The 72,089-nt window shown below is 41.5% G+C and overlaps 1 protein-coding gene across 1 annotated transcript; it reads right to left on the bottom strand.

The window, feature by feature from the left end:
• Positions 1–25,406: 25,406 nt before the first annotated feature.
• PI15 (peptidase inhibitor 15) lies at positions 25,407–56,233 on the bottom strand. Its single transcript, XM_048841007.2, has 6 exons — positions 56,066–56,233; positions 55,164–55,505; positions 33,615–33,733; positions 33,143–33,275; positions 32,869–32,984; positions 25,407–29,904 (listed from the first exon to the last, which is right to left on the bottom strand). The coding sequence occupies exons 2-6, from the start codon at positions 55,434–55,436 to the stop codon at positions 29,769–29,771; spliced, it is 777 nt and encodes a 258-aa protein (XP_048696964.1). The 5' UTR covers positions 55,437–55,505; positions 56,066–56,233; the 3' UTR covers positions 25,407–29,768.
• Between the last annotated feature and the right edge of the window lie 15,856 nt (positions 56,234–72,089).

Raw genomic sequence — 72,089 nt, forward strand, 5'->3', positions numbered from 1 at the left:
TTAATCGAGGTGCTAAAGGAGCACTCAAGTATGATAAGGCCATTGGAGAAACTAATGAACTCTGCATCTGTCTTCATGGCTGAGGATGTGAGGGAGATTCCCAAACCTGAGCCATTCTTTTTTAGGTGACAGATCTGAGGAACTGTCCAAGATTGAGGTATCATTAGAAGAGGTTTTGGAATAAATTGGTAAATTAAACAGCAATAAGTCACCAGGACCAGATGGTATTCACCCAAGAGTTCTGAAGGAACTGAAATGTGAAATGGCAGAACTACTAACTGTAGTCTGTAACCTATCATTTAAATCCGCTTCTGTACCAGATGACTGGAGGATAACTAATGTGACGCCAATTTTTAAAAAGGGCTCTTGAGGTGATCCTGGCAATTACAGGCCTGTAAGCCTGACTTCAGTACCGGGTAAACTGGTTGAAACTATAATAAAGAACAATATTGTCAGGCATATAGATGAACATAATTTGTTGAGGAAGAGTCAACATGGTTTTAGTAAAGGGAAATCATGCCTCATCAATCTACTAGAATTCTTTGAGGGGGTCAACAAGCAAGTGGATCAAGGGGATACAGTGGATATAGTGTGCATTGGAATGGTGCTTGTGATGGTGCTGAGTGACTCTTGAGAATGAAACTTTAGAAGCATTCATTCCTGTAGTGTCATCAGAACATTACATTATCTTATGACACTGAGGAAAGATCAGGAGCATCACCTTGGGCCCTATCCTACATACACTAAAATCAATGAGAGCTTCTCCTTTGATTTCAAAGGGAGCAGGATCATCATGCCCCTTGTGTATTTTTTCATCATCCTAACTAGAACTTCTCATTGTTCTCTTGTTCTTGTAGATTATGGCCAAATAGCTGCTTAAAGATGTAAAATGGGGAGATAAGGTGGTGAGCTAAGACTATTGTTTATTATGCAAAAAAGGGCTATTTTATTGTTCTCTTGTCCTCCCATCCTTCCTTCCATCCTCCAGTTTAAGTTACTTGCTGCATCGTGTCATAACCCTAAATTATAATGTCTCTGAGGCAAAGGCTTTCTTCATATTCCTCATGTGTGCCTAGCACAGTGTGTTCATGATCCTTAATTAGGCCCCTAAGTCCTCTTGTATTACTACTGTTACAAAACTAAAATGATAATTTCAGATTTGTGTTCTGCTCCAATAATCTGGATTGTATGATGCAAGGGAATAACATTTAGTTATTGAATTTGTCTGTACATGTCATTCAGGTAGAATTAGATGATTTAGGCCATGCAAAAAAAAGTCTAGGTTGTAAAAGTGTGACTTTTGCCTCAACCATATTTGGCAATTGGCATTCAGGGTCTGTTGTTCCCACATGATATATAGATATATTAAAAAAAAACAATAAAATCTCTCTGGTAGTTTAAGTTAAAAGAATGCCAGGAGAAACAAAATTACAAGTGTCTGTTTCAGATGCTGTTTTTAGCTTTTTAGCTGAAATAGTCCATATAATGCAAGTTAATTAATTTTAGTTTGTTTTTAAATTAAAACTCTTGTTTTATTGAAGCCTGAAATCAACCTCTGCAAAACACACAGTGATGTTTAATAGCATTTTGTATACATAATATGCATATGTGTGTGTTCCTATTGTAACAAAAATTGATCTGAAAACATTGGACAAAGTAGCCAAAATGACACTTTTTGTTGGAGCCACATATATGTTTTAATATCCAAGGTTTCTGGTCAAAAAGTCTCTTCTGTGTCAGCAGAGAAAATATGAGCAACCACATGTTTTTGGGAGTTTTGACTGATATCTTAAAGGCTCCAGCCTTTTTGCTATTATACATATAAACAGCCAGTATCTTATTCAAATAATTACAGTTTAAGCTAGGGACAAAAAACAATGCGTCAGCCACTAGCTACTAGCCAGTGCAGCAGGCCTGGCATTGATTGATGTTTTTCTCCCTGATGAAATACCCAGTGTTCGCTATACAGCTTGTCACTAACGTATATATAATGAACTACTGGTAGCTCTCCGGTGGTTCAGAAGTAGCTCCTCCATCCTGGGAGGCCTGAGTCCACTGGTGTCTTTCTATCTCCATGGAAGGCATTGGAGTCCATGGCATTTCCTTCAGTCCTGTAGATGGGTTATGGGTCCATCAAGTCTTTCTTCCAGGTCAAAAGTCTAAGACCTGATCTCAGGTAGAAGCAATGGAGCATTAATAAAAGTGGCTGTCCCCTATTCAACGCCACAAACCTAGTGACGGTGGAATTGCTAGGCACCAATCTCAAGGTAAGGAGAACAAGCTACTGCCAAGGAGCTAACGAGCATGGAGACAAATGAATGAGAATAAGGAAGTCTCTAATTAACACCTAACCATAGCTTTAATAAAAGTGTTTGCCTATGGTTCTAGAGTTCTATAGCAGCACGAGTCATTTAATTAATATTCCTACATGTGTATTTTGGCCAAGAAGATTGAATCGTAGAATCTTTCATAATGACAATGTTGCTGCTGTAAAAATATTGTCTGTCTGCATTCGTGTGATTTCATTCTGCTCCTGTATTTTCATTTTATTTTTGCTGCAAATGACTGTTTGAAATACAAGATTATTTTAAACTGACGTTTAATCCTAATGTGAAAATAAACGTCTCATTCCCTATGTCATATGGAACTTGCTGTGGGCTCTCTTGTGGCTATTAAAGCTATTGCTAGAGTTCAGATCTGATTCTGCAAAGTACTCAGGGCATGACTTTTCAAGGTATGGAGGCGCCTAACTGAAATTAGTAGGAGTTAGATCCCTACATACCTTGAAAAATCTAGGCTTTAGTGCCTTGCTTGAGGCATCCAGCACCTGGCAGGATTGTGCCCTCCGTGCAGGGCTGGGAGTAGAACTGCACCAATGGCAGTTCCCATAGGTGCTCCGGTAGTGGGCTGGGGAGCAGCAACTGCAATGCCCTTTCGCGCTCCTTCCACTATCAGCCCCCTGGTCCACCAGCTGGTCAGTGCATCTGGCTGTAGGGTTTTGGGTCTCCACTTTTCATGAGCATAATGAGGCTGTGGTTCCTGAGCCCACTTCACCCCTCTCCATGCTTACACTAGGAAAAAAGTGAATTTTGGCATGCGTTAGCTGACATGGGTTAACTAGCATGTGCTAAAATCCTAGTGTAGACAAGGCTCTAGTTTTAAGACATGTTAACTGGTTTCAGCAAAACCCTAGGTTCCTCCCCAGAGTTGACACTTACAAGTTAACATATGTGAAGGTACTGATTGCCCTGTCTACATGAGGGTTTTAATATGTGTAAGCCGGTAGTCCTGAATGAGCTCTCTGCTGCCATCTATTGATCAACTGGAAGAAAAGACCTCAAGAGCAGATCTTATTTGTAAAGACACACATAGTTAGTGAAGGTGGTCAATAAACTCCTCTGCTTTTCCAAGGTCATCAGTCGTGGCTGTTTTGGATTAAAAGTCTTAAGTGCAAGTGAAAGTGAAAGTGAGAGTGTAATGAGGACTCTGTTTAATGAGTACTAGATGGCATTTGATCCTCCCCCTCCAATGTGCAAAGACAGAGCTGATCAAACTCAATTGAGAGTCCTTGTCTCTTCTCAGTTACCATTGGAGATGAAATCACTGCTGAGCAGATCTAGGGGGCTGAGCCTTAGACCTGGGGTGGGTACAGGGTTCCAGTGAAAGACAACACACCAGAGGCAGCAGCAACAGCCGTAAGCAGCAGCAACTACCTGGTGAAGTCACTAAGAACTGGGATCACAAAGGACTGTTCTAAGTGGTGAAACCTCAGAACACACTATTGGGGCTAAAGGCATGCAGAGATGCAGCATCAGCATCAAATGCATTCGCCCCTCCCCCCCAAGCCCCCCCCCCCCCCCAATGCAGCAAACTCTAGAGCTGTGGTTCCTAAGAGCTGGGCTAGGTGATGTGGTGCTATTGGACCAGACTGGGCCGAGAGGGGGCAGCAGCAGGAAGCGGAAGAGGAAGTGGCAGCATACAGCATCAGCAGTGGTAGCCGTATCACTTGCCCGTCCCCCCAGGGTCTGCAGGTGAACCTACCTGAATACACTTCTGGAGCCTGGGACTTCGCTGACTTTGGACAACGAATCCTGAGTGGGGTGTATCAAAGGGAAAGGGAAAGTGGTATCCTGAAGGGACACTAACCCACTGGGTTCTCACACTGCAAGATGGGAAACTGATGCAAAGGACAACTGCCCAAGATGCTGTGGAGTGAGTGTTTTACCTGTTGCTTGCGTACTTCTGAGTCACTGTTGATGTGTTTTTCCAAATTAATGCTGTGTTCCCTCTTCCATTAATAAAAGTTTTTGTTGTACGCACACTCAGTGTTTGGGAGTGGGGAAGTATTATCTATTAGAGGTTCCCAGAGATGATTAGTTTTTCTGGACTTCTGGGTTGGGGCTCAAGACAATTTTGTTTTATAATTTTAAGTGGAACCTCTAGCTGTTAAACCCAGGCCTTGTTGCTGTGACGACCACCTGGCAGCACAGTTACACATGTGTAAGCTAACACATGTTCATACCATTTTTTTTTTCTAAGTGAAGATAAGGCCATAGAGGAGAATCCAGAAGCTGGCTCTATCTTTAATTTAATTGTCTTATTGTAGATGTTGAAAATGATAGTTTTGCAATAAAACAAATCCAGGTAGTCCCAAATCCAAACAAAATGACTCATATATGTTTCAAGTACAGATTATAAATGGGCATTTTTGCAACGTAATAGTTCCATGATTATTTTAAGCTAATAGGGTTTTTTAATGGGGATTAAATAGTAAGGTACAGAGTTGCAGGTAGTTTTCTTGATATTAATCATTTTCATGAACATAGACGTCTATTTGGTCGGCATTAGGACAGTGGATTTGCAACACCCCATGCCTATGTTAGAGCAAGTCAAACCTCAGACTTTCCATTCTGCAGGAAGTTCCCACATTTCAAAATTTGTTTTTCTTCCATATTGGAATGGAAAAGTTTCAAACCTTCCCACAAAATGAAATTAAAATATAAATCCCTTTCAAGTAAATCAAAATATTTCAATAAAGTGGAAATATTTCAATATGATTTTGACTTTTTACCAAATTATAATTTATAGTATATAATATAATATAAAACATTTCAAAATAAAAGGGATTTTTTTTGTGTCCAAACAAGTGTTCCAGTTCAATAAGGTAAAAATGGACCTCATCAAAAGGCTTTGTTTCAAGTTTTTTTTTTCTAAATGAAATATCACTGAAATCAACATGATGCTGTAGAAAGTTTCAGATGTGATTTCTGATGGAAAAACATTTGGTCGGAATTTTTTTCCAGCACTATTTGTGACAACATAAGAAGAATATAAGGTTTAGCAATGATTGCTTTTGTTCTATGCATTGTATGGTCTTTAATGCTTACTGTGCTTGACAACAAGTCCACCTTGGCTTCATAGCTAGGCTTACACAAATTGTTGTTGTAAAGTTTTGGCAATAATACTTCAAGCTGGGTCTTATAGTTCTCCCTCTTGTGTCTCTTTACTCCTCCATCATTATGTAACTCTTGGGTTTTATTTTGTGGAGAACAACATTCTATCCACAGCAGAGTCATCGCTGGTTCAGCATGGTCTGTTCTTGTATTATATTATATTTATATTTATTATAAAAACAATTGGGAAAAGCATACATTAGTGCAATACGATTGCACAACTAAAATGGTATAACTTAAGCTATGCAAGAATTAAGGTTCCAGCAGCAGCAGAGCCACATTGTGCAATCTGAATGTTTCATGGTATCTTTCCAACATAAATATCACACAATTAAGCAAGAAGGCAAGAATAAAATAAATATACAACATGTGCTGACTGGCTGAGTTAACACTGCTGCGAAAACCTTGATTCTTATATTCTTTCTGTGCTTGTGACTGCATCCACAATAGTGCATGCACAGTGATATCTATTTTTTTTAAATGGAAGAAAAAGTGTGTGTGTGTGTGTGTGTGTGAGGGGGTGAACTGCTTATGCCCGGTAATGTTACATGGTTTCAGAAAATGAGGTTTTTCATGTTCACATTTGATTAAAATGGATGGGGTTTAAGAAGCATGATTATGTACAGAAAAAAGTTATTTTAGGTAATTTTTAGAAAAATAATTTTCTTTAAGGGGCCAGATTCTCAGCTTGTATAAACTGTCATGCTCCTTCTATGCCATTTGGCATCATCTGAGGAATTGGCCCGAAGGCTTTTGCAGTAGCACTCAATTTACTGAACGACCATCAGTTTACAGGAGGAGGGATATACCAAATCAGTTCCAACAACATTTTTAAAACTTCACAACATTTCAAATGTAACTTTTCTGTAAAATGTGTGGCATATAAAGAAGATATGATGCTATGGTCTACTACAAAGACTTTACGGGCACTCGTTTTGAATGCATAACTGAGCACTTGTGAATAATGCTGCCAATAAAACTTTTATACCCCACCACCCTCTATTCTTTCTGATATATATAACTTGGAATGCTGCCTACTGGCTGAATTCATACTAGTGTGAACTTCAGGAAGCAGTACTGCCTTGAATCGAGCTTTTCTCTCTGACTAGAATAAGTTTATCCCATCTCTCTCCCTCTCCTCTATAGAGACCATCCTAGTCTGAGTCCTGCCAATATTTGGAAATTCAATGACTGGAAAAAGTCTAGCCAGTAGCTGCCAGCCAAAGTACTTGGTAATTGAAAGCAAGAGTAGATAAATCTCCCCAAAGGAGAACCAAATATAAGATATGAAATAAATGATATACAATAACAAAAATGTCAAGTATAACCAAATCTGATTCCTATTTTCTCAAGTTTGGTTACAAAGGGGCTCCCACTGAAATCCATGACAAAGCACCCATCAACTTTGAGAGCTGGCTGAGATCCTGATCCTTGTGGTCTGATTGATTTCATGAGATGCTGAGTGCTCTTGATTCCCATTCACTTCATATCTCAGGACAGAGCCCTTAATGTGCAGAATGCATCACAAATCCAGTAACAGGATAGCAGGCTCCATCCACTATTTGGCCTTGACTGCTCTAGACCAGGACCCCAGTTGGCAGACACAGTACAGATGGCCTGATTGTTCTCCAACTTACAGCTGTATAAATCTGGAGCCACTCTGAAATGAATATCGTTTCAATGAAAGAAAAAGGAGTACTTGTGGCACCTTAGAGACTAACCAATTTATTTGAGCATAAGCTTTCGTGGGCTACAGCTCACTTCATCGGATGCATCCGATGAAGTGAGCTGTAGCTCATGAAAGCTTATGCTCAAATAAATTGGTTAGTCTCTAAGGTGCCACAAGTACTCCTTTTCTTTTTGCGAATACAGACTAACACGGCTGTTACTCTGAAACCTATCGTTTCAATGGTGTAAGCAAGTAGAGAACCAGTTACATAGCAACTGGTGTGTGGATGATATGAAAAACTTTAAGCAGAATTCTGTAATTCCCCTTCACCCATTTTACCTTTTAGGTTTTTTTTCTTACTTCTGATATTCAAAGGAATGATCATACATTAGAAGTTAGAGGTGGAAAGGACCTATTAGACCATCTAATAAGTTCCTTGCCAGGGCAGGACTTTTCTGTATAGTGCAGCATTTCTCATCCTTTATTCAGTACTTTCTAGTGCTTTGTGTGGCTGACATATCTTGTACCTTATTATATTTGGGGAAAATAGTGTATTTTGGAACTACTCCTGCTGAACTTTTTTCTTGTCACGTTTGGTTTCCAGGACCACTCTCTTTTAAACCTGGGATACAGGGCAGTGTCTATTCCTGACTGATTAGTAGAGGACTGTGCAGAAGTGGGAAGGGCACAAGAAGCCTTCTCCTTCAGTTATACACATTATCAAAAGTGTCTGTACTCAAAGCATGCAAGGAGACAATTCCTCTGTGCTTCCCTCTGGGCACACCGCAAAGGGGGCAGGGAGGAGGCAGGATTGTAGCCTATCCCCTGAACATTGGCCTGCTGGGCTGACCAGGGAACATGAGAGAACATTCCAGATCAGCGGTTCTCAATCTTTTTCTTTCTGAGGCCCCCCTCAACATGCTATTAAAAACTCCAGGGCCCAGCAGGGGGACTCGGGGCTCTGAGCCAGGGTGGGAGCTCAGGCATAGGTGCAGTTTGACAAAATCCCTCCCATTTTGAGTGGGCAAGGGCCAGCGGGGCTCGAGCAAGCTCTGCATGGCAAGGTCTGGGAAGGGAGCGTCACCTCCATCCCCTGACTCACCTCAGCAGGCCACTGTTAAGATAGAGATATTCAGGCCTGCCTGTAAAGGCCTTGTCAAGGTTCCTTCCCCACTCTGAACTCGAGGGTACAGATGTGGGGACCTGCATGAAAACCCCCTAAGCTTATGTATCTTGTCTCCTCATTGGTTATTTTGGTCAGGAGCTAGCGAGGTTATCCTAGCTTCTTAACCCTTTACAGATGAAAGGGTTTTTCTTCTGGCCAGGGTAAAGGTGTTTACCCTTCCCTTTATATTGATAACAACCCCCCCCCCCCCAATCACAGATTGGGTGCAACACTGACTGTGATTTCGTCCTGGAGCTCTAGGGGAAAACAGAGTTAATAAGACACATGCACCTCTAAATATACTACCAAATATATAAAGACTAACAATATTTTCCACATCTCAAGGACGATTTTAACGAGTTGATTCTGGGAAACTTTCATGAGAGAGTGCATCAGCCACTTTGTTAGAAGCTCCTGAGATGTGTTGTATGTTTAAATCAGAATCTTGGAGAGCTAAACGAATAAGCTTTTTTTGTTATTTCCCGTGGCCATATAAAGCCACTGTAGTGCAGCATGGTCGGTTTGCAGGTGGAAATGCCATCCCCAAACGTATGGGCGTAGCTTTTCCAGAGGGTAGACAATAGCGTAACATTCTTTTTCACTGACTGACCAGTTGCTTTCCCTCTCAGACAGCTTCTTGCTGAGAAACACTACAGGGTGGAATTCTTGATCCGGTCCTTCCTGCATTAAAACTGCTCCCACACCACGCTCGGACACATCTGTGGTTACTAGGAACAGTTTGTCAAAGTCTGGGGGCCTTAGCACAGGGTCAGACAGGAGTGTCGCTTTAAGCTGGTTAAAGGCCTTCTGACACTCTTCGGTCCACTGAACTGCATTTGGCTGTTTCTTTTTGGTTAGGTCTGTCAGTGGGGCAGCGATTTGGCTGTATTGCGGTACAAATCACCTGTAATATCTGGACAAACCTAAGAAGGATTGGACCTGTTTCTTTGACTTTGGGACAGGCCACTTTTAGATAGCATCCACTTTGGCCTGTACGGGGTTGATAGTTCCTTGACCCACCTGGTGTCCAAGGTAAGTCACTCTGTTTAGGCCTATTTGACACTTCTTAGCCTTAACAGTTAGTCCTGCCGCCCTTATGCGCTCAAAGGCTTTTTGTAGATGTTCCAGGTGTTCTGCCCAGGAATCCGAAAATATGGCCACATCATCAAGGTAGGCGACTGCATATTCTCCTAATCCCGCTAGGAGACAATCTACAAATCTTTGGAAGGTGGCGGGTGCATTCCGCAGCCCGAAAGGGAATACATTAATTTCATACAGCCCGACATGTGTAAGGCTGACCTTTTCTTGGCGGATTCATCTAGCGGTACCTGCCAGTACCCCTTGGTTAAGTCCAAGGTAGAGATGAACTGGGCCCATCCCTGTTTCTCTAATAGTTCATCTGTGCATGGCATTGGATAGTTGTATGGGCGAGTTACAGCATTTAGCTTACGGTAGTCCACGCAAAAACGTATCTCCCCATCTGGTTTGGGAACTAGAACCACTGGAGATGCCCATGCTCTGCCAGAGGGGCGGATTACACCCATCTGTAACATATCCTGGATCTCCCGTTCTATAGCAGTTTTAGCTTGAGGAGACACCCGGTAAGGTTGGACCCTAATTGGGTGAGCATTACCTGTGTCAATGGAGTGGTATGCCCGTTCAGTCAGTCCTGGGGTGGCTGAGAACATTGGCGCGTACCTAGTGCACAGCTCCTGGATCTGCTGTTGCTGCATACGCCCAAGGGTCATGGAGAGTTCACCTCTTCCATGCCACCAGCACTTTTCCCTTCATAGTAGACACCTTCAGGCCGCTCAGCGTCATCTCCTCCCTGGGCTGTAAACTGACAAACCTTTAATTCTCTGGAATAAAAGGGCTTTAGAGAATTAATATGGTACACCTTAGGCTTTCGGTTGGAGGTGGGGAATGCTATGAGATAATTAACAGCTCCCAGGTGCTCCTGGACCATGAATGGCCCTTCCCATTTTATGGGCCTGGAGCGCCTTTAAGACCATGACCTGGTCCCCTACTTTGAAGGAACGCTCTCTGGCATGTTTATCATACCAGGCTTTTTGCTCTTTTTGAGCATCCTGTAAGTTTTCTCTAGCAAGGGCTAAAGAGGTTCGGAGGGTGTTTTGTAGGTTGGTTACAAAGTCCAGAATGTTAGTTCCTGGAGAAGGTGTAAATCCCTCCCATTGTTGCTTCACCAACTGTAATGGCCCCTTAACCTCACGGCCATATACAAGTTCAAATGATGAAAACCCTAAACTGGGATGTGGTACAGCTCTGTAGGCAAAGAGCAACTGCTGCAACACTAGGTCCCAATCATTGGAGTGCTCATTTACAAATTTACGTATCATGGCCCTTAAAGTTCCATTAAACTTCTCCACCATGCCATTTGTTTGATGGTGGTAAGGAGGGGCAACCAAGTGATTTACCCCATGAGCTTCCCAAAGGCTTTCCATAGTTCCTGCCAGGAAATTAGTTCCTTTATCTGTGAGGATGTCAAAGGGCTAACCTACCCTGGCAAAAATGTCTGCTAGTGCATGGCACACACTTTTAGTCCTGGTGTTGCTTAGAGCTACTGCTTCTGGCCATCGGGTGGCAAAATCCATGAAAGTCAGTATGTACTGCTTCCCTCTGGGTGTCTTTTTCGGAAAAGGACCCAGAATATCCACAGCTACTCGCTGAAATGGAACTTCCATGATGGGGAGTGGCTGGAGAGGGGGCTTTGACCTGGTCTTGGGGTTTTCCCACTTTTTGGCATACCTCACAAGACCGGACATAGGTAGAAACATCCTTGCCCATTCTCTCCCAGTGGAATGACCTCCCCAAATGGTCTTTGGTCCTGTTCACCCCAGCACGGCCACTAGGATGATCGTGGGCTAAGCTCAAGAGCTTGACCCAGTACTTAGTTGGAACTACCAACTGTCTCTGAGGATGCCAGTCTTCCTGGTGTCCACCAGAAAGCGTTTCCTTGTATAAAAGTCCTCTTTCTACAACAAACCTGGATCGATTAGAAGAGCTGAGAGGCAGTGGGTTGCTCCGTGCCGCTGTCCAAGCTCTCTAGAGGCTTTCATCTGCTTCCTGTTTGGTCTGGAACTGTTCCCTTGATGCTGGAGACATCAGTTCCTCATTGGATTGTGGACCTATGTTTGGTCCCTCTGGAAGCGATGTAGGGGATGGGGCTGTTTCCGTTGACTGTGAACCACTCTCTGCTGGTGCACTATGTTGGGGTTCAGGCTCCGGCTGAGCCTCTGGTGTAGGGTTATCGGCTGCTGCCAGTTCAGGTTTGGTGGGGCCCTCTGGTGTTGGGGCTGCAAGTACTGGATTCAGTGCTGGCAATGGGTCTGGTGCTGGTTGTTCCGCCGGTTCCAGTTCTGGGACTGGCTCTGTCTGGGTCTCTGGGACTGGATACACTACTGCTGTTGTAGACATTGGCCTGGGATCTGGGTCCATCACCTCTGACCGTGTCCTGGTAGAAGTTTCCGGAACAGAGCTAGGCATGATGGCTTGCTTAGCCTGGCTGCGGGTGACCATCCCCACCCTCTTGGCTAGCTTCACATGATTGGCCAAGTCTTTCCCCAACAGCATGGGGATGGGATAATCATGATAGACTGCAAAAGTCCACATTCCTGACCAGCCCTTGTACTGGACAGGCAACTTGGCTGTAGGAAAATTGAAAAAGTTGGACTTTGAAGGGTTGAATCATCACTCTGGGTCGGTTAAATTGGGGTCCACTAAGGAAGCATGGATAGCCGACACTTGTGCTCTGGTGTCCCTCCACGCGGTGACCTTCTTCCCACCCACACTCACAGTTTCCCTCTGCTCCAAGGGTATCTGGGAGGTATCTGGGCCTGAGGACCTCTGGTATGATTCCAGTGCAATGAACTGTAATCTGTTGGGGTTTTTGGGGCAGTTGGCCTTCACATGGCCCGGCTCATTACATTTAAAACATCGTCCAGCTGACGGATCACTGGGGAGAGGTGGGTTGCTGGAGAACGGTGTGGCAGGATGATAAGGTGTCTGGAGTATTCCTTGGTGTGTAGTTGGGGCCTTGGGCTGCCCCTGGTAGTAGGGTGTGATCTGAGGGTGTCCCTTCTGGTATCCGCTCCAACTGTGACCAGGGTTGTTCCTCTCTCCTCCCTCCACCCATTTTGTTCCGGCTTGCCCCCCCTCTCTGGGACTGCTCGTATCGATCAGCATAAGAAGCAAGACTTTCTGCTGAGTCCATTTCCTTATCCCATAAACACTGTTCTTTTTCCTCCTTGGACATATTAAGGAATTGCTCCTGAGCTATCAAATCACACATTCCGTCAAAGCTAGTGACACCCCTTCCTTGGACCCATTTATCTAACAGATCCTTCATCTGGTTTAGATAAGCCACATTACTTAGTCCAAGCCCTCTCTTAAGGGTTTGAAATTTTACTCTGTATGTTTCAGATGTAATTTGAAATTGCTTTAAAATCAAATCCTTGAACTTATTATAGTCAGACGCCTCATCAATAGGCATCTTATTGAATATGTCCAGAGCTCTTCCAGTCAATTTTGTGACCAATATGGTCATCTTGTGAGCTTCAGGAATTTTATGGAGAGTGCACAGTCTCTCAAAGGTGAGAAAATATTCAGCAATATCACTGGATTCATCATACTGTGGACATAGTCACTCCCATTTGTGGATTGTTGGAGAAGGATTGTTAGGGTTATCCAGTGGATTCCACTCAGTCCTTACCTTCTCCATCTCCAGTTCATGCTTCCTCTCTTTTTCTTTTTCCTTTGCCTCCATAGCTCTCCTGTGGGCAGCCTCTTGGTTCTTTTCTACGTCCATAGCTCTCCTGTGGACAACATCTTGGTTCTTTTCTGCCTCTATAGCTCTCCTGTGGGCAGCCTATTGTTTTTTTTCTGCCTCTTTCTTTGCCTCCATTTCTTTGTCCTTTGCCTCCATAGCTCTCCTGTGGGCAGCCTCTAGGGCTTTTTCTGCCTCTTTCACTGCCTCTAGTCTCTCTGGGGCATGGGTTCGAATCCCACTTCTGCCACCATGTCAAGGTTCCTTCCCCACTCTGAACTCTAGGGTACAGATGTGGGAACCTGCATGAAAACCCCCTAAGCTTATTTTTACCAGCTTAGGTTAAAACTTCCCCAAGGTACAAACTATTTTACCTTTTGCCCTTGGACTTTATTGCTGCCACCACCAAGCGTCTAACAAATATATAACAGGGAAAGAGCCCGCTTGGAAATGTCTTTCCCCCAAAAATCCTCCCCAAACCCTACACCCCCTTTCCTGGGGAAGGCTTGATAAAAATCCTCACCAATTTGCATAGGTGAACACAGACCCAAACTCTTGGATCTTAAGAACAATGAAAAAGCAATCAGGTTCTTAAAAGAAGAATTTTAATAGAAGAAAAAGTAAAAGAATAAGCTTTGTAAAATCAGGATGGTAAATACCTTACAGGGTAATCAGATTGAAAACATTGAGAATCCGTCTAGGCAAAACCTTAAGTTACAAAAAGACACAAAAACAGGAATATCCATTCCATTCAGCACAGCTATTTTATCAGCCATTTAAACAAAACAGAATCTAACGCATATCCATTCCTGTTCTGTTTCTGGCAAAAAAACAACACACAGACAGAGAGAACCTTTGTTTCCCCCCCTCCCTCCAGCTTTGAAAGTATCTTGTCTCCTCATTGGTCATTTTGGTCAGGTGCCAGTGAGGTTATCTTAGCTTCTTAACCCTTTACAGGTGAAAGGGTTTTTCCTCTGGCCAGAGGGATTTAAAGGTGTTTACCCTTCCCTTTATATTTATGACAGGCCTATACTTTAAGAATGTAGGTATATGTTTATCATTTAGCTGGTAATACAGGTATACAAGAAAGAATCTGTGTAAGGGCCTTCTCTCACTGTGACAGTCTGAGGCCCTGTTCTTAGGCCAATGCCTTTGGCTAAGCAGCAGAGGCAGCCATAAGCTGGGAAGTGAGCAGTCACATCCTCACATTCCAAACTAGTCAATATGGGGTGTTAGGAAGGTGATCTGATCTATCACCTCCAGAGAAAGGGAAGAGCCTAGAAGATACAAAAGAAAAATTAGTTTCATTGTTTTCTGTCTGGTAAGAACTCACTTATCAATAGACACAGCTGGGAAACCCTTATGTCTTTATAGATGTAGTTGTGAAATCCTCACTTCTGTATTGTTTTGTCATTATAGTTCCCATTTTGCTATTGTTTATTTGCATGGTCTCTGTCTGGTTCTGTGATTGTTTCTGTCTGCTGTATAATTAATTTTGCTGGGTGTAAACTAATTAAGGTGGTGGGATATAATTGGTTAGCTAATCATGTTACAATATGTTAGGATTGGTTAGGTAAATTTCAGTAGAAGGATTGGTTAAGGTATAGCTAAGAATATTACTATATAAATTAGGGGCAAACAGGAAGTAAATTGGGATTCAAAAATAAGCAAAAAGGAACTTGGATTTAAGCTTGCTGGAAGTTCACCCCAATAAATATTGAATTGTTTGCACCTTCGGACTTCAGGTATTGTTGCTCTCTGTTCATGTGAGAAGGACCAGGGAAGTGGAAGAGTGAAGAAATAAGTTCTCTAACAGCCACCTGCCTGTCTGGGTTGTGGGGGGAGGGGGTTGGGTGCAACCAAAAATTATAACTCAAAGGTGGGGGGCTCAGCTCAAAAAGTTTGAAAACAGCTCAGGGTGCAGGGAGAGGGGTACTTAAGGGCTGTGTGTGGACAGGGGGTATCTCAGGGTGCAGGCAGGGGTGTAGCTAGGGGCTGTGTACAGGAAGGGGGTAGCTCAGGGTGCAGGCAGGGGTGTAGCTAGGGGCTGTGTGCAAGCAGCGGGTAACTCAGGGTGCAGGCAGAGAGTAGCTAAGGGCTGTGGGTGGACAGGGGGGTAGCTAAGGGTGCAGGCAGGGGGTACCTAGGGGCCGTGTGCAGGCACGGGGATAGCTCAGGGTTCAGTGAGGGGGTAGTTCAGGGTGCAGTGAGGGGGGTAGCTAGGGGCTGCGTATGGGCAGGGGGTAACTCAGGGTGCAGGCAGGGGGTAGCTAGGGGCTGTGTGCAGCTGGGGTGGGGAAGGGTAGCTCAGGGTGCAGGGAGAGGGGTAGATGGGGGCTGTGTGCAGACAGGGACATAGCTCAGAGTGCAGGGAGGACTCCCCAGCCATCCCTGTTCCTTGAGGGCTCTGCCAGCATGGACCTGGGTCCCCCGATGCAAGGAGCTTTTACTGGCTGTGTGAGCAAAGTGGGCTGGGAGCTGAGGAGTGGCTTCAACCCCCTGCACCAGCAGCAGCAGGAGAGGAGGGCTTCAACCCCCTGCACCAGCCAGAGCAGCAGCTGTCCTGCAGTGCCCAGCTCTGACTTCCCACCTCCGACCTGGCCAAGGGGCGGGGAGAGAAGGAGGTGGAGGATGGGGGTGGAGTGCCCCAGGACTGCACTGCTCTTGCTCTGTAGTTTCAGGGGGCAAGGGGGGAAACACCCCATGTCCTTCTAACTCTGCCCATGGGCTCAGGGCTTCTGCCCCGTTGGGACTCGGGACTCTGGAATTCATCCCCCACTGCTCCCAGCTTCAACCCAATGGGGGGCACTAGGGATCGGAGCTTCAACCCAGCAGGGGGCTCTGGGGATCAGGGCTTCAATCCCACGGCTACTGGCTCATGGAAGGTGCTGGGATATGCATGCCATCTATTGCCCCCTGCAGTTAGGGAATCCCATTGCCACTAATCCATCCACTATTTCCCACACATTGCCCAGAGTCACAGTCTGTAGCAGGAGGCGATTAATGGACCTGCACACTTGCATCACTGCAACCTCAACGGTAGACTTCCCAACTCCAAACTGATTCACGATTGATCTGTAATAGTCTGGAGTTGCCAGCTTCCACATAGCAATCATCACTGAATTTTCCACCAGGAGGGCGGCTCTCCTTCTGGTGTTCTTATAGCGCAGGACAGGGGCGAGCTCAGCACACAGTTCCAGGAAGGTGGCTTTGTGCATCTGAAAGTTCTGCAGCCATTGCTCATCATCCCATACTTGCAGCATGATGCAATCTCACCACTCAATACTTGTTTCCTGAGCCCAGTAACTGTCCATCATGTGCAGCTGCTCTGTGAATGCCAATATCAATCTTGAATTGTTTCTTTCCATGGCTCACAGCAGGGCAGACACCAGGATGTCATTATCAGATTCGCAGCTCATGAAATACTGCCAGATCAGCTGCATTGTGTTCATAACACTTAGCACAAGACTGGAGAGCAGTGCAGGATGCATGCTTTCAGAAAGAGATGGCAGGCTCACAGTTTACAGAGATTGTTGAAAAGCAACACAAAATATAATCAAAAGCCCATGCAATTATGGGACAGAGAAAACTGCATCATGGGACGATGAGCTCCAGAACTCCAAGCAGGAGAAGTTGGTGAGTTGCACAGTGGGATAGCTACCCATGGTGCACAGCTCTCTCGGTCCATGCAAGAGCACCAACTGTGGATGCACTCCGCCCACACAAGGAGCATTGTGTGGATATGCACAAGCAATTTAATTAGAGTGGTTTATGACCATCAACGGAACTTCAGTTGACTTAACTCTGTAGTGTAGACATAGCCTTAGACTGACCAGATGCTAGCAGTTACAGTATGTTTCCCCTCCATTTGGGGAACTATTTATCTCAGTATGCTTAAGCACATTGCTTCTAACACCTTCCTTTTTGAATGTATAGCCTTGCTAAAGTGTTGTCACTTTTAAAGCATTATACTCTTAAGTTTTAGGTCTTGTCTACATTTAAAATGCTGCAACGGTGCAGCTGTACGACTGTAGCACTTCAGTGAAGACACTACCTATGCTGATGGGAGTTTCTCCTGATGGCATAGGTACTTGACAGAGGAGCCCTCCTGTTGACATGGTGCTGTCTACAGATGGGAGATGGGAGTGAGGGTGGTAGGTCACTATAACTACATCGCTCAGGGGTGTGGATTGTAATTACACTGACATAAGTTCCTAGTTTAGACCAAGCATGAGCCCGAGTAAGACACACTGTACAAGTCTTCCCTGGTGTGGCCAAACATAACAGCTAAACACAATTCCAGCTTCTATATTCAGGGGAATTCAGGGGCTGCTTATTCTCCCGTTACTCTGACAAATGGATTTTGGGACGCTGGTATAATAACCTGCCAATTGCCCCCTTAGTCTGTTCTTCCTGAGGTAAAAGTTTCCGAGGTTGTTAGTGAAACACTAAAGGACACAGATGTAACCTTCCGATAAAGTAATTGACAGAGGCAGTATTCTTTCCAAAACAAAGTATATTTTATTAAAGTAACTAATAATCCCTAACACAATATAATCTAAAAATCCCTGACACAATCCCTTATTGCAAATTAAAGCACATTCAAACGCCAATAGCACATAATTCAAATGATTCTAAGCGAAGCAATTTGTTACAAGTGGCCAGTTTGCAACAAATCACCGACTATACTACACTAAAAATTGTATTAAAAACTGGCAAGTTTACTTGGTAAATCTGTTGATATTCCTTTAAACCACTGCTGCTGCTCAGCTTCTCTGGCTGGTCACAGTTGTTACATTTGTAGATTACTCCCTGTAGCTTCTTTTCCCTCTGTCCTTTTATCCCTTAGTTGTTTTGTTTCAATGTTGCCAATGCTGTGGCTACTGCTGATGTTTACTGCTGTTTTAGGTATTTTCTTCAGAATTCTAAACCGTCTTTTCAGCAGTTCTTTTGTCCTTTTGGTCAGTCCCCTCCAATCTCTTGCTCCCACCCTGCAGCATCCTAGAGCCCAGGCTCCAGCCCAAGCCCAGAAGTCTACACAGCAATGAAATTGCCCCATAGCCTGAGCTCCACGAGCCTGAGTCGGCTGGCATGGGTCAGCCACAGCTTTTTCTTTGCTGTGTAGACGTGCTTTTAGTGACTCAACCCTCCAGTCAGGTCACGTTTTCAAGACCAACCCTTTCAGGGTATAAACAAAGTCCAACAATAGGGAGGTCTTCAGGAGTAAGAAAGGGATTCAGGGCTTCCCCCTTGGGTCAGGGTCTCATGGTCAAGGATCTTGCTCTTCAGGATCTTCCCCCCATCTAGGTTCCCCATTGAGGGACAGACCTCCATTGTTGTCTCTCTTCAGGGGGTGGTAGGGGTGCTCAGGCCCTCACTCTCCACTGGGCTCCAATCCAGGGGCCCAATGGTAGGCAGTTAAGTCCTACCCCCCTCAGGTGCTATGTGGTTGCTTCCCTGGATCACTTCCTACCCATCCCCTCTCTTCCCAAAGGAAGAAAGAACTGAACACACAGATAATGTGTCTAATCTTCAGAGAGTCACAGGTCCCTTCTTTGTAGGCTTGGTCAGGTCACTGTAGTCAGGCCTCACACACCAGGAGCTCAGAGTGCTGGTCAACTCATCTCTGCTCTCTGCCAGCAAACCAGCTACTCTGCTCTCCTTTTAAACTCCTTCTCCAGCCTCTGCTTGCATTGCAGAAGTGGAGGAGTGAATCTGCCTGGGCCCAGAGCAGCTCCTTAACCTCTACCTCCCTAGTGTGTGATTTGTACATTCCATCAAAACGACAGAACAGTTTTCTTTGATTTTATTGGACAATGTATTCTTGCATTGTTTGCAGCAGTGTTTCTCAAAAGACAGCCTGCAGAATACATTCTCATGGTCCACAAAGAATTAGCTGGTCACATTGTGCTGGCTCCTCCTTGTTTCCAGCTGCTAAAAAACATTAAAAGACAGCTAAAAAGTGCACTCTGTTCTTTCCTTCTCCACGTGAGCAACTGCTGCAGTGGAGTGTTATGAGACTGTGAATGGAATTATGAAGAGCCTGTCTGACCATACATTGAAATGTCTCAAGAGCTGGGAGCTTTCTCTGCTTGATTATCTGGAAAGGCCTACCACACTGTAGGCATTTCTATAAATAAATAATAATTGATCATAATAGCAATGCTTGTGAACTTTTATTAAAGCTGATAATGAATCAATACAACACCAAATCACAACAGCCAATGATGATTCCAATCTTAGCTTATGTGTAGCCAGAGTGCTGAAAAATTCCACTAGAAGAGGTTTTTCTTTCTTTAAAAGAAATATTTCTTCATATGAGCAAAGAGAGCAAAATCACAACACTTCACCATCATCTGGCTTTTGTCATGGCTTTCTAATGCACGTATAGGGAGGGTCGGAGAGCGAAGGGGGGGGAGCCACAGGCGGCTGTGCAAATGTAAACAAACTGTCTGGGGGCCCACCAGCACATTACCCTGATGGGTCACATGGGGCAGGTTGCCCACCGCTGCTCTATACCATTATCTAAATCATTGATGAAAATATTGAATAGAACTGGACCTAGAATTGATCTCTGCGGGTCCCCAGGTTAATAGAGGCTCCTTACTCTCTGGGAATGGTTTTCCAACCAGTTATGCACTCACCTTATAGTAGCTCCATCTAGGTTGTATTTCCCTAGTTTGTTTATGAGAAGGTCATGCGAGACAGTATCAAAAGCCTTATTAAAGTCAAGATATACCACATTTACTGCTTCCCCACATCCACAAGTCTTGTTACCCTGTCAAAGAAAGCTATCAGGTTGGTTTGACATGATTTGTTCTTGACGAATCCATGTTGACTGTTACTCATCACCTTATTATCTTCTAGGTGTTTGCAAATTGATTGCTTAATTATTTGCTCCATTTTCTTTCCAGGTACTGAAGTTAAGCTGACTGGTCTGTAATTCCCCCAGTTGTCCTTATGTCCTTTTTATAGATTGGCACTGTATTTGGGAAATGGGACACTCACCAATCTACATGTATTAATCAGCCAGGGGATTGTGAATTGGTTTCAGCATCAGGCATTGATAAACACTTCAGTTATTTGGGAGAAGGTAAAGTATGCTTCCACGTTACAGAATTTGCTAATTTTCAAACTGAAACTCAAAATATTACTGTTGTGGGCACTGTGGTGGCAGTTACCTGGTGCATCAACCAAAGTATTCAAGAAATTCAAGTAGGGGACCAAAAGTAAACTGTACTCATCATTATATTAAAGGATCAGGAAATTTCAGGAACATCTTGAAGGGGATTGTGTAATCAAGTCCTATCTCAGTTGGAAAACCAAACATACATTACACAACTTAATGCAAAATTAGATAGGGAATATTAAGGTTAAAATGAATATTGTTAATGGAAAAATTGCAAAACAAATTGAAATTATCAAAAATATTATCCAGCATAATTGGTGAGAATTGGTTTTGCAATGGTCACTTACCACAAAGGGAGTTTTGAATGTAATGCTACATCTTATAGTTGTATTATGCATTATACGAATTGTTTGTGTATTAAGTATGGTTTTAATGTGTTGTTGGACCAAAAGAATGTATCTTGGACTGTGAAGCATTCAAGAGAAGATGAAAATTGAAATGAACTTGTTAAATTAGTTAAGCAAATTGTAAATAGGACCTGAAATAAAGCATAACCCTAAGGAATATCCTCCCTTGAGGGCTGGTGAGCCAATGATGAGTAAGATCCCTAAAAGATAGGGGCAACCTAAGACAGGCCCGTCGGGAAAGCAAAGAAAAGGAGTGGAATGCAGGCTGCACTAACAGTATAGTGTCACTATAATGAGTGCAGCCTAAGGGCTGTCTATCAAGGTGCCTCTTGTGTGACCTTTGTGGATCTGCACATGTGCAGAATGGACTCCTGGCCCGAATAATATGCTACAGGTCTTAGAGTCTTGTTATGGTTATGATTCATGTGAAGGGCACTAGTCTTGCTCCGCTGAGCAACAGTTCTTACTCTGTCCAGCAACAGTTCCTGATTTGTTAATTTGTTTACCTATCAATAACTCCCTCATGCTCAGTATTGATTGGTCAATTGTTAATACATATACTGTTACCAGTTCTTTAGAGGAAGTTATCTGCTGGTCAGGTCACCCCACTGCGTCTGTGCTTGAAGCAACATTCTGGTGTCTGTATTACTGATTTCTATCCAGACAGATCATGAGGGTAGCAGGTAGAACCTGAGGGGATTACTACCACCCATAGGAAGGATAGGGTGGTCACTAGATGGATAATCCCACATAGATGCCACCTCAGATGATCTTTCATTCCAGCTCTAGTTCCTGTGCCATTTTCCAATAGCTGGTAAGGGAACCCAAGTCTGCCTGCAACTCCAGGTTCCAGCCCTTGGACCCTATGACTAGTAATCTCAGTGTCAGTCCCTAGTGCTGTCTACCTGAGCTCCTTACTATCCCACATCTCTATTGTTGGATCATATTAAATAAGTTCTGTATTAAAATCACAAATAAGTTTGATTCCCCATAGTTTAAATTCCAGGGTATTACTAATTAAGAGGTCTCTTGGGTTTTGGTGCTGTTTCTCTCCCTCTCTGTGTGAAACTTGCAAGCTGCTAATTGTGTTAGTACATTCTAAGACAGAGTGTTCTCAAAGCAATTCTTTCTAACAACAACTGTTCACACAGAGAGAGACTCAAAGCAATACTCTGTAACAAAAGAAACAGCACCCCGCCCTTTTGTTGTATTCATCTTGCTTCGTTAACAATTGTGATTAAAATAGAGATAGAGGATGTATGTGGATGGATGCTTGGTGTGGATAATAACTGAATGATCAGGGTGGTGTCAGCCTAAGAATCCAGTGTCCATCGGCTGAAGAAGGTGTCAAGTGGAAATAACCAGAGGACCCCCGGAGGGCAGACTGGAATCCACCCAACAGCCTCAAGGATGGGAGAACCAACGAACAAGATAACATCTGGCAGCACAGAGCTGTCAGGAATGTGCCATCTGCTGATTGATTCAGCAATGGCATGATGAAGCAATTCCCATAGACTGGCATAGGAAGAAATGCCTATAAAAATTGACTCTAGGAAGTGAGAAATTTGGGGTCTGATTCTGCAAACCAAGTTCCAGGAACATCAGATGAGCATCTGACAAGGCCCTGCTCCCTCCTCATGTCCAGACCACCAGACCAGTGGCTTGGCATGAGCAACTCTAAGGCTGGTAACTATGATAACAACCTTGCAGAACCTGTGTGTGTATGAATGAATGTGTGAATAAATATGAAATTGAATGGAATGTTATAGCTATAACTAACTGCTTACTATGATTCTTTCTGTATTCACAATAAATGTGGCATTTTGCCTTTTCCCCTTTAATAAGATCCTGCTAGTTTTTATTTTATTGGTATAACACTATCATATGGTCTATCCCTAGGTTTACTACCAGAGCTTCCTCTGATCCCTGTGACTAGTTCACCTCCATTGGCCTCTTGCCAGACTCCCTAGGCCAGGGCAAATCTGGGGCTTATTCTCCTAGTAGATTTCCTCCTTCTTCCTGACCAACACCCTTTGCCTCTAGAGAGTGACTGCAGGCCCCTTCCCTGTAAGCCTCCTTCTGGTCTCACTTCCTGGGCTTCATCTGCAGTTAGGATTTATCAATCCCTGTGTTCCCTCCAGGTGCAGCATATAAGGTTAGTTGGCCCCTTCCGGCCCACAATAACCCACTCAGGGCTTGTGTGGCGCGAACACCCCATCACACCCATTTTTCTGTTCCTTTAGTTCCACATCATCTCTCAAAGCCCCAAATCCCTTTCTGCTCCAGTAAGCCCCTGAGAGTTTCCCTATTCTGACCCCAAGGATGTTCCTTCTCTCTGATTCTTATTGTTATCTCTGATCCTGTTTCTCCTTGTCTCCAAACAGTTTCCAACATGCCCGATGACAGCACATTAGTTAGATTAGATATAATACTGAAAAATATATGTTCTTATGCTACAATAATGAGGACCATATAAGTCTCTATGTACTGTAGGTAGACTGTGGTGCTTTTGAGATGTGGCTTTCTCTGATTGGCTCTGGATGGCTGCTCTGTTGAAATCTCATGAGATTAGCTTGCCCTGGTCAGAAACTGCCAGAATACATTTCCTCACACTTTAATTCAAGCTGAGGCTTCAAATTCATGACACTTGAAGATGACAGCCCTCCTGGCAGAGATGGCCAGACCTGCTGAGACCCAAAGAGGGATTTCAGAAAGGACTGTTGGGGCTCAGGAGGGTAAATATCTAAACATTTTCAAACCAAATTACAGTTATGTCTACCCTTACATCCCCTAAAACTTGCTTTCCAATTTGACTTCTTTATCCAAATAGATTACATAGGGTTTTAGTTTGATAAATAAAATAAAACAGCAAAAGAAACAAACAAAAGTGCCTCAAAGGAACATCAGGTGTAAATATGGATCATTGTAATTATTTATTTAAATGCATAGACATTACACATTAGTTCAAAATAATCTATATTACTTTATGTTTTCATAACATCAAGAATTGAAACAGGAATACTAATAGATATCTCAGTTGTAACATATATATGTCATCATATAATATGGAAAAAATATGTTCAATAATTCACTGCAACACCTGTGTCAAATGAACTTTCTTCTCCGACAAACATTTTGTGAAAAGAAAGAAAGAATCCTAAAAATGTGTGAGAAACAAGAAATTGCATTGCATAAATACTTAAAACATTTTGGGGTTGGTTTTCAATAGCAAGAACCAAATCTTTTGTTGTATGTATGAATGCCAAAACCTTCTATTCTGTTTATGGTATGGTATGGTATGGTATGGTATGGTATGGTATGGTATGGTATGGAAGAAAATGAAGAGAAAACCAAATATACAAGCATTTAGTAATTATAGATGATCTGAAATCAGTTTACTTATTAAATGAATCCCAGCACTCAAGCACCTCTTTAATGAACCAATAAGACCTCACAGGAAACAAAGATTTACTTCTTCAGAGCAATCCCGTATTGCCACTAACTCCCTGTGAGGAGGGTATTATCTTGAACTTTGTATCTAAATAGTTTCTGCCTTTTGTGATGATGTGCTGAAGCTCCACGGAGTTTGTAGGAAGATTTTTATCAGGGTGAACAGCATAGTGGGGTGCACTATATTGTTATGAGTTAAACATGGGGAAACCCATTTTCCACCTTGATTTTTGTCATTTTGCAGAAGAAAATAATTTTGAATTCAAAATGTTTTATTCCTGTTGTCTCTGTAGTGCTTCTCAAAGGAGAGCTCTGCACAGTAATGCTGCTAAGCATGTTGGAAGTGGATTGCTCCTATACCAGGAGTTGAAGCCCATTCCATTAATCAGTCTGAATCAAGTATTGCAATCCATAACAATATAACTAGGAAGTACTTCCTGTTTGCCAGACAATAACCGTATCCTGAGTCAAACTCAGTAACCAAAGACTGAGCAGAAGGGAGGCCTGGAAATTATGATTAATAATAAACTAAAATGTCATAAATTAATCAGAAGTATTCTTTTTCCTCTAGAAGAAATGAGCAGTTGAGGGGACCATGTTCATTGTAGGCATAACAATGGTGAATTCTGATGGAAGCTCTGAAACCCAATGTATGGGTTCACGTACTCTCTGGTTATCAGAACGAGTGCATAGTTAAAAGCCAGGATGCAGGAATTTATATATGTCACATTTACAGAAAACCACCAATAAAAACGGCAAGTCATTTGTGAGCTGCCCTCAGGTTGGCTAAGATCATTCACTTTAGTAAATGAAATCAACAGTAATTGAGGGAAACTTTACTCACAAGACTCAAGGCTTTACAAAATATCTTATTACTATGTGGATAAGGTCCCTGTCAGTAATGATTTCAAATTGCCTATGAACATATTTTAATGATCCCAAATCTCCTCCGGGGGAATAACCTACTTCAGGAACTCTCAGGTTCACTTTGCTCAAATGGTCCTGTGAAGCTTTACATCCCACTTCCTAGGGATCAGTTCACTCCCCACTGAATTCCAAGGGAAATGAATTAGGCCTCAACTGAAGTCAATCGGAATTTTGCCACTGATTTCAATAGATCCAGAATCAGACAGTTAGGTAAGAGAAGATAAGGAAGAAAACTAGATTTCAATGGAGTTGCATGGATGTAACAGAGTAGAATTAGACTTCATATGTACATAACTCTCTTAGCAACACTAGGAGTTAAAAGAAAAGGAGTACTTGTGGCACCTTAGAGACTAACCAATTTATTTGAGCATGAGCTTTCGTGAGCTACAGCTCACTTCTAGCTCACGAAAGCTCATGCTCAAATAAATTGGTTAGTCTCTAAGGTGCCACAAGTACTCCTTTTCTTTTTGCGAATACAGACTAACATGGCTGTTACTCTGAAACTAGGAGTTAAGCACACGAATCTGGAAAAAAGAAAGCTCCACAGAAAAACTGGTAGGGTCTTATATCTATGCTAAAGAAAAGACAGCAATTCCTGCTTCTGGACCTATTGAAATCAGTGGCAAAATTCCCATTGACTTCAACTGAGGCCTAATCCCTTTCCCTGGGAATTCAGTGGGGAGTGAACTGATCCCTAGGAAGGGGGATGTATGGCTTCACAGGACCATTTGAGCAAAGTGAACCTTAGCGTTTCTGAAGTAGATTATTCCCCTGGGAGGAGATTTGGGATCACTAAAATGTGTTCATAGGCAATTTGAAATTATTACTGACAGGGACCTTATCCGCCTCCCAATCTTCACATAGGACACTTATTGACAATAATGAGAAAGTTCCTTAAGTGCAAAGTGTAATGATGACAGGGTTTTTTGTTTTGTTTTTTAGAACAGTCTAAACTTTCCCCTTTGATGCATGTAAGGCTCTTATTTAAATCAACGGGAGCCATGTGCATGCTTCTGAAAGCAGAATTTGGCCCAATGACTCTTTGGCCTACCCACAGATGCTGTGTTCCACTGAACATGGCTCACAAGCACTAGAGCATGTATTGTAACATCAGAAATAAAACTAATCTTCTGCAAAAATGTCTCCAGCACCAGAATATATAGTTTAGCACCAAAAAGGCAGCCTTTGCTAGCCATTTGCTCAGTAAATGACACAACAGTGAGTCAAAACTATCACAGGCAATTATTATAACACAAAGGGCTCCACTGGGTTCTTAATGGCATTGCTGCATCCTTTTAGCTTTTTACTCCTATAACTCTAATAAGTGCCTCTTATTTTAAATCACAGTTATTCTTCATCCCTATTTTATTTTTTGTACAGTTTTATAAATATCTGTTTTATATTTAAAGTAGAACAAAAGATATTGTATCCAAAAGGAATATTTTTCCAATAGCCAGCCTACTGTTATAAAAGCACACTGCTATTCTGCTCTGTAGGAAAAAAAAAAGTGCCGACTTGTAAACCTATGAAATGGGTGGTATATTCCCATGGTATTTGGGGTTTTTTGGGTTTCTCTTTTCTCAGTGTAGCTCTGTAATGGTGAGGGAATATTATATGACACCTTTGGTCTTCAGCACATTTCTGCTATTTTTATTCCAACAGCATTTTGTGTCAGGTAATCAATCAAGCAGCATTGACACAGGCTATCAAAGTAGATGGTTGCTGGCATTGTCATTATTCAACCCAAGGGAAAGCTGATGAGAGAAATTACAGGGATTCAAATAGATAATGCACGTTTATAAAAAATTGAAGAGTAAACTGCATTAGGTTAGTCAAATGTCCAGTTAGTTGTAACCTTCTCTGTTAAATGAAATATGTTAAACTAAATGTTTGTTGCTGGTTTTCTCAAAAGCTGCTCTTATGAAATAGCTTATATCCAGATTATTTCCTGCTGCTGCTGTAAATTACAGTGTGATTATGACAGATATAATTATCCGTAGCACCATTACTGTGTTTTGAAAAAAACTGCACCCCTGTTTGATAGTAGCAAAGTTTGCTATTATTTATATCTACAGAAAACAAAATATTCCAAATGATCAGCTTATTATTACCAAGTTAAAAAAAGTAACAGATACAATAACATATATACCCGTTATAATACTTTCAGCTGAATTACAGAATTATAAATTAATTTACAATTTCTAGTTCTGTTTGGAAAGTGTACCACACAACGTACAAGTTGCAAGTTACAAAGTGCATAGTTATTAAACATTAACTCCAATCCTTAGGCTCTGCAGCTTAGAACTTTTGTTAACATAGTCTCTGCCTGTTATTTTTTTACAAATTTTTGCAAATGTAAGGAAATGCAAACATGTAAAATTTTATCTGTTCCCCCTTCATCTGCCAAAAAACATCTGTCATGTGGAACAAAAATGCATTTTGCCTCTATATTCCTTAGTCAAAAACTCCCATTGGGTTACAGAACATGGCCTATGTACCACTTAAAACTAAACCTTTCAAACAGAGCCTTAAGTGCTGCAGAGACCTTGTGTTTTCCCTCTGCAAAGGGGTGAATTTCACCCAGTTGGACTATTTGACCAAGTGAGGACTGCAGAACCTCAAGCCCATTGTTAACAGTGAGGAAAACCTGTAACATTTAAATTGTTACTAAAATAATAGTTACAGAAACATCACACCTGGTTTGGTTTTTAATTTCTGATGCCTAGTGGCATTATATGCTTCTCTAATTATTGTCTTGTCAGACAAAGGAATGTCACCCAGAGATATGCTTGAAGAGCTACAGTACAATAAATGACTTTCTCTGAGTTAGTGTCAAATCATAGAGATCTGAAGAGTGATAATTCCATTTGGAATATACTACAACACTCATTCTGTCCATATAATTGATCCCTTTGGCAATAGGGTTGACTACATGTAAATTATTCCCATATTTGTAATTTTAGTAAAGTTATCCTGTACTCTGGTGGCAGGCTTTCTTAACCAGCCTTGGGAAGAGGGCATCTTTGCTTTAAAATAACATGCATATATGATTGATTCTGGTGAAGCTATACTATACCACTCTAATTGTTCTACTGAATCTGGCTGTTCCAAAGCTCATGAACTTCAAAGCTCCCAACACATCTGTGCCAGGCAGAGTGGAAATGTAGGAAATTGTAAACAACTAATCACTTGTATTCCCTGTTCATCATGAGCAAAATTCTGCCTTGCGACATGAAGGTACAACTCTCAGTCACTTCAGTGACAGTTGCACACACGTATCTGAGGGCAGAATTTCGACCCTGGTCTGTTATGCATACCATTCAGGAAAGCTATCTGTACATATATACAGTGTTTTAGTTTCAGCTGTAGTCCCTTTCTCCATAAATTTTCCACTTAGCTCCCACAAGAAGTTTGTTTTTTGGGGGAGAATAAATATATTTTTCTTCGCTGGTTTATAAAGATAATTTTCAGGAAATAGCCTCACCAGATTGTGTAAAGGACTCTGTCAACTGTTTTACAGATTCTGTTTTTTGGTTGCACACCATTTTTTAAATAAAAATTCCATTTTCACTTTGTGCTTTTTATTTGGGATATCCGTTAGTCAAAATTGTGCAACACTTAGGCCTAATTGGAAGTTTTACCGATAGGACTATTTCAACTAGGGATGTGATCTTTTTTGTTTAAACTGACATATTTATAAGGTAAAAGCCCTAGTATGGATGCAGATATACCCGTATAAAGGTGTTTTATGCCAATATAGTTATTCCCCTTCCTATACGGAATAGTTATAATGGTAAAAAGTGCCTTTACACTGATATAACTGCATCCACACTAATGGGGTTCTACAATGTTAACTACAGTATAGTTAAAGTGATACAACTTTCTAGTTTAGACAAAGCTTTAGTCAGGTTGGTGAACAGTTGCAGTTCCATCATATTTCTTAGTGGTACAAGGGCCAGGAGGGCTTCCTATTCTTTACTTCTCTATCTCCACACAGGCATCATTGATGATAGCAGCAGTGGTGTGTGGAACTCTTGAAATACCTTTAAATTAATCACTGTTGTGCATGGGGGAGCTAACGTAAGGCTAAATTCTGGAATTCCTCCTGCACATATGTTTTCTCTTGCTCAGAGTCCCATTGACTATGCAGGAGTAAGCAAAAGTGCAAATGGGAGTAACCATTTGCAAGATGAGGGCAATGTATTCGGGGCAGGGGAGGAGTTGTACTTTTTTTGTACATTTGTACATTTTTCAGTTTTAAAGCACTGGTGTAGTTGCCAGTGAGCCTGTATCTATAATTTCAAATTTTAGACTTAAGTTGACAGTGCCCTTTTAAATTTGCTTTTAATATCGAACAGAACATATTCTTTACGAATCAGAGTAGCAGCCATGTTAGTCTGTATTCGCAAAAAGAAAAGGAGAGTTCTTGTGGCACCTTAGAGACTAACAAATTTAGCTCACGAAAGCTTATGCTCAAATAAATTTGTTAGTCTCTAAGGTGCCACAAGAACTCCTATTCTTTAGGACGTTACACTTTCTTAACATGCTTAAGATTATCCTTCTCTACATGATCATGGCCTGAAATGGAGAATTATAGTTATACATTCCAAAGAGTTAAAAATGAATCTATACTGTACTCTGAAAGCTAATTATACAAAAGCATATAAAAAGAAAACAAGGGTATTATTACTATATATATATATATGTAAAATATGTGCAAAATTCAATATACAAGCTTTTGTTTCTCAGCCATATTATTTAAAAATAATGTAAACTCGTGTTAACTTATTTAAACCAATATAAGTAGTTTGATGTTATTCCTGGAAAACAAAGATTGTCAGTACAAGCCGATCCATAACTAGGAGGGCAAGCGGAACATGGGACTCCTACTTTATATGGCGCTTCTCCAATCCAGTTGCCCCTGAAAATATAAAGTAATACATATTTTTAGTAACTTAAGAAAAAATATCCCTTAATAAGTGCAAACTAAGTATGGGTGATGGATTGCCCATCATGTATTTATAAAATATTTTCATATTGCATTGTTGACAGACACTATTTTCGGAATGACTTTTGCAACTTTGCTCTCTAGAAAGAGAAACCAACTGGAGGGCTCCTGTTAATAAGATATTAGTGTCACAATGTTGTTGCAAAGTTTTAAAACTTTCATTGATTGTATATTTGTAATGTTTATTTTCAAGAAGGGAGTGGGTCTTTTGAGGATCTTGTTATAGGGTTTAGCTGATCTGGGATCCATTTTGCTGGGTATTGAGTGTGAACTCGTGATGGTTTGCTCAAAGGAACTGGGAAAACAAAGGACTAGTCACAAAGGCATGTAAAAAGAGTGCAGGAACTGTGAGATGGTTGGCAAGTTTCACTGAAAGATGAAGTCAGGGGTCTATTGAGATTTCATGAGGACCAGGGATTTGTCTGGAGGTTGTGGGTGCGTAGTTTCTGCTAGAGGACCGAGGGTACAGGTAGGTAGCAGGCTGCAGAGGCAAGCATGAGGAGTGGGGAAGTCTCAAATGAGTCACCTGAATAAGCATCCAGACTTCCAGATGCTTATAAAAAGCTCTAAACTTTTAGAGATTGACCCATCACTATTGACTCTGGGATTACAGGATGGTCACTGGAGAAAGAAAGCTAAAATTAGATTTCTACTTAAATGTTGCAGTTCACTAAGAAAAGAACCTTCTAATATATGTGTGATGTGCTACAGCAGTGAGTAATGCAGTTATTTGTGAAGCATTTTCTCGTTCCCCCCTTTCCAGCCAATAAAGATGGATCAAAAAGCCTAACTTTGGGTTGTGTCTTGGAAGAAAGTAGGAGTCTCTCAAATACTTTACACATTCTTATTCCTATTCCAAATGGGCACAGCAGACGGCACAAGCAGGGAACAGATACTGTAATCTAGAGGAAGTGCCACAAGTTTAATGTTGGCTTCATTCACTGTATCATGGGTGATTAATAGAGCTGTACATTAAGTATATCAGTTAATTACGTCTAAACCATACACACATTTTTAAACAACCTTTCTTAACACTGTTTCTGAAATCAGAAACTCAAGACAATGTTTTTCAACCAGTTTATAGTAGGGTATACATCAGCTAATAGGAGGTATAGCACTGATGTCCTAGGAAAATTCCAATTTGAATAATGTTATTCTGCACCTCTAAAACCCCTCTCATTTAAAACGGTTACAGCGTCCTTCACTTCCTGCCCTCAACTATTGTATAGTTCTGTGGTATGTTGTGTAGCTGAGAGGTGCAAATGACTTAGTGATTAGTGAAGTGTGACCTATATGTAGATATACAGGTCCTGACCTTGAAGTCCTTGCCAAGTTTCATTCATTCTTTTCAGGCAAATTTCCACTGACATCAAAACAGGGACATAGGAATTGTCATGCCAGACCAGAATAGTGGTCCTTGTAATACCAAATCCTTTATCTGACAGGGCCAAATACTAGGGATGAAAATACTGGTCTCACTGACTTCACTGGAGCCAGGAATTCACCCAAAATACTTCAGAGGAAGATGTTAGAAACCCTTTAGGTTATGGGATAACCTGCCTATAGGGGATGTTTCTTCCTACCTCTAGTCAGTGAATAGTTGGCTTAAGCTCTGAAGGATGATAGCTCACATCTCATTTAAAACACTGTTTTATCTTATCTGGTGTAACTGCAGTCTAACCCCTTTTTAAATCCTTCTAAGCCTTGGCATCCATATTTAGCGGCCATGAGCTAATAACTTTGATAGAGTAAGGGCCTAGTAAAAACTGAGTTGGAACCTCAGGATTTCTTCTACAGATTGCAAAGTATGTCAGGATTTTCAGAACAAAGGAAACTAAATGTAACATATCATTATTACAGGGTTAATAATGCATCAAATAATGAATCAAATAATTCAGCAGTTCTCAACAATGCCTCTTATTCATTTGCCATAATTGAATGAAATGAATGATGTACCCTAATAATTTTGTAATTACTTTCTGTTTTTGTAATTTTTGATACATACATACACTATAATGCCTGGGTTGCTATTAAAGACAGGCTCAAGTTATGATATTTGGAACCTGATTGGAATATCAGTCCAAACATCCCCAAAGTGTGGAGATTGGAGTCAGCTCTAGTTTTACTGTCTGATCCCCCTCTAGTTCCTTTGCCACGATTTTTTATATTAATTGTATTAGTAAATATAAAGGACCTGCAGTCTTGTCTCCCAAAATAGAAGTGGTTTCTTCTTTGGGGTTTTTTTCCCCAAAATTTCCCTGTTTGGGGGTTGCAACTCTTTAGAGACAGTTAAAAATTATCTTCTTATGTATATAGCAGCTGGGACAATGAAATTACTGACACTCATTCACTGCCCTGTTCTTTACCACTTATGGGTCTGTGACATTTAAAGTTTATCAAACCTGTACTACTCATCATTGTTTATTTGGGTTGTTTTATACAGCACGATAGAAAAAAAAAATAAAAAGAGACCTGAGGCGCTTACAGTTTAAGGCCCCCGTCTACAATGGGCCAGCTCATGTCAGTAAGTGCAAATCAACCTAAGTATGGATTGCAGAACTGGATTCCCTAACAAAGCCAGGGAATGAGGAGAAACAGGTGGAGGAAAGGAATAATGCAAAGGATGAGCATTACAATAATAAAAGATCATGAGATGTGCTTTTGTTAAATACACATCTTGTTATTCCCCTTTGGTTTGTTTATATACAAAAGTAGTACATTTTTATAATTCCAATTATTATATTTGTTTGAGGAAGCAGGCCCAGCATAAAAGCATGACAGGAATGCTAGCTGGAAAAAGGGAGTAAACAGTCCTATCAAATAACCCGTACATGCATGAAGTATAAAAGTAAACAGAATGAAAAGAAAGCAACTCACTTTGGGGCATAGTTGCATACCAAGTAAACAGCTCGTCGCCAAACAGATCCCCAGACATTCATATTGTGGCATGTGTGGACTGCGCAGCCTATACGGTTGGAAGTGGCCCAAACCATCTGAATAAATAATCATTATTCTTATGGTGAAGTCAACATTGAAAAGAAATATTATTTATTTACACACACACACACACACACACACACACACACACACATCACAGACAAGTCCAATTTTGAACTATAGATTGGTGAAGGATGAATGGAACTCATATAACCTGTGTATAATGTGTGCACATGGGTCCATAGCATCTCAGAGGGCATCTAGGGTTGCAGTCCTGAGGATATGGAAAAGCATAGTCTTTCACTTCATCATACCATGGCTTTACCAGCTGAAGAATGGATCGATACCTAGATTAATTTAAAGACATAGGTGGGGGGGAGGGAAAGTTGATTTTTCAAAACTTGTTACGTTAGAACATTTGGCCTGGCATCCATAGTACAGTCATTCACAAACTACTATTCTGTGGAGACCTGAAATCCTTGGTTACAGTAATATTTGCCAATGATTAATTCTCATATTCCTGAATGGAATGAAAATCTTTATAAGCTGTAAACAAATTGAGTTCTTGCCATCGCAGTAGCTAAAATGTTCAGACTGGTGTAGCTCCATTGAAATTGACACCAGCTGAGGATATGGCCCTCAATTTTTTTATTAAATAAAAGATTTACAAAATGACAGCTACCTACCTTCCAGTTCTTACAGATAGGTTTTGGCCCAAGAATCTCAGTAAGTAGGAAGGTCCATGGTCCCAAATGCATGTTGCAGCCCAAGCCTCTGCAGACTTGGCAAGAGTTTCATCCCAAACCTGACAAAGTAAAAAGTCCTTAGCAATGGTAGTGAAAAATGTAGACAAATGCAAGATGCAGGTATGATATGATATGATCAGGTCAATATAACATATCAGATTAACAGCTCAACACTTGAAGAAGATTTTTATAATGCTTGATGTTAAATCTGTGGTTCCCATGAAAAATATGTTGTCTGTCTTATAAAAAATAAAATACAGTGAGAGATCTCCAGCATCCACAAGAACATGGCTACAGCATGTATAGGGACTTGTCAGATCTATCAGAGGGCCAGACCACACCACAAAAGTCCAGCACCCCAAGTATGCACCTGTGCCCCATCCTGTAGGAGGAAGGGTCATCCTATGGCACTATTCTCCCAATCCACTTTCCAGGAGTCTTTGGAAGCTCTCTGTATTGGATAGAGTCCAGAGTGGGCAGTGGGGATCCCGTGAATTGTTGGGGAGCAGGGCTAAGAAGACACACATTGTCCTGTGGAACATCCTAGAAAGGATAATGCAACCTCAGATGGTATAACATATTCCATGAAACCTCCTACACACAGCAGGTGGAATAGCCAGCCTGGCTTTTTTGAAGCAGGGCCGGCTCTACAGTTTTTGCCGCCCCAAGCAGTGAAAAAAACTGCCACCGCGAACGGCAAAAGGGAGAAGCTGCCACCGATTTGTTGTCGCGGCCGACAGAACAGAGAGGCAGCAGCTGAATTGCCGCCGCGGCCGGCGGGACAGAGGAAACACTGCTGCGGAAACACTGCCGCCCCTTTCTAACTGCCGCCCCACGCACCTGCTTGGAACGCTGGTGCCTGGAGCCAGCCCTGCTTTGAAGCCAGGTTGTCAGGAAAGTGAAGGACCAGAGTGGAGGCAGAGGGTGTCCTCGGAACTCATCCTCCAGGATCCACACTGAGCACGTGCTTCCATAGCTCATCCCACAGGGGATCAAATGCTATTCCCCAGTTCAATAATCAGCAAACAATTCTGTGAGGAGTTCTTTTAGTGATTTCTTCCCCCTAAGTTTTCTTCCATGATTTTTACTGTGAGAACAAATGATCCAGCACACAGTTTCTTATTACTAGGGATATTTGAATTAAAGGGGAATTTTTTTCCCCTCAGGGGTTAAATAGTGTCTTCTGCTTGTTTCTCATTTGTTCACATAGATCTTTGGTTTGACTCAACTACAAACAGTTATGAAGTCATAAACAGAGAAATGTGTCAGTCAAATAATATAAATAGCATCAATCAATAATCTCTTACAGAATGAACACATATTCAGGGTAATGCCTCTAATAATGAATATTTTACTAATATCATAGAATATGCGCAGATCCCAATATATTTAAAAAATAAAGTTGTGCTCAAGTAACAAAGTCTAGCTCCAGACTTAGATGCATGTTCATAATGCCTCAATGTTCAGGGTATTCCAGTTCAGGCTTTTGATCCAGGTCAGCTTTAACAAAAACAAATAGAAATTCAAGAAAAAAACAAACAATCTGGATAAATATTTTATCCAGGCCAAAAATATATCTCTAAAAACAAAAGCAAACCGAAAACATGCAATGAGGCTGGAGAATGGAACATACACTTTGTCACATATGATGTAAGATGGACAATTGGGGATAAACATCATAGAGGACAATTTGGCACATAATGCCCATTTCTTGACAATGAACTAACGAGCTGCAATTGATTCTGGGAATTACAGACCAGTGAGAATGATCTCAGTACTAGAAAAATAGTTGAGAAAAATCATTGACGTTAGGATTATGGAGTGACTCAAAGGTGCCCTCTTTTAGTGTAACCAAATATGAGATGCAGGAGAAGGAATTGATAGTTTTAAGTTAATTTGGATTTTCGAAGTGCTTTTGATGAAGAACCTTACAAGAACCTCTTGAGGAACTCTAGTAGCCACTGGAAGGAAGTAAGTCTCATCATGGATTAAAACTGGTTGTGTCAGGAAGCTAAGAGTAGTAAGAAAGTAAATAGCCAATTTTAGGTAGGATGCTCCAGGGATCCACAAGAATGTAACATATTTGGATGACATTTGGATTAGACTAGAGAAGAATCTGAGCAATTTCAAAAAGACCTAACCAAAATTAAATTATATTTGGGTAACTAGCTAATTATATTTGGGTAACTAGCAAATTAAATGCCAAGTGGACAAATAAAAGCCAATGAACTATGTAAGTATAGGCACGCCTGTCTGAGGAGCCTCTGAATCCTTTCACAGATACCCTGATTAGACAAACCTCTAGATACTTTATGCTGACTTTGAAGGATTGCAAATCCTATGATGCACTCCCTGGATGCTCTCTGGGACTGGACAAAGCTTCCTGGGTCAGAGACTATTTCAGGGGGTCAGCGGCCTCCATTTTGTGAGTATGGAACTACAACAGACAGCTGCTTCTCCCCTTTGGATCTGGGCCAAGGAGAAACAGAGACAGTCCTGTGATTGAGTTGCCGGGCTGAAGACACATGACCAGGGCTAAGACTACACTACAGATGACAGCTTGTTAGTGCTGAGCCCTTGCTCATGGTCTCTGTCTCCACAGCTAGGCATTGAGGGCAGGAGCTGAAGACTGTCGGTTGTGCAGAAGATCTGAATCTGGCTTAGAGACCACTGAGTAAAGAACAAGTTACCCCTGAGCTATGGCTCTCTAATATAACAACTGTTACTGCAACCTACTACTGTGCAACTGAAGCTGGTCACAATACAAAAGTGCCTCGCTCCTTGTTTCACCTGGACTGCCTTTGCTGGACTTACCGAGTGCCGGCTTGAACTCCTGTTCAGCCACTGCACCAACACAAGAGAGGGCTCAGGACTGTAAACTTAAGGGCGAGCGCACAGTCAGGGATGGGGTGGTATAATGCCAAGAGTGTGGGTGAGGTTTATGCTGAAACTTGCTGTTTAAAGCTGCTGCCATTAGCTGAGCTATTACAGCACCACTACTGTTTTGGTGTAGATATAGCACGAGTCTATATGAGTCTGTTTCATTTTGTATTGTATGTTGGTAGGATAACTTTTAAGTAAAATTGTGTTGGTTTTATTCTGGGTGTTTATTATCTGCATAAGAGCCATTATTCATATTTGTGTACCTGGAGGCCACCAAGGTATACCCATAGGTGTATACTGTGCCTGTCCCGGGAGAGGCACCGCCAGCTATCAATATTCATAGGAATTAGAGGAGTAACGCAGAGGGGGGGTGAGGTTCTGTGTCAAGCAATGTGCAGGGGATCAGACTACAGGATCATGATGGTCCCTTCTGACCTTAAAGTCTATGAGTCTGTGGGTGACTAGAGGATTCCCACCTAATTGTCCATCTCATCTGGGACCCCCAGGGTCTCCATTATCCTTAATGATGTAAGGCAGAGGCAATGTGGGGGTAGTCACATGGGGTCACATGCCCCCTCTCCAGATTTCTCAGGCCGCCTCTCAGGCCGCCTCCCAGCAGCAAGGAGGCAGTGACTCCCCCTTGCAGTGGTGCTGACCATGTGTCTGTACAACGCAGGGAGGGAGGCAGCAGCAGGGCGACTGGCTGAGCTCCCCCCTACCCCGCTACATGGGACTCCTTCCCTGTTGCTGGAGTCCCAGTGCTTCCCACTGCTTGCTTTACAGACTGCCCACTGTGGTCAGTCACAGGGTTGGATGCAGAGGTAATATGTGGGGTAGTCACGTGTCCCCCCAGAATCTTTCAGCTGTGCCACCCCTCTCCCCCCGTCCACAGTTATGTGTTACCTCTGGCAACAGATGAGGGTTGCCTGTCCCTGAGTAACCTGGGAAGGAAATAGGGGGCGGGGGGAGAGAGAGGAGAGTTACATAAGGAACAATTTAAAGGCCATGCTTTAGAAGGCTAATAGTGGAAAAAATTACAGTAAAGGTCCCTCCAAAAAGGCACCCTCCAAAGTGAACCTTCAAAACTTGCTGAGTTCACAGTCCTATGTGCCCAGAGCTGCAGTAATGGGGTTGTCCTGGAATAAAATGGTACTATAGTTCTAACTCACATCTGTGACTGCATGTGAAGATTTCAGAATTTTGTCTATGTAAAATTTATGAATGCTAATTGATTTTATGAAATTGCTATTTCAATGAATGTCTCAGTGTATACTCAAAAAGAAAAGGAGTACTTGTGGCACCTTAGAGACTAACAAATTTATTTAAGCATAAGCTTTCGTGAGCTACAGCTCACTTCATTGGATGCATCAATTCTATGTGGATGGCTCATTAAGGATACTTCACTCTAACAATGGGCCATAAAAAATACTTCATATTGCCCATATAGCTCTCCCTGAGGATGCCTCAGGCACTGAGGGGGCCAATGGCCAACGCTGTGAGTCAGCAAGCCATGTAAGAACATGTGATATGCTCATGTGACCCTGGACTCCATCTTCGGACAGTAACTTTCCACAAACAGGGGCTGCAGGCTTTGGGACAGTAAATTTCCATGCACATGACAGAGGATATAAAAAGGCAACTGAAACATCTCCATTTTGTCTTCATTTCCTGCTTCATTTCTCTGGACTGGATTTCTAACAAAGAAGCTCTAAACAAGGACTGATTACCCCAATTTGTTTGAATGATTCCAGAGAGGCTATTGCAAGTTAGCAGTTTATTCCATCACTGCTACAAACTTGGTACAAGGACTTTGCAATTAGTTGTATGTATATGATCTATTAACCATTTATAACTCTCTCCTTTTATTATTAAACCTTTAGATTTTAGTTACTGAAGGACTGGCACCAGCATGATTATTGGGTAAGATCTGAGTTATATATTGACCTGGCTAAGTGGCTGATCCCTTGGGATTGGAAGGACCCCAATTCTGATTAAACTGGTTTTCAGTAACCACTCATCATAAAGTCTAAGTGTCTGGGTGGAGAGCCAAGGGCTGGAATGCATAAAGGGGCTATGTTTTTGGCTTCTTGTTAACTAGGGTGGTGATACCGAAGCTCATTTATGTTACTGATTTGGTAAACTCTAATGATAGAATGACCACCAGTTTGGGGTGTGTCTGCCTTATTCCTTAGCAGTCTGTCCTGCATTTGGTATTCTCCGTTGTGACTCACTGAGACATGGTGACAACATGGTCTCCATAGATTTCTATCTAATACTAGACTTTAAATAGGATTATATATGAGCACTATGAAATGGATTGTAAACTGGCAAAGGATAATGATAAATAACAATGCTTTTTGCATTTGGAGATGGATAAATGTGTCCAGTGATATACTGCAGTGATTAGTGCTTAGGCTAGTTTTATTCAGCATGTGACTTGGAATAGAGAACAAAGAGTGTAGCTGCAGTTGACACTAAATGGGGAGATGTTGCAAACATGAATCAGGACAAAAAAATAAATAAATCAAGGGATTTGGAAAGGTTGAAAATATAGACAAGAAATCCCAAGGTTATATTCTCCACAGACGAATGCATCTGATAAAATGTAATCCAAAGAACCAAGATACTTGAAAGAAAGAAAGAAAGAAAGAAAGAAAGAAAGAAAGAAAGGGAAGGAGACCAAAGCCCTGAGGTAAGTGGGAAAGCGGGATACCGGGAGGAAGCACAGGCAGGAATGTCTGTGAGGGGAGGGCTCCTGCCTCATACTGGGAATGAGGGGCGATCAACAGGTTATCTCAAGTGCTTATATACAAATGCACAAAGCCTTGGAAACAAGCAGGGAGAACTGGAGGTCCTGGTGATGTCAAGGAACTATGACGTGATTGGAATAACAGAGACTTGGTGGGTTAACTCACATGACTGGAGTACTGTCATGGATGGTTATAAACTGTTCAGGAAGGACAGGCAGGGCAGAAAAGGTGGGGGAGTAGCACTGTATGTAAGGGATCAGTATGACTGCTCAGAGCTCCGGTACGAAACTGTAGAAAAACCTGAGTGTCTCTGGATTAAGTTTAGAAGTGTGTGCAACAAGAGTGATGTAGTGGTGGGAGTCTGCTATAGACCACCGGACCAGGGGGATGAGGTAGATGAGGCTTTCTTCCGGCAACTCACGGAAGCTACTAGATCGCATGCCCTGATTCTCATGGGTGACTTGAATTTTCCTGATATCTGCTGGGAGAGCAATACAGCAGTGCAAAGACAATCCAGGAAGTTTTTGGAAAGCGTAGGGGACAATTTCCTGGCGCAAGTGCTAGAGGAGCCAACTGGGGGGGGCGCTTTTCTTGACCTGCTGCTCACAAACCGGGTAGAATTAGTGGGGGAAGCAAAAGTGGATGGGAATCTGGGAGGCAGTGACCATGAGTTGGTTGAGTTCAGGATCCTGACACAGGGAAGAAAGGTAAGCAGCAGGATACAGACCCTGGACTTCAGGAAAGCAGACTTCGACTCCCTCAGGGAACGGATGGCCAGGATCCCCTGGGGGACTAACTTGAAGGGGAAAGGAGTCCAGGAGAGCTGGCTGTATTTCAAGGAATCCCTGTTGAGGTTACAGGGACAAACCATCCCGATGAGTCGAAAGAATAGTAAATATGGCAGGCGACCAGCTTGGCTTAATGGTGAAATCCTAGCGGATCTTAAACATAAAAAAGAAGCTTACAAGAAGTGGAAGGTTGGACATATGACCAGGGAAGAGTATAAAAATATTGCTCGGGCATGTAGGAATGATATCAGGAGGGCCAAATCGCACCTGGAGCTGCAGCTAGCAAGAGATGTCAAGAGTAATAAGAAGAGTTTCTTCAGGTATGTTGGCAACAAGAAGAAAGCCAAGGAAAGTGTGGGCCCCTTACTGAATGAGGGAGGCAACCTAGTGACAGAGGATGTGGAAAAAGCTAATGTACTCAATGCTTTTTTTGCCTCTGTCTTCACTAACAAGGTCAGCTCCCAGACTGCTGCGCTGGGCATCACAAAATGGGGAAGAGATGGCCAGCCCTCTGTGGAGATAGAGATGGTTAGGGACTATTTAGAAAAGCTGGATGTGCACAAGTCCATGGGGCCAGACGAGTTGCATCTGAGAGTGCTGAAGGAATTGGCAGCTGTGATTGCAGAGCCATTGGCCATTATCTTTGAAAACTCGTGGCGAACCGGGGAAGTCCCGGATGACTGGAAAAAGGCTAATGTAGTGCCAATCTTTAAAAAAGGGAAGAAGGAGGATCCTGGGAACTACAGGCCAGTCAGCCTCACCTCAGTCCCTGGAAAAATCATGAAGCAGGTCCTCAAAGAATCAATCCTGAAGCACTTGCATGAGAGGAAGGTGATCAGGAACAGCCAGCATGGATTCACCAAGGGAAGGTCATGCCTGACTAATCTAATCGCCTTTTATGATGAGATTACTGGTTCTGTGGATGAAGGGAAAGCAGTGGATGTATTGTGTCTTGACTTTAGCAAAGCTTTTGACACGGTCTCCCACAGTATTCTTGTCAGCAAGTTAAGGAAGTATGGGCTGGATGAATGCACTATAAGGTGGGTAGAAAGCTGGCTAGATTGTCGGGCTCAACGGGTAGTGATCAATGGCTCCATGTCTAGTTGGCAGTCGGTATCAAGTGGAGTGCCCCAAGGGTCGGTCCTGGGGCCGGTTTTGTTCAATATCTTCATAAATGATCTGGAGGATGGTGTGGATTGCACTCTCAGCAAATTTGCGGATGATACTAAACTGGGAGGAGTGGTAGATACGCTGGAGGGGAGGGATAGGATACAGAAGGACCTAGACAAATTGGAGGATTGGGCCAAAAGAAATCTGATGAGGTTCAATAAGGATAAGTGCAGGGTCCTGCACTTAGGATGGAAGAATCCAATGCACCGCTACAGACTAGGGACCGAATGGCTAGGCAGCAGTTCTGCGGAAAAGGACCTAGGGGTGACAGTGGACGAGAAGCTGGATATGAGTCAGCAGTGTGCCCTTGTTGCCAAGAAGGTCAATGGCATTTTGGGATGTATAAGTAGGGGCATAGCGAGCAGATCGAGGGACGTGATCGTTCCCCTCTATTCGACATTGGTGAGGCCTCATCTGGAGTACTGTGTCCAGTTTTGGGCCCACACTACAAGAAGGATGTGGATAAATTGGAGAGAGTCCAGCGAAGGGCAACAAAAATGATTAGGGGTCTGGAACACATGACTTATGAGGAGAGGCTGAGGGAGCTGGGATTGTTTAGCCTGCAGAAGAGAAGAATGAGGGGGGATTTGATAGCTGCTTTCAACTACCTGAAAGGGGGTTCCAAAGAGGATGGCTCTAGACTGTTCTCAATGGTAGCAGATGACAGAACGAGGAGTAATGGTCTCAAGTTGCAGTGGGGGAGGTTTAGGTTGGATATTCGGAAAAACTTTTTCACTAAGAGGGTGGTGAAACACTGGAATGCGTTACCTAGGGAGGTGGTAGAATCTCCTTCCTTAGAGGTTTTTAAGGTCAGGCTTGACAAAGCCCTAGCTGGGATGATTTAACTGGGAATTGGTCCTGCTTCAAGCAGGGGGTTGGACTAGATGACCTTCAGGGGTCCCTTCCAACCCTGATATTCTATGATTCTAAGAAAGAAAGAAAAAGAAAGAAAGAAAGAAAGAAAGAAAGAAAGAAAGAAAGAAAGAAAGAAAGTATTGATTGTATTCAGCAAACTAAGGGCCTGTCTCTGGAAGCCATCCATATACGTAACCCCTGCGGACTTAAATGAGTGTTCCACATAGACAGGATCACAGCCTAACTTTCTGTCTGGATGGCAAAAGAGAAACGTGCATACAATTTCAGGCTGTGCATGCAGAAGTATCTTATCAGAGCAGGGAAGCAGTAAGGCCCTCTTTTTATGGCATTGATGAGACCACCCCTAAAATACTGTGTTTCTTTTGATTTATTAATTAATCATTATTCATTTTCAGTCAGCAGTACAAGTTGCTAGGAGTTGTGAAACATAAAATAAGACATAATTCTTTTTATTACTGGCTTGAGTGAGGCCAGAATTTCATCCCTGTTGTTGTTGTTTTTACTCTCTTCAAGCAAGAAGTACAGTAAATCCTATCATTCCCATCAAGTACAGCAAATAGCAGAGGAAAGTGTAAAAAATACTGCTAATAATGAATGAACTGTAAGAAGTGAAACTAGTATTCTTTCATAAGGATTTTTCAATATAGTTTGCTAACAGTTACAAACAACCTCCATTCCCGAGGTGTTCGTAACTCTGAGGTTCCACTGTAGCTTCCATAGTGCCCAATTTGTAGCTGTTAACAGCATCCTGTCACACCATGAAACAAATGTCTTTGAGACAAGGAAAAAAAATGTATTTTCTAACTTTGCTGGGGATGTCTGCAGTCAGAAGTCCTCCATCACCATTGCTTTCACAAAATCTAATCAAGCTTGCTAAAGAGCTGCTGACTTATACTATACATAGGTTTCAATTTCTAGATATATTTATTTCTTGGTAATTTCCCAAGAGCAAAGTGCACCTTTTAAAATGGTCTCAAAACAAAATTACTTCTGTTTTATTAGTGAAGTAAAATATTTAATATGCTTATTCTTAAATACACTATTGCACTTGGCAGGAGCTGTTCATGACAGTTTGAACATACAAGCTTTGCTAAGGGCATCTGTAGACGATGAATGTGCAAAGTCATGGTTAAATTATACTGACTAAAACAAAACAAATTGTAAAATCAACACTCTCCATTTTTCTGAGTATGCTATTGGGATATATCAGACTTTAATGACTCAGATTTTACTGGCCTGCAGAGAGCACATACCATTCTCACTCTGTACACGCACCTCAGCAGTTTTCTCTTGCATTCATTGAGTGCCTGCTGTATGAATACTCAGTTATAATAGAATTCATGTCACCTTTTTTTTAGGTTTGCTCTTTTGGAGGAGTACTTACTGGTTTCAGTGTAGAGCAGACTAACGTCCCACTGTAACCTATCTTGAAACGACACATTATGCATTTATCACTGGATTCAAAGTTAAGCATTCGTCTAGGGCTTGTCTATGTGAATATTTATTTTTCGGCAAGATGGTCTGTGAATCTACCCTGTGCTAACCTCCCGTGCACTAACTATCTGTGTGGACCCTGCTGATGCACACTAACAGTTTGGGAGTGCACTTAATCTACTCCCATTTCAAAGCAGTGTCTAATTCAGCACCCATTGACTTCAATGGGGGCAAAATGAAGTCTGTGATTGTATTCCCTCATTATGTTCAGTCATCATGGAAAAGTGGGGTCATGTAGCGTTAACAAGCACAGCTAAATGTTTCAGCTTAAATGCTCTCAGCAATACAATATGCAAACCATGCTGATGTTTAAACTGCTACTGTCAGATGTCAGAGTTCGCATCACATTAAACAATATGGAGCAATTCCTTTCAGAACTGTTGTTTCAATTTGTCTGTTTGAGGAATTCCTGGTAGCTCATGAACCACACTGCATCAGGTGACAGCCTGAAGGTTTTCTTAACTAGAAGGGCTAGAAATACACACACACTCTATGTATACTTAATGGAAGCTTAAAATCTGTGCAGATTGAAGGGTCTACAAGAGAAGTGCCCATGTGTGAGCATTGGTTCAGTCCCAGTCACAGCCCTGGAGGAGCTGGAGTTGGTATACAGACCTCTTTCAGTCCCTGGATAGCACTGGAAGAAGCATAGGGCTCTTCACATGACACCCCATCAACTTCTCTAGACAGCTTAGAATGGTACTGACCAGTTCTGGAGGCAGCTGCATTCAGCCTCAAAGTCTCATAGCCTAACACAAGTCAAAAGGGAAAACCAGTAGAGAACTTTGAACCTCAGACTGGTGCATGGAGAACACCACTCTCCACTTGATGAAAATAAACAGGCAATCCCACACCTCTGTGTGTATGTGCATATATTGCTTTTAAATGTTATACTAGAGTATATTTCTTTGACTTGATTTATACTGACACAATCGTTTCCTCCCTGTTATGAAAAATTATCAAAATTCCACCACTGGATAATCTTGTACCAGAGGAAAAATCCATAGCCACTCAATAAATCAATCGCTCACTAAGGAGGTAGTTTTCTACCTCATCTCCTTAATGCATTATCAGAGAAAGAAAGATAAGAAGATGCATAATTTTAACCACCCATATTGCCCCTATCATCACTGAGATTTATGATCTGACTTTTAAATTCTGCAAGACGTGTTGTGATTTTTTTTCCCCTTGGAAAGAAATTACTGCTTTATTCCAAATTCACCAGCAAGGTCTGTCAGCAGTTTACTAAATTTCTTATGCTTAGGAGTGTTGTTACGATCTTCTTTTTAGTGGCTTACTCCAAAAGTGGACTACAGTAGAAAAATTTCTTTGAGCTTTTTTACGGGAAGGTAAAATAGCATCGATTCAGGCAGTATCTCTATTTTTGAGATTGTGAATAGCTCCTTAAGCCACTAATACCTATTTATAGTTGAAATGGTGTTTTTAAAGCCAGCTCTTTAACTGTGTCTATTGCGTAGGAGTTATATTTTGGTGATTGAATTCCTGATTTTGGCGATTGAATGCAAGCAAGTATTCCAGCAAATATATAAATGAGCCTCTGAATTTGTGAGAAGTCAGACTCAAGATCCATAAATAAAATATTTTCCTTTTTTTTCAAGGAAATCAGTCACTTTAAAAAAATTAATTTAGTTGAAAACGCATATTTCCGTTGGAAAAAAGTTTTGATGGAAATTTTTTGACCAGTGCCAATGTTTTTATCTTAATCCTCTCTTACTATGATGTGTAAAAAGAGAAAATAGGAGGTACAGCATTCTTCTTTTCTCCTACTCTACAAAGGGTAGAAGGTTGTCTGGAGCAGCAGGAGGTGCTGGAAAGGTAAGAGGGCATCATGTAGAAAGGGACAAATCAGGCAAGGTATTCAGTGATAGTACTGGCACTTCTGTCATGCGCCCGTATATTTCTGCATAATTTGTGCTTTCATTTAAAATATTTAAGTTTCTAGCCCTTATAATCACAAATAAAATTTTATAAATATGAGTAAGTATAGTGTTGTCTCCCTGAATCTGCTAAGAGACAGGTGCCTTAACTGGCCAATTCATATTAATGGGATGTTAACTCTGAAAGGTAATGACAATGCTTTAAATTACGTTAGTATTAAACTACTGATCATTTTAGGAGAAACGTTGAACTACTCTGGAATACTGGGAAGATCTTAGGTTTATGGGACAAGTACAGATGGAGTTTAGCCACACTCGCCTCTGTTTTCATACTGGTCCCATGTTGGTATGAGATCTTAATCTTTCCTTGCACAGATAATAAACTTGCCCAAATAGAGATATATTTTAATTTGACCAATTTAAATAAATCACTTTGATGTAAACTTTTGGAGTAGAGAGTCTTTTATGTGTAGTTGTATACATACCTGAAACCTTAATTGCACATGCATAATTACAGCATCAGATTGTGAATAAAATGAGGAGATAAGTAATTGTGAGGCCTAAGAAATGTGTACCCTAAGAAATTAGGAAAAAGAAAAGGAGTACTTGTGGCACCTTAGAGACTAACCGATTTATTTGAGCATAAGCTTTCGTGAGCTACAGCTGATGAAGTGAGCTGTAGCTCACAAAAGCTTATGCTCAGATAAATTGGTTAGTCTCTAAGGTGCCACAAGTACTCCTTTTCTTTTTGCGAATACAGACTAACACGGCTGCTACTCTGAAACCTAAGAAATTAGGCTGACCCAGCTACGTTGCTCAGGGTTGTGAAAAACCCACACCCCTGAGCAATGTTGTAAAGTTGACCTAACCCCCAGTGTAGACAGTGCTAGGTCAACGGAAGAATTCTTCCAAGAGTTTACCAACTCTTGGGGAAATGGATTAACTACAGCAACAGAAGAACCCTTCCTGTTGCTGTAGTGAATGTCTACGCTGCTATAGCGATTTAAGTGTTGACATAGCCATATTGTCATGCAAATATAAGCAACATCCTCTTGGCTACTAACATGCAGACTCCTTTTATATTTGTGGCCTCATTTACATTATATTTGTGGCTGCTGATGGATTTTTCTTTTCAGTTAACAAACAAAAACCAAACCAAACCAAACCACCACGATGGCCCAAAGAGAAAACGGCAGGTACTTTTACTGATGGTCCATCCAAACCATTACATTTTTTACATCAAATTGCCCGTTTTATTTTTCACAAGACAAACATTTTTGCTTATTTATTCAACTGGCTGTGCAGATCAGAAATACTTCTTCATAAAAAGTAAAGCCTAGGGAAGGAGAAAATCCTTTGCAAAAAGACTTCTCTCTGTGACAAAAAAGAAATAATTGGGGAATGGGAGGGGGAAATGAGATGACTGAGGAATGAAATCCTTGGCCCCTATCAGCTAGGCTGTCTATTTTGTTCTTACATAGGTTCTTATACCATGCTCATCACTGTAGCATCTGAGCTCCTTCCTGCGGTGCATGAAGCAATGTGACTACATATTTGTCATGTGTTGTTGTCTGTACAGCTAGAGCACAGCTACAAATGTAATCCTGGGGAGGAACAGCAAACATGTCCTGCTGCTGTCCCATTGTGCAGGGCTTTGTCCAAGGTGATTCACTCAGTGTGCAGATCCCAACTGGCCATGCTGGCACGCACCTAGTACCCCTTTCTATGGAGACCTACCACATTGTGAAGAGAGATGCAGAATTCCCCTGCACAGATTCTCTGCTGGCCCCTCTGTACAGTGGACTCGCAACTTTTAAAATGTTTTCAGATATTCTGTGGATATGTAGGACCCCCCCCCCCACCCAGTATTTGGCCCTAAGCTTAATAAAACAACCAGCATTCCTTCTGCTTGCATGCTTTTTTAGCAGGGTGATTGAAAATGCCTCCTCTCTTCTCTCTCATTCTTTCAGTACATACTGTGTGATGAAAACATATGAGCTCATTGGAATTTATATAGACAGATTTGGCAAGCTTTATATATTTATTTGGGCTGTGAGATCATTTGGATTCAAGGCTGACTCTCTCTAAGAATAAGAATACTTTCTTTGCTCTCAACTGCCACCTGTTAGAAATATTACTACGCATACTGTAACTAATTAGTACCTAGTGTGTGTCTAAATTCTGCCTTAATACATGCAGCATACATTTGAAAATGTAGGTAGAAATTCTAAAAGTCCACTTTGTAAAGAAAAAATGCTCATTTATCACACAAGGCCACCTGTAAGATGTAGTTCCATTTTGGATATTATTGCAAATAAATATGAGCAAACAGGTTCACATAAAATAACCCAAAGGGAAATTGTTCTGAGTTTCAAAGACAGTTGGTTAACATTTTAAAATATATAACACAGCTCTGAACTTCTGGTAAGCAGAATTGCTGAAATACTACAAGGAGGAAGGGTTGCCAGCCCTCCAGGATTGTCCTGGAGTCTCCAGGAATTAAAGATTAATCTTTAATGAAAGATTATGTCATGTGATGAAACCTCCAGAAATATGTCCAACCAAAACTGGCAATCCTACAAGAGGGCCGCTCCTATGGTATTCATTTCCAGCATGACCAGGATCAGATGTCCTCGAAATCTAACAAAAAGCCTGCTGTCATGAGACTTCAAGCCAATTTGCAGAAACAAGAGGGATAGATAAAGTTTTATATAAATATCTACGTTTTTGGGTACTTATTCAGTCCAAACCTATACTCCTAACTGTTTCAGGTTTGCCCATCACTAATGGCCAAATAGTTTTCTTTCAATTCTCTGTTTTTCTTCTCATCTTTAGAACTAGGCTTTAAAACAGTAACAAGCAAAGAAAAAAAATCAGTAGGCTGACAAATGTAATAGTAATAAGTTTCTTTCATATGTTATTATTTGTGTATCTTTTGGAAAAGTCAAGTGAAAGAGTTACAAACCTCAAAATATTCAGTGTTTTCCTAACCTACTCCAAGACTCATTTTATTTGGCACGATCTTACTCAGGAAGAGGTACCAAGGGGATCTAACTTTATCCAACTGATGATCATACTGATAATTTGCCAAGAGCCTGAAGGAAGAGTCATTTGAAATCTTTCATCTGAAATATTTTCAAAGAGAAATGTCTTTTATTCAAGAACAAAAATGTTAAAGGAAATTTTGTTTCTCTCAAAATTATCCTCTTTTATATGAAAAACCTGAAACTTTTCTAGTTTTGGTATATCAAAAACTTATTGTTTTTGGTTTTTCATTGAAAAACAACATTTCAGAGAAAAAAACTTCTTCCATTTCCTTTGAAAATGTTCATGGAAAATACTTACCATTTTCCAAACAATTCTATCAGAAAGAGAGATGTAACATACATAAAAGACCCTATAGGAGCTGCTTTGTTCTTCAGAATAGAAATATGGTCCAAGGAGTGATAAGTCTCAACATGTGATGCTCCATCTTGATACAAGTTGACAGGCATTGAATGAAGATATAGAGAACCACTGTTCTCTGGGCCACACCTTCACACTCAGGGTCAAGCTGGCTCTGGGCCACATTGGAGAACTGCAGAGGATGTATGAACTATAGTAAGCATAACTGGACTGCACCATCTAATAGAGAGCAGGTGGTGTCTCAGCAGTTTTTGTCTCTTGCTCTCTTTGGCATGCACATTTCCACAATTCTGGAGAACACATTCTCTTTCTCAGTTTTGTCTCAGAGGTAGAAAGAGGACAAAAATGTAGAGGTTTGAAGTCACTACCTTCTCCATTCATGTATGAAGCTAAGTACTTTGTGTACTTTGAATCGGGAGTCTTGTGAAAAATGTCTGTCTTTGTTTTTAGCCAAGAAATTCAAGAGGTGCTATATTTAATAATGAATGAATGTTCAGTTCCTAGGGCTCAGAGTTACTGCCTTTCTATCAGAAACCTCACTAGGTTTTTCTTTTCCCCCTCTGACTCAAACTCCCAGAAGGCTTTCTGCTGATATTACATTTACATAATGTAAATATTCATCCACACTTTAGCATAGACACTCCAAAACATTTATGCCTAAAACAAGTGAAAGGAGTTCTCATGCCAAAGCAAATTTAAACAGGGCATTCCTTACCATTTTATTGTTTGAGAAGTTCTTCAAATTTTGCAGAGAAGGGATGTTTTCCAGTGGAGGTCTTTTCTGTTAATCTTTCAAACTGTTCTCCAATCATTCACTATGAAACACTTCCTGGCTTTTATTTTTGACATACACAGTAAGAGCTTTACTTGGTCTGGTGGGATGCTGATTCACTCCCTCAGGTAAGTGAGAGCATCCTAAAAGCTGCTCTGACTTATGCTGGCTGCCAGTGGTCCCCGAGGTCAATACAGCAGAAGTGGACCACTGGGGCACAGGGAAGCCACAACTAAGGCCCCTTTACACTGCAATGTCCCCTGTCCAGACACCAGATCCTTGTACATTAGTCCTGAATACGCCAGATTTAGAGCCAATTTGTTCTGCTGGCATGACAGAAAGCAGCCTTAACATAGGGCAGAATCTGTGACTTGTCTGTCCATTACTTTATTTCAAGCTTTACCATTTATATTTTTGAGATTTTTGAGAACTATGTGACTGAGACAATTCAACAGACATAACTTCTTGAACAAAGTCCACTGTATGTTATTCCTGTGTTGGTACTATTGAGGTAGTTAGCAATCCACCAATTAAAATTATTGGGCCTAATTTTCATTTACACAAATGCTGCCTTTCACTGCTCTGGTAAAGGAGCCTTAAAGTGGATGTAACTGTAATTTACATGTATTATCAATAAAAACATGGTAGGACATAACCTCTGCAAAGAGATTAAAGACATTTGATATGTATCATACAACCTAGAGAAATGATGCAAAGAAGACAACTTTCTGTAAATACTTGAGAGGTAATGATATGAAATGGAACAGGGAGATACATTTGATTAGATGGTTACAAACAGTACATAAAGAGTAATAATCTCAACTTCCAAAGGAAATATTTAGGTTAGTCATTTGGAAATCATTTCTAATGCTAATGTAGCCCCTATTTCTTTTTCTTATTTCATGATGTTCAGCCAAAAACATTTCACAGGTTATACTAAGGCAAATTATTTGCTAAGAGATGTTACTGAGACATCATCACTATGCATGTTCAAGAGTAGACTGCCATATGTGTTTAATGAAGATGACAGTTCTGCAAGGGGTTGGGACAGACTGTATGAACTAAGAGATCCTGGCCAACCCATTATATATGACTCTTAAGGGAGTTTATCCTACAATCCTTACAAGCATAGTTGATTTCAATGGGATCATGCACATGAGCAAAGGCAAACAGCTCAAGAAACAAAACATCTTCTGAAATATATGAAAGAAGAAAAGAAACTAGTACATTGACACCTGCAGCAGTACTAGTTGCATAATGCTAATGTGCCAAACTATATAAACAACAAGGCATTTTATCAGCAGTGCCAGAGTGCTGTAGGACAAACCAACTAATCTCACTTTGTTGTTTTATGATGAAAGGTTTTCAGGTGTCAAATAAGCCTCTTTAAGGTGCTTGGAATGGTAAGCAAAATTGCTTCAATTTACTTGACCTATCCACCACCCAGTGTGTACTTCAAAAGCATCTTCAAGAGTAACTGGATGGCTAGGAATGTTTACACAGAGACTTTCACCTTTAGCTCTCTAGTTTTAATCCAACTAATAGTATTTGAAAGTTATGACCATTCAATGGATACTTATGGCATTCTGTGAAATGAATTTGGGAGCTCAATACAGCTCTTGGTGAACCTGAAGATGCTTTCTAAATACACACTGGGTGAGATATCAGTTGGAAACTAATAACTTGCGGGTCAATAATATCACGGTGAAATGTATGTAGCAACATTATAGGCAAAGTTATGAATTTCCCCTGTATGATATTGTTAGCACATGTTCAAATGCACACAGTCCTGAGTAGGCAAAAGTTGTGAAACAGGTCTCTCCTAAGCAAAGGAATGTATGTTTACCAGTAGAATCAGAACTGGGCCCAAATAGATTAACTGATTTTAATCATCTGTTTGCAGTGTTGCTGTAGCCATGTTGGTCCCAGGATATGAGAGAGACAAGGTAGGTGAGGAAATATCTTTTATTGCACCAACTTCTGTTGATGAAAGAGACAAGCTATTGAGCTATATAGACCTGAAAATCAGCTCTGTGGAGCTTGAAACCTTGTCTCTCTCACCAACAGAAGTTGGTCCAATAAAAAATATTACCTCACACACCTTATCTCTCTCTTTAACACTCTGCATCAGATATTGCTTAATACAATAGGTCTGATTCTTTTATTGCTTTCCCTGGTGTAAAACAAGAGTAACTCACTTGAAATCAATGGAGTTACACTTGTGTAAAACCCATATAATCAGAGGAAAACCATGTCTCAAATAATAATGTCAGATAACACAAACCTTTCATGTTTGCCAGTGCAAAATCCAAATAAAAATGTTAGGACCAGAATGTATGTGTTTTACTTTTATATGTCTGAGACTGATGCATGGCAACAATAAAAATATATCCCATTGTCCTTATCAATTTGGCTATCAAACTAAATGTGTCATGGAATCTCAAGAGGTCTGGCAATAAGTTAGCTGGCTACCGTATACAAATCTTGTGCATTCTTGGCCTTTCCTCATATCAGGAGTATAGCCAAGAGAAGCCCTGTAACATGTAAGAATTTAAGACAACAGGTGTCTCAGCACAGCAGATGACATAAAGCCCAATGGATTCAAAGTATTACTAAATGTAGAGATTGCACGGGAGGCAGAACAGACTTGGGGTCAGAAGATGTTAAAGGAGACAAGCATGCATGGGGGGAGGAGCAGAGAATTGATGGGGTATGAGAATTGAGTATGGGGTCCTGTGTTAAATCCTAAACCCTTATCAGTAGAAGGGACTGAGAAAGTGGAAAGGAATAAGAATATAGGGCCTTTATGAGGAAAAAAAGGATGCAATCAGGGGGAAAGAGCAGAATGTGATTTGTTTGGACAGTGGGGAAAAAACAAGGAGAAACAACATATTTTTGGGGTTTTTTTTTCCAAATCAGTTTGCCCATCCCTATTTTGATGTACTATATGAAATGATCCACTTTCAGCTTGCCTCACCAAGATGTCTACTCAATGCACTGAAACAGCATCCTCAGGTATTTCAAAGTTCTCCTGCATCTGACCTGCTTTTCCCTTATCTTAAGGTGACTAAGACAATGATTTAGGAAGACCAGTTTCACAACTAGCTGTGCCCTTTTGCAGGGGCCTCAGGGTAGGATGACATAATTCTGTGAATGTTCAGCATGATACATTTGGTCTATTGGCAATGACAATATGTCCCAAATATTGTATGTAGGAATGGATATTGAATATCATAACCTCATAAATGTAACAGAGACCTGATGTTCCCAACAGCACATTGCTGATGAAATTATACATACTGAAATTTCATGAAGAAATTACATGGAGGCCTCACAATGGAATCCAACCTTTCCATAAGACTCCAATAGAATGCTGTTGGGTGAGTGGGCAGCTAGGTGAATTATTGGTAGTGTCTTGAGCTACAACTTGCAGATCTAACTGAATTGTGATCTCTAGTCCTTTTGCCCAAGTTCTCTGAACTCTGAAAGAGGAAACAATGGAACACATCGCTGCCACTGTGACCCCTGCTGACTAATTAAAACAGGAAGCAGTGCTTCAGAGGAGGCCTAGATTTTGTCTTGGTGGCTACTGAACTGGCTGATGCTGAAAGCAGCATAAATACAACTGCTGGATGGCTGGTTGCAAGATATTCTAGGTGAGGAGGGCAAGAAAAGGAGTAAAATGTAGCTTGTCATGAATTTCACCCCTATTGCCAATGGCAGGATCTTGCTTCTTTGTCAGACCTGTCAGCTCTAAAGGTCACCACTTCGGGGTGAAGCCCAGCAGAATGCCCAGCAATATGCAATGAAGGCCTAGCAGTTTCTGAAAAGTGTTAATTCACCCAAATAAATTAAATGAATAGAGCCATCCTCCTCTTTCCTGCTCTTCACAATTTCTTTACTTTTGTCTTGTGAATGATTCTTTTACAAAACCCCCATGAGAATATGATTTTTTTTCCTGACATTGCTTTTGAAGCGAATTTCAGCTGGTTTCATTGTAGTCAATTGCACAGTACATTTCCAAAAGACACAAGGCAAAGGGAGGGTGAGGCTAGACGGCCCTTCTCCCAGACATCACAGTGATGTTTATTTATACAGAATCAATAGAAACACATCAGTCACAGAATTCAATAATTAAAAGGCTGATTGAGCTTGACTTTTGACCTTCTTATTTTTTTCTGCCTTTGACCTTTCCACTTAACCAAACGTCAAACTCAATCTCCATCAGAGACACAAGCCTGATGCTGCAAGGTTTGGCACAATCTCAGTTCTCTGAGGTGCCCTTGGGAGATACTCAGCATGTTGCATGATCAAACCCAGATTTAGGTAACATCTGTGACAGAGAGAAGTCCAAATTGTTAATCATTAGCTACTAAAGAGGAGGAGTTTGTTTTTACTACCATCATCCCCTTTTCTGCATGTCATGTTAGTGGTGTCATGTTTCTTAAATCTGTTAACCAGCTGTTGTCATCTGAGATGCTCCTGTGTCTTTAAGCGAATATTATACTCCATAAACAAAATTTGACTGCCCTTTAAAAACAATGTGAATTCTTTACTTAGTAAGTAAAAGGACTTCTGCTTAACTGGCCTATTTTTTACATTAGAGTAGTAAAGTATGCATGCATTGAAAGTTGAAACACATATTACAAATACACTGGCTGACCAGTCATTTCAATGACAAAGCATGAAATCATAATGAGGAAATAACTAGTGTGTTCAGTTAATATACTGTAGGAAAAGATATTTCCCAGGAAGAACTTTAGCCAATAAAAGGAAAAAATACCTAGGGATATCATGCACACTGATTTCTGAGTAAATCCAACATGTTTAGAGAAAAAATTTAAACAAGTACTGTATCTGTCAGAGAAATAAAACCATTATATGAATATAAAATATGCATGCAAAATGAAAACCATGATCACCAGACAAATCAATCTCTGCAAATAATATATGTGGAAGAGACTAGCAATGTTCATGGGATGAATTTTTTTAAAAAATACACCAGTGTTAGGACTTAGTGTTCTCCCTAGTAATTCAGTAACTGAACTATTAATAATTAGGATCTTAATCACTTGGTTTAGATGCTAATTATTTAAAAGCAGATTGTATACCCCTTACTTACCCTCATGAGCAGTGACTAACATGAGTAACCCTATTGACTCAAGTCCCATTGACTTTATTGGAACTACTTGTGAGAGTAAATGTTCACCAGGGTGAGTAAAGGGTTCACAATTTGGCTCTTAGCTCTTATTATTATTCATTACAATACTTCAGCTAAAAAAAAAACATGTTATAGTAAAGCCATGCAGTGGTTACAAATCATTTGTTTACTGAACTAAAAAATGTTGGCTTGGCTCTGGAAAATGAAATCACTGATTTATAGTCTCTTATATTTTCCAGCAGATCTAATGAAATGTTATTCCCCTCTCAGAAGTAAACGAAAAACCACTTACCATATACTCCATGTTTGAAGCAGGTGGAAAGACTTTGCCTCGGACTTGATTATGATAATCAAGGATGGCAATCATGTCATTCTGTGAAATGTATCGCTTCCTCCTGACTTTGGGGATCTTTTCAGAGTCCAAGTGAGCTGCCAAAGCTGCTTCAATGTCAGTGAAATTTTTGTTTGAGAGGAATAGGTCAGTGGAATTGGGTAATGCTATTGCACTTGTTTCACATAGAATGAAAAATAAGAAGGCACAACTGATTGCAGAGATTACTGTCATTTTAGGGCCAAGGGAGGAAGATAGGCCACAGGGTTGCTCAGCTTTAAGGCAGGAGAGCAGAGAGCAGATCTGTGGAAAAAAGGTGTCAAAAGATGTGATTCTATACACAAATTTATGGCTTGATAGAAAAAAGGAAACTTTTTTCCCCCTAAGATCAAAAGTCCCTCCCCAACTTGTTAAATCTCTGATACAAAGCAATCTAGAACTATTCCTTCATAACACAGTGTATGAAAGTGAACATTCATATGAAGGTTTAAAAACTAAGGTCAAATAAAATGCCATCATATATGGACTGCCATAATTACAGATACACATTCTGCACACTGACTGTACTAATACACACCATCCGTTTTTTACTACACACCATACCCCTTGTTCTAACTGGGCAGACTGCAAGGAATCTCACAGAATTTTATTTACTGGGGATGAAAAATACATTCCAGGGCATGTCTTTTACTGCTTGCACTCATGGTTCTGATAATGCCTCACATACAAACTAACAGGCAAAGAACATAAAAAGCATGAAAATAGGACAGCTTAGTAATAATATTCAAATCTCACTCCAGCAAAAAGTGATGAACCGTAATAAAAATGCATGCAAAGCAAACTTATTGAGCTGAATGGCTTACCTCTGTGTAATACCAAAAATCAATACAGTACACTGTGATCCCAATTTATACAGCTCTTTCGTATGCTGTAGTGTGAACTCTTATAATGAGGACTGTGTCTTGTTACAAACCCTCAAAGAACAAAACTCTGCTAGTTTTGAAGCTGCTGGCTACAGGAGCTACTAACAGCTTTTATATATTACAGACTGTATGATCCAGAAAGGGCAGTCTCTAAGTCTCTTCCTAGCCAAAATGGGAGGGGATGAGTTTTGCACAGAACACACAATGATTGGGTGGCATCTTTTTAATGTAGGTGGTTAAGATATTGTATCACACCCACTGCTGCTATACAACAAAGAGGCAAAAGACAAACCTCTTTTTTCTCAGTACTTCTTACCTTTTCTCTTACAGTTTTCCCCCCAGCCTCATTTGATTAAATTCATCTTGATTTCTTAATATTATTTTATGGTGATAATGGGAGGTGTATATGTTTTGTTTTAAAACATCAGTATTCAAGTAACAGGAAATACAATTTATATAGGCAATGACTGAGTATAAGGTAGATCTGGTAACTCAGACAACATACAATGCAGCATACAAAGTTAGTGCTCAGAACAGTCCATGGGAATGCCTTTAAAGAACGGTTTGTCACTGATCTGTATTAGTGAGCTTACAGGGCATGCAAGCAGCAGCATAAAAGAGAAGTATTTAGTTCATTCATTGTGGAGTGCAACAGACACTCAAAGCCCTGCTCCTTTTCACTCACTCTCTTGCTCTGGCTTTCTCTGTCCCTCTCTTTCTCACACACCTACAAGTTCCAAAGCAAGGATCAATAAAGCTTTTAACTAACAAATACGTCAGTTACCTGAACTTCTATCTCTGAGAAACTACAGAAACAGCATGATTAAGAGCATGAAAGAGGGCCAGGGAACCATCTGTTTCAGATTTAACAGCATATAAATTGGAATTATTTAGGCACAGGATGGTTCAGCCACTCATACTGCAAAGCTGAGGGCACAATACTGAGGCCATGAAGAATGTAACAGCAGCAGCAGCCAGTGGCTAGCAGCCAGCAGTCAGATATTAGGGGGCTAGAGATTGGAGCACGTTCAATGTCAGGCTGAATGTGTTTCCAGGAGTAGGAAATTTTGGGCACTCGGTAAGACAAGACCCCTCAAATTATTTTGTGATTTCATAAACAAGATGTGGAATATTCACAGGACATGGGGAATGGAAACACTTTGAAAAGAGGACTCATCATTAGTTTATACACCATACATTATCACTGAGTTTGCTAGTGCACGAGTTTACAGTATTTCAGCTGAAGAAACATGACATGAATTTATAGCCAGGAAGTGTGATCCAATGGTTAGTTCATGGGACCGGAAGCCAAGACTTTTTGGCTCTATCCCTGGCTCTACCAGGGATCTCTGTGTGTGGTCTACACAAAGTCATTTCATTTCTCTGTGCAATATGTACAATAGTCCTTCACAGACATGTTGTAAGACTCAAATAATTGGGTTTTGTTGATGCACTTTGCAATGAAAGGTGTTATGTAAGGATAAGGTGTATTATTATGATGATTATTATAGTGTTATTATGTATGCCCAATTGTCCAACACTGGTGCGTAAGATTATACCCACAAAATATTCATATGGATGACCAAACAAGAAATCTTGAACACAGGCATATTTTGCATGTATGATATTCGATATTGGATCATTTGTTTTATTTAATTTCCCCCTTGTTAATAAAGTCCATATTTGTGTATATTACCGCTAAGTAACGATCATCTCCTTGTTTGAATGTAACAAGACAAATACTCAGATAGTGTAAATTGTCAATGATTTGAGAATTTGACCCAAACACTTAAGTTCAAAGGATTAATTTTGTAAAGCAATCATGTTTTAAGATTGGTATAATTGTTACTTAACATTTATGTTGTTGTTACAACATTTATATTGTGGCTAAAGGCAACAATGAAGTAGAACCCCATTGTGCTAGACACTATACAAATATGATGTATTAGCAAACATTATAAAATATCAACACCACTGACATTTGTAAAATTTGGCTGCAAATCTCTTAAGAACAGGTTTGCTTGTGAGATTTCCTTTCTTTCCATTACTTTTGGTTATTGTTTAACTAGTAGTTTGCATGTCTAATGGCCATTTACAGTAAATGCTCATGTAAAAGTAGACACACAACTATATGCAATCCTAGCAGGCATAGCCATGAAGAGCAGACTGCAAACACGACAGTTCTTGGTGCATCAAAGTGAGACACACATGTACCAACAAGTACTTAAATAAGAAGCAATAGCAAATGCTGAAGCAGTAACTCCTACGAAGGTTACAGAGTCTAAGGCCAGAAGGGACCATTGTGATCGTCTAGTTTGACCTCCAGTATTTCCCAGGCCATAGAACTTCCCCAAAATAATTCCTGGAGCAGATCTTTCAGAAAAACATCTAATTTTGGTTTAAAAATCATCAGTGATGGACAATCACAGAAGCTACTAGATTGCACACCCTGGTTCTCATGGGTGACTTTAATTTTCCTGATATCTGCAGGGAGAGCAATACAGCGGTGCATAGAAAATCCAGGAAGTTTTTGGAAAGCGTAGTGGACAATTTCCTGGTACAAGTGCTAGAGGAGCCAACTGGGGGGGAGCTTTTCTTGACCTGCTGCTCACAAACCGGGTAGAATTAGTGAGGGAAGCAAAAGTGGATGGGAATCTGGGATGCAGTGACCATGAGTTGGTTGAGTTCAGGATCCTGACACAGGGAAGAAAGGTAAGCAGCAGGATACGGACCCTGGACTTCAGGAAAGCAGACTTCGACTCCCTCAGGGAACGGATGGGTAGGATCCCCTGGGGGACTAACATGAAGGGGAAAGGAGTCCAGGAGAGCTGGCTGTATTTCAAGGAATCCCTGTTGAGGTTACATCCCGATGTGTCGAAAGAATAGTAAATATGGCAGGTGACCAGCTTGGCTTAACGGTGAAATCCTAGCGGATCTTAAACATAAAAAAGAAGCTTACAAGAAGTGGAAGGTTGGATATATGACCAGGAAAGAGTATAAAAATATTGCTCGGGCATGTAGGAATGAAATCAGGAGGGCCAAATCGCACCTGGAGCTGCAGCTAGCGAGAGATGTCAAGAGTAACAAGAAGGGTTTCTTCAGGTATGTTGGCAACAAGAAGAAAGCCAAGGAAAATGTGGGCCCCTTACTGAATGAGGGAGGCAACCTAGTGAAAGAGGATGTGGAAAAAGCTAATGTACTCAATGCTTTTTTTGCCTCTGTCTTCACTAACAAGGTCAGCTCCCAGACTGCTGCGCTGGGCATCACAACATGGGGAATAGATGGCCAGCCCTCTGTGGAGAAAGAGGTGGTTAGGGACTATTTAGAAAAGCTGGACGTGCACAAGTCCATGGGGCCGGACGAGTTGCATCCGAGAGTGCTAAAGGAATTGGCGGCTGTGATTGCAGAGCCATTGGCCATTATCTTTGAAAACTCATGGCGAACGGGGGAAGTCCCGGATGACTGGAAAAAGGCTAATGTAGTGCCAATCTTTAAAAAAGGGAAGAAGGAGGATCCTGGGAACTACAGGCCAGTCAGCGTCACCTCAGTCCCCGGAAAAATCATGGAGCAGGTCCTCAAAGAATCAATCCTGAAGCACTTATATGAGAGGAAAGTGATCAGGAACAGTCAGCATGGTTTCACCAAGGGAAGGTGAAATCTAATCGCCTTCTATGATGAGATTACTGGTTCTGTGGATGAAGGGAAAGCAGTGGATGTATTGTTTCTTGACTTTAGCAAAGCTTTTGACACGGTCTCCCACAGTATTCTTGTCATCAAGTTAAAGAAGTATGGGCTGGATGAATGCACTATAAGGTGGATAGAAAGTTGGCTTGATTGTCGGGCTCAATGAGTAGTGATCAATGGCTCCATGTCTAGTTGGCAGCTGGTGTCAAGTGGAGTGCCCCAGGGGTCGGTCCTGGAGCCGGTTTTGTTCAATATCTTCATAAATGATTTGGAGGATGGTGTGGATTGCACTCTCAGCAAATTTGCGGATGATACTAAACTGGGAGGAGTGGTAGATACGCTGGAGGGCAGGGATAGGATAAAGAGGGACCTAGACAAATTGGAGGATTGGGCCAAAAGAAATCTGATAATGTTCAATAAGGATAAGTGCAGAGTCCTGCACTTAGGACGGAAGAACCCAATGCACAGCTACAGACTAGGGACCGAATGGCTAGGTAGCAGTTCTGCAGAAAAGGACCTAGGGGTGACAGTGGACGAGAAGCTGGATATGAGTCAGCAGTGTGCCCTTGTTGCCAAGAAGGCCAATAGCATTTTGGGATGTATAAGTAGGGGCATAGCGAGCAGATGGAGGGACGTGATCGTTCCCCTCTATTCGACATTGGTGAGGCCTCATCTGGAGTACTGTGTCCAGTTTTGGGCCCCACACTACAAGAAGGATGTGGATAAATTGGAGAGAGTCCAGCGAAGGGCAACAAAAATGATTAGGGGTCTGGAACACATGACTTATGAGGAGAGGCTGAGGGAACTGGGATTGTTTAGTCTGCAGAAGAGAAGAATGAGGTGGGATTTGATAGCTGCTTTCAACTACCTGAGAGGTGGTTCCAGAGAGGATGGTTCTAGACTATTCTCAGTGGTAGAAGAGGACAGGACAAGGAGTAATGGTCTCAAGTTGCAGTGGGGGAGGTTTAGGTTGGATATTAGGAAAAACTTTTTCACTAGGAGGGTGGTGAAACACTGGAATGCGTTACCTAGGGAGGTGGTAGAATCTCCTTCCTTAGAAGTTTTTAAGGTCAGGCTTGACAAAGCCCTGGCTGGGATGATTTAATTGGGGATTGGTCCGGCTTTGAGCAGGGGGTTGGACCAGATGACCTCCTGAGGTCCCTTCCAACCCTGATATTCTATGATTCTATGATTCTATGAATCCACCACAACCCTTGGTAAGTTATTCTAATGATTAATTACTCTCACCACTAAAAATGTATGCCTTATTTCCAATCTGACTTTGTCTAGCTTCAACTTCCAGCACTGGATTGGGTTATACCTAATTTTAAATGAAGGATCCTAGGCAATCACATGCATGAGGTCTAAATTAGGTTTTGTTCTGACGTAAAAGAGTCAAGAATTTGAACTGCAGTTGAAGTTACTATGAAAGACAGATGAAGCCAAATCAGCTAAATTCCAGGGGGTGTGGTTGCCAGGAGTCACCAGGGATGTTTATGCCAGGGACAGAGGTAGAGAGTGTAAGGAAGAATGAAGGAGGACAGAACAGTGTAGCATCAAGGATGACTAAAATCTGTAAGAAGAGAAGTGAAATTTGAATTGAACTATTTACCTTGATACCCAAAGAAAGTATTATGCACTTCACAAGACAGAGGAGCATCAGACTAAGGAGCCCAAGCAGGGGTGGGAGAGGTAACAATCTGACCAGTGTTAAAGGGAGATTATAGGGAGTAAAAAGAGGTTAATCAGTCAGTAGTTAGAAATATGGCCCAAGATATCTGTGAGCCTGATTAATGACAGAGTGTGCCAGGACAGGATTCCACCAAAGGGTTATTGGGTAGCTTGAAGAATGATGGGGAATGTCTCATGATTTTAATCCACATGGCGGCAAATGTCACCAGTAAAGGAAAATTGATGAAGATTATCTTCTGAGAGATAGGGAGACAGATTGCAGGATTGGATGGTCTTGTCTATGGTTTCACAAGGTAGAATGTCCACCCAGATCAAAACAGCAGAAATGACAGAATGCTGTAAGAGCCAGAGATACAGATTTTAATTGGGAGACAGGCCGTAGGTTTGTTTGAAACAGAATAGGAAACAGGAGTATGAAACTCACTAGTGCCTGGAAATGTCACATTAAATAAAGTGGTGAGGCTAAGGACCCTTGGTTCTTCTGCAGTGACCTATTGGGCTGAGGGTTGTGATGCCTGTTGTATCTCCGAATTGTCAACATTTGGCTTCCATCCAAGCCTTGCATCCTTTTACTGAAGTAGCAGCCTTCTGCGGTTTCAAAACTGAAGAACCAGATTTCCCTATGTGTATGCATGGGTGAAAGTGAAAGAGAGAGATTTGTCTTGCATTGTGTATGTCATCAGCAGGCACATCAATTTGTCACACAAGAGCCTTCACATTAGTAATACCTACTGTTATAACCTCCCATGCCTATGCAAGAAGACCAGGTGGCCCACATTTGCTAATAAATGCATCTGTGGAAGAAGTGTAGTAAATTTACTCCTGTCCACTACTGGTTTACAAGAGACAAGGTATAAGGGAAAAGAGAGGGCATATAAAGTTTAAAAGAAAGTATTGAAATAACAGATTGGAAACTGAAAGTGAGGGAGAAAAGCATGTAGTGGGAACAGACACGTCTCAATTTCTGGTTTAGCTAAAAACCTGGATGGATCCCTGCCTTAAATGGAATGTGCTCATAGATTCCAAGGCCAGAAGGGACCATTGTGATTATCTAGTCTGACCTCCTGTATATCACAGGCCATAGACCCACAACTCCATTCATTTAAACCAACAACCTCTTCAACATGAATTCATTATGCTGAGTGTTTGTAAAAAGATGAAGAATAATGGATTTTTTTCATTTTTTTTTAATTTTACATACACTATAACATATTGGAAGACTAGATTGTTTGGGGCTTGGTTATGAAATATGACGTCATTTAACTCTAAATTACCAATCTGTATCCAGGTTTGAATATTAAATGTCAGCCATTCAATGGGTGATCTCCATTGATTTCTCAGTGAAAAAGTACACACATTACAAATGCTACCATGCTAGCTGGTGCTTTTATTGGTGTTCTCTCCAGATGGGCGGGTCAAGGATTGAGCCAGTATTGAAGGTACACTATCATCTCACCCCTTGAGGTGACCCCTTCAAATCAAATCAATTTTACTTGGCTGCATAAGGCTGGATTTGGGGATCAATGTAAGACACTCAGGATTGAAAGATTTAGCCTAATGTATTTACTTTGATGCATATTTATGTTTTTAAAATGGCTGTCTCAGGTTCCAAGTACCTTTTCCATAACTTTTAAAACTCTACAAAATGTTTAAAAATAAAATCAATTTCACCTTCCTGTTCCTACCTTGTAGCCCCAGTAAAAATAAATAAGCAGAACATCGATGAGTGAAAAATATCAGATCTTCAAATTCCCAGCCATCAACCCACTGCACCGAAGCCTAAAGAAAACAGATGAATTTCACACTGGACCTTCAGGTCAACAGATTAGGACTATGTCAGACCAAAGTAGGGAATGAATTCCAAAGTCAAGCGCCCTGTGCCACCCTCTCTGTTGCACCAAAAGGATCCAGCCCCTGTGCTGAACTCATCTTCAGCAGTATCACATGGGAGGATGGATACGGTTTCAAGCAGACAAGTCCCAAGCCAGCTACGACTGTATAGATAAAATCCTAATTGCCTTTTAACTCCAATTGCTAGGGAATGAAGATGGAACACATGAAGCGCTGGTGTCATGTGCTCAGAATGAAACACACTTCTGACCAAGCAGGCTGCTACTTTGAGTACCAGCTTCAGTTTCCCATTTGATTTAATATGTTGCCTCATGTAGAAAATGCTGTAGTTTAGTTTTGTAGTTATGGCTGAGGATATGGATGTCAGCAGTAGCAAAGCTGGCATCTGAAAGACACTTAGAGTAATTTCTTCAAATTGGTCATCTCAGTACCAGAAATATGTCAACAAACTGGGACTCCTGAGTGCTATACTACTACTACTACCAATAATAATAATAATGAATAATAATTAATGGAGGAAATGTTAACGACTCCTGGCAAGAATCCCACTTCACCAAAAATTACTGCTTTGAGCATACCAGATGCAGATATGTCTCCTAGAATGTCCCTTCCGTATTGCCAGAAGTTCCTTACTAGGTGTATTATGATGTTCCATTGATTTGAAGCAACTAGCGTACTTTTGGACATAGATATAAAAATAATTTCACTGGAACATCAGCAGCACAGAAGAGAGTATCAAGAGTATTTACTAGACAGAGTGTACTTGTCATATTAAAAGTACATTTTCCAGATGTTTTGTTGGTTGCTGTCATATTACACCATTCTGTGCAGTACTATAATGTCCCTTTAGGGTTCTTATCGTAACCAGCAAAACAAAAACAAATGAATGTATTAGAGTTGAGAGTCTTCGTGTAGATAAATTACAAAACAAAGTCTCCCAATCCATTAACGTAGCGTCTGCACTGCTCATCATTTTGACTCCTGGTGAGCGAGCCTAAGCATTTTTGTCATGCTGTCTCATAGCTCTGCAGTAATCTTTCCCCTTTATATGGTCCTTTGGAGATATTTAAGCATCTTTACAACTAAAGATGTCACTGAAAAAAATCTAGTGTATTGCAGTACTAAAAAAGGTAAGATTTCTCATACTGAGCACAGAGATTTATATGTTTAATTTCTGTTGGACTGAGCAGCCATTTCAGCAAAGGATACTATACTGAAGAGAAAGGGAAGACGATCTGAATAGATATTCTGCTGTCTGCCAGACAGCAAGGATATAAATCCAGGGAAGCACAATTTGGTCTGAGTGCTATTTCTTTACTCAACACTATTAATACTTCTTTTCTTATGAAGAGGTGGACAAAGACCCAGCATCAGCATTGCAAAATGCAAGGCTATTCATCATCACTATTTCTTATTGACATAGAGGACTCACCTTTCTGAGTATGCTGCTTCTGTGAACAATAGATAAAGGTTTACTCAGAAATGGCCAATGATTTCTGTGTGTGGAAAGCTAATTTTGAAAAAATCCTTGCTAAATTATTATGTGGGAGGAAGTGTGGTCTAGTGGATTACTAGTAGTTTACTGACCTGGGTCCAGAGTCAGAAGAACTGAGTTCTATGCCTGTCTCTTCTACTAAGTGCTGGATAACCTTGGGTAAGTCATTTCCCCTCCAAGCCTTTGTTTATTAGGAGTATAAGCTCTTGATGGCAGGGACTGTCTCAATATATGTGTCCATGCAGTGCTTAGCACAATGTAGCTTCCAATCTTGGTTTGCACATCTTAGTGCTACTGTAATACAAATAATTGACCTCAGAGGGAACAGAGCTAAGTTAATTCTTTGAACATTTATCTAAGAAACTTATATGTCCCCCATTCCCATAGCATCTCAGTGCCACACCGTCTTTAATATTCTTATCCTTACAAAACCATTGTACTGTTCTATCCATTTTACAGGTGGAGAACTGAGGCATGGAGAGACGCACACATTTTTAAATTTCAGAGCCTCGTTCCCATTGATTTTAATGTGTTAGGTCCCTAAATACCATTAAAAATCTGACCCTTGATCTCTCTGTGCCTCAGTTCCCCATCTGTTAAATGGGTATAACCTATGGGGTCTCATAGGAAGTCTGTGGCAGAGCAAGGAATAGAAGCCAGATCTGGAAGTCCCAGGCTAGTGCCCTAACTGCTGGGGCATTCGTCCACCCCTCACTAAATGTGGATTTGGTGCCCAGCTTTTGGCACCCAGTTTGACAATGCTGGCCGATGTACAGGTTAAAAATCAATTCAGATAATATAAAATTAGATCGGAGTCTGGTAATCAAAGCAGGCAATTAAAAATTACAAGTCTATTATTGCAAGATAAATTATTAATAGGTCCAGAAGATTGTTCTCTGAGAATCTGTGCCTGGAGGGAACCCTTACAGGTAGATTTTCTCTTCACTCTCAGGTGCTGGGGAGGGGGTGTGTGTGTGTGTGTGTGTGTGTGTGTGTGGGTGTGTGTGGGTGTGTTCCTGATGAGCTATTATTGGGGCTCACCCTCACTCGTTATTTTACTAAGTGAGGGTCGGGAATAGTGATGTTGACTTAACATCTCAACCCCATGACAAGTGAGACTAGGGCTCCAGGGAAGGATGCTTCTATCTACTTTTTGGAATAATGTTTTAACTCTGTTTAAATGTAGTTCCACTTATAATGATTTCTGACATGATTTCACGATTTGGTTGACCAATGCGGACGGTGCCGAACCATTGAAAAGTCTTGTTTAAAGTCATGCTTTAGACCAGGTAAAACTCTTGATTCCCAAGACGACACAGTTTGACTTTGTCTGCACAGGATAGACAAACTGTGGTAGAAACCATTCTAGCAGAACTGAAAAGCTCAATTGCAAGGGCTGGAGCTAACTGCAATGACTTTTCTTCCTAAACGTACATATCTTTTCCCCAGCATCAGCTGTATTGTATAATGTTGGTATCCAAATGATTTAACAATTTAGTGGGTAAACTAATTCTATTGGCTTCTGCTGAATTCAATGAAGTTAATTTAGTCTACTTCATGTGGAACATAAATACAGCAAAATTCTCCATCACAAATGGCCTTTCACTACAACAAGAATATTTACGGTTACAAAAATTCCCACTTTTGACTTTGTAAAGCCACTGACTTTACATCCTGATGTAAAATTCACTCATTTAAACAATGTTTTTTTTTTCTCACCCTTAAGGCATGGACAGTCAGTAATTAGAAAGGTTTTGTCTCCCTCTACAGGAGTATAATCACTTAATGGTTGGGATGTTGTCTTCTTCAAGACTGGATTCAGTCAACCTCATGTTGGGATTTTTGTCACTGAAGCTGAAGTCACAGAACTATAGGCCTGAATTTCCCTCTTTAAAGCTGAATTATTTCTCTAAAGCTAGAGCTACAAGTTGTGATAAGGGCATATCCAAAGGACTACAGGCTGATTTGATTCACATACAGCTATAGACTACTGCTACTGCATTCATACCCACTCCATGCTCCCCTCAGCACTTGCTTCCCAGCAGACTGTGTGCTCTCTCACAGTGCAGTAGCATTTATGAAGCATAAAATACAACAATGCAACAAGATCTAGGATTCATGTTAGAAAAAAACCCACTGGTCTAGCCTTTTCCTCTTCCTGTTTGGGGGTCACAGCTGGTCTTCTCTTCCTGTCCTTAGTGTAATAGAAGTGTGGCAACAAAGACAGAAACAGGAGTCCAGTCTTAACTATAAGCAAAGAAAGAGAAGGCCAGCTACATTGGATTTATGTGCAATGTTGACTACCATTTTTTTGCTTTACATGAGTTCACTCCAAATGTTGCCATTTTTAACTTTAGTTGGGTTCTCAAATGCTTTTGGTGGTTTATGATAAATGCAAAATATATTTTTGATTTTAGCTCAAATTTTTCACGCTAAAGAATGGTGCAGCCCACTGGACAAATATGGCACACCATGTTCTATAATGTGGCACCCAGAACCCCTTAGTTTTAACAACAAGGTTCAGGCCACAGACAGTATAAATGGTGCTCTTTGAGCAAAGAGGCCATGCAAGTTGCATAGTCAGACATCTTGGATCAAGATAAGGCATCACTGGAACTAGGATACTCATGCTATTCTCATGGGTCCTAGCATTAAAGATGAGGTCTGAGATTTTCAAATCAGTACAAGGGATTTATCAATACACCTTTCATTAAAATTAGTGAAAGATGCATGGCTAAATCTCCTGCACTGCTTGGAAAACCACATCCCCAAGGGTATATGCAATCAACTTCATTTTAGGCAAAGTCTGTGGGACTCTCTAGCTTCATGTAAGTATGTAATGTCTAGCTGTGAATAGTCTGTGGGGCACAGGAAGTAAATGACATTTTTAAAATGTCAGTGGTCCATTGAATGGAAACGCTCAAGGGAAACTATTAAGAAATTGACAGGATGGGTTAAAGGACCTTCACCCTAATGAGATTAAAATGGTGAGAATGGCCATAATAAACTCAATTTCTGAAGCTGAAACACTTTGGACAGAGCTATATTTTTTTCTGTTCATATAGTTGTAAGTAATTTTGTAGTGCTTGTTCCTTGGAGGCTGAAAGATTTGAAGATAAATGCATTTCAACTATTTATATCACCTGAATCAATAATATTATCACTGGAAGTGTAATGTTTTTTCTGATTCCTTTTGATATCTTTCCTGTCATCATTAGCTTTCCCCTAAGCACATCTGCATTCAATTTGGGAAAAATTGGCAAAGGCTGAGGTAGACACCTTCAAGTCTTGTCAATCTTCTATGTCTTGTTAGATTATTTACGCTTTTATGAATAGAACAAAACAACGGCCTCTTTGACCTTAAGCAAAGATCTCAAACAAAGATCTCTGGTAATACAACTAGACAAAATATTTTCTAAAATGGGAATGCTGGTGTCAAGTTTGTTTTTATAGTGAGTTTGCCAAATGATGCAAATTCTGGAATTCTACATTCTGTATTAATGTGAGACTGTGTACAATATTATTTTGATGTACTTCAAAATGTTTTTTCCCCAGTTGTATACAGCAATGATGATAATTTAGCAAGTAAAGATATTTCTTTATCAAAGTTCAAGAAATGAAATCTAAATAATTCAGATTTTAAAATCCTTTTTGTTTTTCAAACAAATGAAATGTTTTATATACTATGCTAACTAGAATGATTTCACAGAATTATTTTAAGCATAGGCATAAATGTCCAAATTCAGCTGTAGGCAAGGGGGTCATAATACAAATGAAGTCACTTAAGTTGGTCTGATTACACCTGGGTTTAATAAAGCCCCAAGTTTTTATGTGGTTACTGTGTGTACTCTTGTAATTACTGATAACAATATATTACATAAGAATCCTGATCCAAAAGGATAATAAAGTGTTTTGCAAGTTATACACAGGAATAAGTTCATTCACCATTGAAATGCTTCCAATCTTTAGGGTCCATTTTTTAAGGGAAGAAACTTTTGTAAGTCTTAGTACAGGGTTTTGGTAGTTCCAGATGCAAGAGAAACATCCTTTTGTTGCTAAAGCAGCAATTGTATCAGAAGTTGCTGAGAGGCCCAGCATGGTCTGAGAGTCCAACTGACCATAACCTAAAGCCAGCAGAAGAGCATTCATAACCTGACAACTCCAAAGGAAGCTGAATTCAGACCAGAACCTACCATATGTCATTGGTGTTCCTGGAAATTAAAAGTCATTGCCTTCTCAATCACCTTTTCCTCATAACAGATGTTTAAGACTGGGGAGGAACTGTTCAGTCAGGAAGTCAAGATCTACCCCAATGTGAAGTCCCCAAGGACTCCAATCTATGAGGACTCCAAGAACAATGTTCAGTACCCGCTCAGAGAACCTTGAAATTTGTTATAGAACCTGGTCATTTGTACACCAGCAGAACCATAATTTACACAATTTCTTCAAACTCCATAAAGTTGAGGGGTCACCGAATACCCAGCTGTCCCAAAGTAGGGTTATGGTGACATTCAATAATAGAATAATCAAAAGTGCTGGATTTATTCAGAAATGGCCTGCCATTATCCTACCACAATTATGCAGGAAGAATCTGTTCCACCCAGGCAATATAGGTAATTCTCAGTAGGGTCCATGGGAAGATTTCAAAGGACCCTAAAATGAAGCAACTTCTCCAGTCCCCCCTACTAAGAGTCATCCTAACGAGTAGGTTCAAAACTACTTTGCTCCTTCACTTACCCTTCCCATAAATTCCCTATATGGAGCCATCATCCAGTCATACCAATGAAATAGTAAAAACAAAACAATCACCAAAACACTTTGGCTAAAATGTCAAAATTGGAAAGAAGCCCAAATGTCTACCTTTCAAAGGTAGATGGCTAGATTCATATTTATACACTTAAATAAGCATCCTGTGTGACAAAGTCAGGCTGGACAGCTGTAAGAGAGTGGTGGAAGGCAGTATGTTAAACCTAGAATAAAGCTTTCCCTTTAATCTGAAAAGGGATATCTTCAGGTCAGTTAGGGACACCTGAGTCCAATTAAGGGCTGCCTGAGACCTTTACAAACCCCTCTTCTGGTGAGAGAGGAGGAAAGACAAGCTGCTGCAGGGCTAGTATGGCCTCAGGGAGAAAGACTTCTCCAGGGTAGGAGGCTGCTCTCCTCCCTTCAGGGAAAGCTGCCTAACTGACTGCCTGTTTAGGAGAAGGACTGGGACTCTGGGGCCAATAACAAGATTACACACATACAAAGAGGAGGTAGGTAAAGTTATTCCCCTTTATTTAGTGTTTTGAATTTGTTTCTTCCTTGGCAGGAGCTCTGGAACATGGGGGCCATGGTGCCATGGCCCCATCATCTTTTATGGCAAGTGATGGGGGAGAGGGTGCGGTGAGAAGCAAGTGTGGGGGGTGGGTCTCGGGGGGAAGAGGCAGCCTTATGGTTGCCAGTTTTAGTGGGACATATTCCTGGGGGTTTCATCATATGACATAATTTTAAATTAAATATTAATCTTTAATTCCTGGAGATTCCAGGCCAATCCTAGAGGGTTGGTAACCCTAGGCAGCATGGGAGTGGGGCTTGGGGGGAAGAGGCAGTGTAAAGGCAGGGCCTCAGGGGAAGACATGGCGAGAGGGTGAGCCTCAGGGAGAAGGGGCAGCATGGGGCTGGGGCCTCAGGAAGAAGGGGCAGTGCAAGGACGGGGCCTTGGGGAGAAGGGGCAGGGTGGGGTGGGGCCTTGGAGGTAGGGTTGCCAACTTTCTAATTGCACAAAACCAAACACCCTAGCCCCGCCCCTTCCCCAAGGCCTTGCCCCTGCTCACTACATTCCCCCTCCCTCAGTGGCTCGCTCTCTCCCACCCTCACTCACTTTCACTGGGCTGGGGAAGGGGTTTGGGTTGTGAGAGGAGGTGAGGGCTCTAACTGAGGTTGTGGGCTCTGGGGTGGGGCCAGAAATGAGGGGTTCTGGGTACAGGAGGGGGGCTCTCAGCTGGGGCAGGGAGTTGGGATGTGGGAGGGGGCTGAGGATTGAAGAAGTGGGTTAGGGTGCAGGAGGGGGTATGGACTCTGGGCTGGAGGGGCAGGCTCTAGGGTGGGGCTGAGGATGAGGGGTTTGGGGTGCAGGAGGGGGGTCCAGGCTGGGGGGTGGAGCCAAGGGATTCAGAGTGCAGGAGGGGGCTGTGGGTTGAGGCAGGGGGTTGGGTGCAGGAGGGGGCTCTGGGCTTGGGTAGAGCTGAGGACTGGGACAAGGGGTTGGGGCTCAGGGTTGGGGCATGGGCTTACCTCAGGTGGCTCCCGTCAGTGGCATAGCAGGGCTAAGGCAGGCTCCCTGACTCTCCTAGCTCCATGCTGTGCCCCGGAAGCTGCCAGCAGGTCCGGCTCCTAGGTGGGGGAGAGGACAGGAGGCTCCGTGTGCTGATCTCGCCCACAGCCACCGCCCCTCCAGCTCCCACTGGTCGTGGTTCTCGGCCAATGGGCATGCAGAGCCGGTGCTCCAGCCAAGGGCAGTGCACGGAGCCCCTGTGCCCCCCCACCTCAGAGCCAGATCTGCTGTCTGCTTCTGGGGCACAGCGCTGTGCTCTGACGGGTAGGGTCTAGCCTGATTTAGAACTACAGCACTGCTGACTGGACTTTTAATGGCCTGGTCAGTGGTGCTGACTGGAGCCGCCAGGGTCCCTTTTCGACTGGGTATTCCGGTCAAAAACCAGACACCTGGCAACCCTACTTGAGGAGAAGTGGTGGCACAGCATGAGGCCTCAGAGGGAAGAGGCAGGGCCTGGGCCATAGTTCAGGCACCCGTGGCCCCCCGACTTTTAGAGAGCTTCCGTTACTTCTGCTCCTAGGGCCTGACCTGAGGTCTCCCTGGAAAATATTGAGCAATAAACCCAAAGTGGGGCAGAAAAAACATTGTCTGGAGTGGGGCTACTTTACTCCAGGTGCCCACCACCACTGGCAGAGGAAAAAGCGCTGAGCCTGATAGGTGAAGGAAGTGCCTTGCCACCACCTGATTTTCATATATGCTGAGCAATTGCAGTTCCCATTGACTCCAGCACCTCTGAAAATCAGGCCATTTATACAGAGTGTCTAAACATGGGATTCTTGTGTAACTTTAGGCACCAAGTTTTGTGCATAAGGTTTCATTTATAAAACTGTCGTCCTATTTTGTAGTTGCTATTGGTTGATGTTCAGAAGCTCTTAAGTCACTTAGGTCACTGAAAGTCAATGAGGTAAAGACTCCTAAATCACACA

Source organism: Caretta caretta, chromosome 2, assembly GCF_965140235.1.
Source record: "Caretta caretta isolate rCarCar2 chromosome 2, rCarCar1.hap1, whole genome shotgun sequence".
NCBI lineage: Eukaryota > Metazoa > Chordata > Testudines > Cheloniidae > Caretta > Caretta caretta.

Excerpts from the sequence above, each read along its gene's own strand:
- PI15 (XM_048841007.2), bottom strand. The coding sequence starts at position 55,436 with ATGACAGTAATCTCTGCAATCAGTTGTGCCTTCTTATTTTTCATTCTA. Across the intron at positions 33,276-33,614 it reads CTATCTGTAAGAACTGGAAG|GTATCGATCCATTCTTCAGC; the intron begins GTAGGTAGCTGT and ends AAATTAATCTAG. Across the intron at positions 32,985-33,142 it reads TGTGCACACATTATACACAG|ATGGTTTGGGCCACTTCCAA; the intron begins GTTATATGAGTT and ends TTATTTATTCAG.